Raw genomic sequence first — 65,334 nt, 5'->3', positions numbered from 1 at the left:
GTTTTTACAAACTTAAAATTGGAGGGGGCTATTTGTAAAAATAAAAACTTGTTTAAACAACAGCATAAAAAAAACGGGGATTGATTAGGGTTTTGGATTTTAGAAACTAATAAATATGTTACCTCACCTCACTTGCGCCCCTGTTTCCACCGGAGACCACCAGCCATTACCATCCGCTGCGTTGCTCAACCCTATCAACAAGGTAACAATTCATCTTTGGAAGGTAACTAAAGGTAGTCTGGTTATTGCTCATGGAAACATGTGTGGTTCATTATACATGGTAGAGGTGCCTACTAAGGGAAATATGACCGTCCCTCAAAACAAAGTCGGGTGCTGAGTCGAAGGGGCAAAATAAGGGTCAATTTGCAAGAGTGGAGCCTTATGCCAAGGTGATTCAAGCTGAGTGGCGTCGGAGGTCTAAAACAGGTCAGGGGTTTGGTGACAGTGGGAGTGCGGGTTGTGTTCCGGGAATAGTTACAAAACAACGTTGGGTTTTGAAGACCGTTATTCCGATTAAAAAAAATCTCTCATACAGAACTCTTGCTAAAAGAAGAGGGTGGTAGTGGTTCTCGGGTTATCTCTGGAACTGGCGGATTGTGCGTATCAGTTGAGAAAGAGGACGGATCAGTTTTGGATGATGAGTTGGAGCTTGGTGGAGCTTCAACTGGCCCTTTTGGTACTTGATGTTGAAGGGGGTTGCTGCAACTAGGGGATAAGTCTTAGCTTGTTTATGGGAACTGGAAGTTTGGAAGACTTGGCAATAAGATTATTGATATTACTGACGACCGGGTTGCTTTATATGTGAATGGCAGGTTGGAGTTTATCGCAAGGCTTTCAAGTGGGAGATTGTTAGGATTAGTGAAGGCCTTTGGGCCGGGCTCGTTGGTTGACGATTAGAAGACAAAAGGGAGCGGCCAGTTTAATTATGGAGGATGCCTGTTCTTGGTCCCTACTCTATTAAACCTAATTGTTCTCTATATATATCATGGTCATGTATTGTAATCTTTATACCGTGCTTAATAAAAATACCCTAGTTGCAGCCCGTGGATGTAGGTCGCCTTGACCGAACCACGTAAAATCTCGTGTCTTTTATTTATTGCTTTCGTTTGTGCGTGTGTGTGTTTGTGTTTTCGCTACGTACCGGACTCTGTTTAATACCTTACACAAGGGATCATTAAAGAGAGTTCGAGGGTATCAGGAGTATATGGAGAATTATGTAGAGAAATGTCTATACGTGAATATCTCCTAAAAACTTAAATGTCATTAGTTGAGTGTCGTCCCCCCCTCCCTAAAAAAAACAGATACCCCAACCTGATTATAGGGGTGTTTTGGAGGTGTTACTCGATTGAAACCGAAGGCTACCCAAAGGGTGCCCAGGACAGCCTAATCTAGCATGTCGATAATTCACATGTGTATATGCAAATCTCACAGTGATCATGTATAGTTTCACATGGGAAACGTAGATAATGAGTAAACGAAAATAAATCTTAATATATGTACTTATATATATTACAATTGCAAATTTAGTTTTAAAAACAAACTACGAATTAAATAGAAAAGTCAAACATATATTTTACGACATGAACCACTAGAGTGAAATTTGATATCAATGACATATAGCCAATTAGCCATATAGGAGTTCCAATTAAATAAACATAAAAACATAAAAACATAGACATGTTGTATTTCAGTATAACAATATAACAATCTAATATTCAAACCTTAAATATTTCGTAGAGATATAAGACCGACTACCGTATAAACTAAGGATTTAGGAATTCAGAAATAACTTGATTATGCAAATTCAAAATGATGGTAAATAAAGTCGTTCGCGAACGTTCATGATAATCTAGATATAAGTTATTAAGTTGTATTTCAATTAGAAGTTGACAAAATTTAATTATATAATAATGTTATGATATTTTCTTAATTAGAAGTTAAGTTATACAAGGTTTTCAAATGAAATTGTTGCATTTTCTTAGATATTATGTGAATAGACTGAATATGACTAACGGTTCAAGAGCCTAGTACTGGGTTTGGACCACGCAATAAATTAAAAAAAAAAACAAAAATAAATAAAAGAAAACAAACTTGTGACCCCTTTATGAGGGCGGACTTTTGAGGCCCACAAAATTTGTGGTGCTGCTGGTGCATACGTGCATTTTTTTTTTAATAAACTACCTTATGATATCTATTAGTTTACACTCTTAATCAAAAGCTAATTATGTTACCATTAAATAATTGATCCAGAGCCATTTTACCCTAATGATAAAAGGCTAATTATATTTCCAAAACACCTAGTGACTCAACTCTCTTCGTACACATTACTAAAAATGGTTAACAACCTAAAGAATTCTTAAAAAAAAAATAGAAATTTACATATTGTTACAAGAATGGTAACTACAACACAATAGTCAATAGCTTATGGCTGTTGCAACATCTAATTATGTGCCTAATATATGAATGAATCTTAACTTTGACTTGTATCCCGCTACTGCTACTAATTAAAAGTGATTATTCTAAACGTGCGTATCAGCAAAATCAGTAACTTTATCGAATTTGAGGAGTGCTGTGATTATGAAGAACAGCAACTGGTAACCAATCTATAACAATAATTAGAAGATGATAGAATTATTATATTATGATTAGAATAGGGCAGAGATATAGATAGATAATTAATATTAATAATTACAGTGACGATTGCCGTGAGCGCCAAGAAATGAGAGTCGATGACGGTACCCATGATATGATAATAGCTAACAACGAGTTTAAGTTTGATAAATTTGAACTATAACTAACACAGTCGCTTGTGTTTACTTGTGAGCCTTTTAATTATTGGATATGTGGATGAGAACTTGACGCGACTGAATACCCAATGCCGCATATATATATATATGTACGTACTTGACCCAATCAACTAACCAAATACCGGTGGCGCCGGTTTCAACAGAATGTATTATAAAAGTAAAAGGTTCCACCCCCCCCCCCCCCCCGCCAACGACTCATTTGCTGTAATTTTTTATACCAAGTAAAAGAAAAGTAAATATTAATTTAGATCAAATGTTTTACAAGAAAACCAAATATTAATCTAGATAATATTTAATTATATTCTATTAATACATAAATGAACATAAATAAATAGACATAAACAAACGTTCAAGAACATAAATGAACGAACGGAACATGTGTTCATGTTCGTTCGTTTAATTAAACGAACACAAATTTTTTTGTTCATGTTCGTTAATTTATTAAATAAACGAACATAGACGAACTTCCCGCCGAACGGTTCATGAATAGTTCACTGGAGGTTCGGTACATTTACAGGCCTACCGGGTGTAACATTTCGGGTTTCTCCGTACTCATATTTGTATTCGTTTATCGGGTTACGAACCTTATTCAGATCTTTTTCATAAATAAAGTTATGCTATTATTATTGAAATAATTATTTTTATCGTAGTTTATAATTCCTTAACTTTCATTAGTACCAAATAGCCCATAGAAACTCTTAAATCGCTTAAAACGGCTTAAAAATGCGTTTTTGGAGCTACAGGGACTAAAACTGTCAAAAGTTGAAAGTATGGTGAAGCTGCACCTTCACGCGGTGCGAAGATGTCAGCTTTGCACCTTAGCGCGGCGCGAAGATGTCACCAGATCAGTCAAATAGTTCGTGATCTTCGTTTAATGCTAAATCTTTCCTAAATCAACCCTAAATCACGAAAATTGAGCCACAAGTTATTATATTTAGCGTGTAATGATGTCTTGGTTCATAATCAGTGATTTGGTTAATATATCAATGATTATATGACCCGATTTCGTTCTTAATTGCTTGATTTAGTTACCAAAATTGACCTGTTTCTTGTCCAACAAGCTGATTAACCCCTATATAAACACATCATAATTCCAAACCCTAAAGTTTACTACAACTAAGCATTCTCAGCCGTCACCTATCATCAACCGACGTTCGTTTGCTCGTTTTTGCTCATTTACATGAAGTATTGAAGTTGCAGTTTGACTTTACCGGTTCTATCATCTTTGACCTTGATTTTCTGTTAATCTAAGCATAATACGGGTAAGTTGTTAACTGATCAAACGTTCATTAATACTCACTTGTCGATAACCCTCAACCAATTTCCGAGATTGAGGAGTATTGACGGGTCAATTAGAGTCAAACCCGTTTAAGGGCAAAATAGTCAATAACTTTGACTATCCGTTTTCTCATACTTCTGGTCGGATTCAACGTTCAGTCCAGAAGACTTTTATTCTTGTAATGAAGTTTTAAGGCTAATGATCAAAACCCGACTTCCGACTCGCTGTTTGGATTCTGGTCAGTACCAGCTCGCTTAAATCTTAAATATAACATAACTTGAGTCCTAAAGGTCCGTTTGGGTTGATTCCAGCGGCAAAGAGTTTGTTTTTATCTATATTATCATATCTAAAAGATTTAGATTCTGATTGTTTATATCGTTTGACGTGTAGTGAACAACTCGCTTATTCGTTATCTCGTTTAATCGCACATATTAATCGCTTGTCATTAATCTAAAGTGAGTTTTATCATTCCCTATTTTACTCAGTTTTATAAAATGTTTTGGGGACATATACGTATATCATATTACACACACACACACACACACACACACATATATATATATATATATCTCAAACAATAGCAAACGTGTAATTGTGTGTGATTAATCAAATATACTTGTTATGTGCTTACTTGTTTATGTGCGCATTCGTACTCGAAGATGTCCCGCATATACCCATGTATTGGGTTCTCATTATTATTGACCACCGCCTGATTCGCTTGGCAACGGTCTTATTATTATTTGCTTATGGTTGATTTACCGGCGCTCGATTAGCTTGGAAATGGTTTAATTGACAACTTATTTGCTCATGGTTTGATTTCATTACCGCATTTATTACGTTTTGCTTATTTCTGTTATTTATTATATTAAACATTATTTTATTGCAATACCGGTGGTAAACTCACTCAACATGTATTGTTGACAAACTCTGTTATCTACTCATATGTATGTTGCTATTGAATTGAAGTTGAAGTATGGACATTTAGAAAGACCTTAGGGTTTTAATAAAGACAAACATAAGTTTAAATTTGTTATATTTAATTATTTGAATTGTTTCGTTGTATTGGGATATTGTGTGTGCAGTTGAAATAAAATAATTAAATACATATTAACTTTTATATTATGATAGTATCTTTGAGCTGTGAGCAATCGGATCACGCCCCGACATTTTCGCCTTAGGTTGGGGTGTGACACCGGGCAACACTTCTACTTATCGTCAGATAATCAAAAGAATAAACTGACAGAGGTTGTACTACTTGCACGTATTTTGACATAACGGGCGCGTCGGATGACAGTATGTTTTACGAGGCTATATGTGTATGTAAGTTGTGTCGGAGTAATGGGGTTTCACCCCATGACCATCTATTTATAGGCAGAAAACGTACTCCTTCGCGTAGCGCAAAGAAATTCCTTTTGGTTTGTTCGCGTAGCGTGAACCACTAGTTAACCGCCTTAGGTTTCTCTTGTCATTCACGTAGCGCCAAGCAACCCTTCGCTTCGCGTGAAGTAGGCTCCTAGGTCAGGTGAGTTGACAACTAGGCTTGCCACATGTCACCACGTGGTGACACACATCCTATGACGTGTTGCCACATGTCGTTCAACGGTTTGATTACTTTATGGCTACTTCGCGTAGCGCGAAGCTTTTTACTTATTTCCCTTCGCATCGTGCGAAGGAACTTAAATTTCATAATTTTCATTTTTAGTCCTTGGACTTTGGTGGCTCGTCACGTCTTGATCTAACTTCCATCGTCCAAAAATACTAACGCGGATCTCAAGCGGCTTGCGACGATGCGAGCGTGTGAAGTGAAAAGTGCGCAATCAACGCGCCATAATGCGAGTGTACGAAGTGCAAAGTGCGCCATCAAAGCGCCACAATGTGAGCGTGCGAAGTGCAAAGTGCACCATCAAAGCGCCACATTGTGTCCATCGTCCGAGCCCGTGCGCTGTGCGCAGTCTGGTGCTTCGCACCTTCCGCTAGGACCACTGGGGTTGCATCTTGGCATATAAGAATATTACTTTGGAAATTCTTTATCTTGTAAAGAGCTTCCAAGTTTTATAATTTTCCAATGTGGGAGGAAATATCTTTTTCCTATTTATACCCATGTGGAATGCTTCCACTTTCTTTCTTCCTTCTATGTGGTGTGAACTTCCCTATCTCCTTAACATAAGATTTCTCATTACTTATCTTATGTATATTTTTGGTCCTTCATCTTCATAAATTTGTCAAATTTGGACTGAAATTTGGGGATGTTACATCCTCCCCACCTTGAAATGAATCTCATCCTCGAGATTCGCTAAAACAGATGTGGGTATTTCTTTCTCATCATTGATTCTAATTACCAAGTAAATTATGGTCCTCTTCGGGAGTTCCATTTTATCTTGACTAACTTTAGTTTTCGCCGTTTAGTTTTCTTAATCTTAAAATATTCAACTTGTAAAGGTTGTTCTATAAACTTTAAATTTTCGTTAATTTCAACGTCTTTTAAAGGCATAGCTAAAGCTTCGCCAGCCAAACGTTTGCGTAAGTTAGAGACATGATGTACCATTTGGTAAGTTTCAAACCCGAAAACCCGACCCGTTTTAAATTTTCGGTTTTGTTTTTATCTATTTATATATTTTTTATAATGTTAATTAATCTCAATTTTTGTTTCATGTATTTTATGTGATCATTTCTATGCAATTATATTTTTCACCATCCTTATAGTATTGTATGCTCATTTAAAACTTAGTGTTTTTGAAAACTAGTTCCTTCGTGCTACGCGAAGGAGTGAAGTCAAGTCTATTTGGCTACGTGAAACATTATGAGTTATCCATAAATCTTTTATCCTTCGTGCTATGCGAAGAACCCTTCGCGCTACGCGACGTGATAGTCACGCAAAAATAACACGTTGTCTACCACATGGCATAGCTAGGCTGACTCGACGACGCTATGATCACTTCACGCTACGTGAACAAACCCAGTTTCAATTATAAATAAGGGTTGAAATCCAGACTTCATTATTCGTTCATTCACATGATTCTCTCGCGTTTTCTCTTATATAAGGTGTTAGTGTAATACCCTCGAGTATCCGTAATGATACCCTTTTTAATCGAATGAAACTTTTATACGCGAATCCAAAGACTCAGCCCGAACAAGGTAAGGCATTGTGCCATCTTGTAAAATTTCTAGTCTCGTGATTATTGTTATGATTATGAGGTTTATACTAACTTAGATATACTACATTGTGCTTAATATCAGGAAGCTCGTTAACTGTAAACATTTAAGGTGAGACATTCGAGTTTTTGTGAAACTCACATGTGCGTGAGAAAACTAGTTTTCCAATACTGTCATGATAATTTTTAAACTTATAAAGCTCATGCCAGATAGTCCAAATGTTTTCAAATGATTTTAATTACACTACAGTAATTAAGTCTCTGTAGACTTACGGGATGGTTACTACTGGTATTGTGAAGTTTTGTATATAAGGCTTGCCTACTGAGTTATTACACGTTACTTATTGGACAAGTGTTAGCCAATAAGTAATATGACCACAGCTACAGATACGGTCGAGTGACAAGTACCTTTCGGTAATTTGTAAACAGACAGATGTAAAAACATCTTAATGTTGTAACTGTAAAATGTGTCATTTATAAATGAATGTACTCACCAGTATAAGCTACTGATCAAATATTTTTAAACATTTTTCAAGTCACTTGTTAGACAAAAGAATGATGCTTGTAAGCTTCCAGCTTAAATAAGTGGTTTGTTACCAGAATCAAGAAATGTGTTTTGTAAATTAGGGTTTATCCCTATAAAATTTATGTTTGTATAAAAAGGGGTTTTATTCCCACTTTATGAAATAAGAATCATGGTTTTTTATTAACTCTGATAATTTTTCCTAACTACAGTCCTGATGAAATATTCCACTGCAAATTATTTTAATAAATACTGATATCACCACTCGATGTTCGTGGCTCCCCTCCCAGGGTATAGGGTCAGGTGCTATGACAATAATTAACATGAGTATCGATTTGTTCACCAGCACACACAGCCCACCACCACCCCCAACTCGTCTTGCCGGTTTGCTTAATCTCATATCCGGCTACCACCACCATAACTATGTTTTCAAATATGAAGAAACCCCCCTAAACAGCTAACCTCAAGATTCAAGCAGCTGTTTGTAGGGGTGGCAATCTTACCCAAACCTTTTCAAATGGGTTAATTTGGGTTGTTTTAAAAATCATATGGGTTGGTTTGGGTCATGAATTTTAATAAGATGGGTCAAAAAGGGTCACTTGAAATTTCACCTTTTTATTTTCGGGTCAAAATGGGTCGACAAATTTAAAGAAATGGGTCGATATGGGTTAGTGTCTTAAGGAAAAGTGGCAAGCTCGGGTTGAAACGGGTTTTGGATTGGAACGAGTTCGGTTTAGGTTTCGAGCCAACACGAGTTTTTGCACTGGACGGGTTGGGTTTCGGTTTCCTTTGTTTCTTTTTGGTCGGTTTCGGAGCACTGGACGGGTTGGGTTTCGATTTCTTTTGTTTGTTTTTGGTCGGTTTCGGATTCGTTTTCGGCCTTTTGTTTCGTTGTAGTCGGTTTTTTCAGTTTCATTTCTGTTCGGTTTCAGTTTTTTAGTTTCGTTTTGATTGATTTTTTCGGTTTTGATCAATTCTGTTCAATTTTGGTTTATGTTTCATTTTCATCGACTTTCGGTTTCAGTTCATTTCTCATTTTTTTTGAAGAATGAGAGCAACGGAGGAAACGTTTTAGCTTTTTTACATTTTTCATTTTTTATTTATATTTTGAGTTATGGTTTTTTATTATATTTTTTGGAGGGGTTTTTATTAACAATTAAACCCCTCCAAAAAAAATTCAAAAAAATTAATAAAAAACCATAACTCAAATATAAATTAAAAACGAAAAATGTAAAAAAAAAAACGTTTCTGCCTTTGCCCCTCGTTCTTAAAAAAAAAAACCGATTTGAAACCTGTTTTGACCCGTTCCGACCTTGACCCATTCCGACTCGGACCCGTATTGACCCAAACATTTTGACCATAACCCGTTCCGACCCAAACCAAAACAACCCTTTTTTTAGTTGATCCGTTTCGACCCTAACCCGTTCTGACCCATGACCCGTTTCAACCCGACCCAACCCATTTGCCACTCCTAGCTGTTTGGATCTACAAATTGTTTTTTATGGTTGGAGGTGAAGCTAAGGAAATTAGGGTTTGGGAGTTGCAGGGTAGGGGAATCAGCGCCAATGGGGTAACGTGGAAGGAGATGGTGGAATTTAGAGGAGAGGCCGTAGAGGAGGCAGGAGATGGAATTAGGGTTTGCTGGCGGTGATGAAGTGGCCAGAAATTCGCCAAAGAATTGATATTGTCAAAGTAGACTGGACTACCGGAGAAGATGATCTGATGAAGTTATTTTGTTTTTTAATTAAATAAAGGTAAGTTGATAATTGGATATAAAAAAGGGATATGTGTAATTAAATCATGTGTTTTTTAAAACCATCACTACTAGCACGCGAGCACTATATATTTGTATGCTATGCTTTTTGATGCAAGTCTTGATTAGTGTCGGGGGTTTTATTGGAAGCAACATCTTTATCCCTTTTGGATAGTGGTATGTTTGCCTACATCCCACCCTCTCTAGACCCTACTAATAGCTCCACTATTGGTAGGATTATTACTGGGTATTGTTGTTGTTTTTGTTGGATTATGGAAATATGTAATTTATGGTGTTTAGTAATAGAAAATATGTTAAAATCCCTAACAATGAAATATATAATATGAGTCAAACCGAGACTAGCTAAAGAGCGACCCAAACCAAGCCGGCTCAGTTTTAAACTGATCAATATTTACGAGTTTTCCCTGAACCTGAAAGAGGTTCGAGCGAGCTGTAAGCCGAGACTCGCGAGCACCCATCCGAACTCGTGTTGGAACAATAGCGACTCATTTGAAATTCTCCTGTCCCGCACAATCAAACTTGACAAGCCGGACCCACCATAAACACTGTTCATATTTCAAAAGCACCAGAAAACCAGGTACCTATCAAAATTCAAATCTATAGAGAGAGAGAGAGAGAGAGAGCAGAACAAAGGCTTACGGTTAATGACGATGGACCGAGAAAAGGATAGAGATGCAGAGCTAGAGAATGCTATGTACACAAACTGCTTGATTTTAGGGATCGATCCGTTAATCATCGGCGTCGGAGCAAATAACGGTACACCTCGGGTCGGGTTATTCAAGCACTCCAACCCTAAGTTAGGCGAACAGCTTCTGTACTTCATATTATCATCTCTCAGAGGTCCAAAAGTACGCTTCTCATTTTAACTACATTTTACGTAGCTGTTACAATCTGACTAATCGATTGATTGATCTTATAGGAATTTGATAAAGTCTGGCCGATATTTGATTCTACTCAATCTCGCGAGTTCCGGAAGGTATTCAGTTCAGGATTATGATTTATTCAATTTCAGTTTCAATTTTGAAGAGTAGGTTTGATGTTAGGGCTTTTGTTTGTTATCAGGTTGTGCATAGCATCATAAGCGAGCTTGAATCGCAAGGAGCGCTTCCGAGAAGTAACTCGAGAGTTTCGTTGCTCGCTACATGTTGTGGACCTAGGTTTTCGCTTTTGTCTCTTAATGAATGCCTATATGCATGCAGTAATAATCTGCTTAGATGTGATTATATGCACAATGCTGCTGTGTTATCTGTAATAATTAGAAAATGCACAAAATATAGGATACAATTTGTAGTATAGGAGATTTTATCTATATCTAAAGTATAAGATTGCAATGAAAAGAACATATGTAATTGCTATAGCCTATACATCACTACAAGCAGATTTTACCTTAAGCATCTGACCTGTATATTGTATGAATTAATAAAAAGTTACGTATCCTAGGTAGCTATGCAATTAATGCGGTAAAAAATCGAATATCGGTCAAAATTTTAATATTATGCAGAATTTATATGCATACATGTATAAAACTGTAAACATATATAATTTAATAGTAATTTCAAAAGTCAAAACTCAAAAGCGTTAATATTTTAAACATGATCTAATCGTAAGCCATGAAATCTTCCTCCGAGTCCACATCAACCAAGGCATCCAAAATATCAGTCAATATCGCCGATATATCGATACCGATATTTGAACTGATATTTTGCTTGGGGACCAATAACCGGTATATCGGCGATATTAACTGCATAGCGAGGTAGATTGAAGCCGGTAATAATAATTTGATATGGTATATGGTAACAGATTTGTGGAACTATTGTGGCAACTTTCTTTGCATGCTTTAAGAGAAGTTCATAGGCGAACATATGCAGCAGATGTAGCCTCAAATCCACTTCCTGCGTCATTGACCGATGTAGCTTTCTCACACGCAGCTGCACTTCTTCCTGTAACAAAGGTACATTGTTATTTTTATGGAATAAGAACAAACTTAACACTGTTAGTCTGTTAGAACAGGCTAGAATAGCACTAGAGAGAAGAAAGTTTCTAAAAAATGCCGAGACAGCAGTGCAGAGACAGGCTATGTGGTCGAGCTCGGCTCATGAAATGACAGCAGAGTATCGTGGTCTTTGTGCTGAAGTGGTATGACTGTTTCTATACGTCACCAATTAAAGATTATTTGCAGCGCATAATCTTTCTTTGTAATATTTGAAGCTCAGGCATATTTGCAACAAGAGTTGGAAAAGTTGCATGACTTGAGGAACAAAGTAAAGACGGAAGGTGAACCATGGGATGAACTAGTATATAGCTCAAGTCAAAATTCTCATCTTGTTCAGAGAGCTACTCATTTATGGGATTCTTTATTGTCCCGTAAAAGTAAGAAATATATATTTTTTTATAATTTGATAAATTATCATTTGGATTTATCACCTTGTTATTGTGGTCAGAGGTTTTGTATCTTATATATCATTAAAGCAGTACCTTTTTAATGTGTATAGTTGAAATAAAGTTTAATGTGAACATTTTAATTACCACATTTATTGCATGATGACATAATTACCTGTGGTTGTGAGCATTTTAGTTAGGTTTATGCACCACATTTATTGCACGATCACATAATTATCTGTAGCTGTGAAGTAATTGGATTTCTATAACTATTTTGACCTGTAGGTCAACACGAAGTTCTTGCCTCAGGGCCAATTGAGGACCTGATAGCACACCGGGAGCATCGGTAATCATCTATTGAAAACCAAATCTTAACTTTTTATGACTTATAAGTTACTCGTTCCGGGCTCTGTTAGTGGGGTGTATTTATATATTTAGTATGTTTGTTTGTCAGATACCGTATTTCGGGTTCAACTCTTCTTGCAGCTATGGATGAAGGCAGCTCATCTGGTAATGTAGATAAAGAACAAAGTAATAGATCACAAATGAAAATAAATACAGAATATGATATGATAAATTCTTCAGATGAAAAAACTGATAGAAGCGGAAGAGGTCCGCCCACAGTTGATATTGCAGAAGTTATAAGGCGATGGACACATGCCCAGCAGCGTATACTTAAACAGACACTTCATCTGGTATTCTTATTTTATGGACCTATTTGGAGATTCATCTATTTGATTAAAAACAATAATGCATTCGATGTTGTAATGTTTGATATTATTATAGGCAAAGGCAAATGATGGTGAAGGTCCAGATCTTCTCAGAGGTGCAAATGATGGTGGTACAAGTGGCCACGCTGAATCATTAGGTGCATCACTTGCTGAGCATAGACAACTTTTAGCTAGTATACAGGCATGTAAACCTCTTTACTATATTTACTTTCAAATAAAACTAAAGATTTCAGGAACACATGTTTTTTATCCTTACCATGATTACCAAAATTTTAAAGTTAAGATCTGTATTCACAATTTTACCCCGTTGTCATCTTGCTGTTACACCTAAAATTGTAATTATACACGGATTCGTTATGTTTCTGTTGGTGTAGCAGCTCCTGGTAAAATTATAAAGGCTAACTTACAGTTTTAGTTCTTTATGAAAAGGATAACTGGCATATTGTGTCCTTTAACTTCATAACTCATAAGTACAAATAACATCCTTGAAGTTCATATGTTCTCACACTTTTCGTCATTTAGTGGTTAACATATTTTGTTAGTTAAAAAAAGACCATTTTTCCCTTACAACCAAAGGACAATAGGTGTAATTTTTACAATTCTTTTCTGTATTAATTAGTTAAATCAATTTATTTATTTTATAAAAGATATATATATTTTTTTATAATTTATATATTTTTGTTTAATCAAGTTATTTGCTTTTCTCATTTTTTATCTTTGTATTTCAAACAAATTATTTAATCATTTTGGCAGGTTTTACATAATCAATTAAAAAGTGTTCCACCAGTAATCATCATCATCATCGTACTCAGTATATCCCACCAATAGCAAAGCTATGGTAGGGTCTGAGGAGGGTAAGATGTAGACAGCCTTACCTCTACCCCATGGGGATAGAGAGGCTGCTTCCGGTGAGACCCCCGGCTCTATACTAGTTTTGCATCAAGCCTTGGACATAAGGCACATAGCACTCAATCATCGGGACGCTGGCTGATTGGTGCATGTACCCTTGTCTTTCGACTATCAACGCCACCACATGATGCCTGATTAACCTTCCATCACTTTTAACGTTATTTTCACGAGATTAGTAAAATAACGTCAAAATTAGTGCAATTTTACTTTTGCCCACCCGAGGGTTCACACATATATACATTATATGCGCGCACCGCAAGCAGGGCACAAAGTTCAATATCAGAGCTGACTGAAGTTCAATATCAGAGCTGACTGAAGAAGTCAACAGTCTCTCAACTAACTTATATAATCCACCATATCAGAGCTGACTGAAGAAGTCAACAGTCTCTCAACTAACCTTCCTCAAGTGACAAATCATGATGGTAGATCCTCCTCGCCTGTTCAAGCACAAAGCACTGGGAGGTCGATGGTGGTTATATCATTCATTTTTATTATTATTTTTATTATTATTATTATTATTATTATTATTATTATCAATGTAATTTTGTGATCACCAAACACTCAAAATGATCTTTCAAGTACTAAAAAACACATTCAATGTCCAGGAAAGCAGCAGCAGTGAGGTCACAGATGTTGCTTTAAGATTATCATCCGTTTATATTGATAAAGTTTCATCTAGCACTGCTGCTTTAAAACTACCACCACTATTTAGTTTGACACCAAATACAACTGCCGAAAGTGGGAATTTTAACAAGAGACAGGCTCAAGTTCATACTAACCAATTAGAATATGTATATGAAAAGTTACCTCACGAACAAACTGTATCAAGTAACCAAGTAAATACACCAGACACAGGTTAATATGGTCTCTCCCTCTTGTATACTTTTTTTGTTTTGAAGCTTTACTTTTAATTACAGTTCTCATCTTTTGCAGACATTGAGAATAATAATTATATTCGCAACTTAAAGAAATCTGCGAGAGAAGCAGCTTTGGCAACACGGGCCAGCATTAGGGGCCAATTACAACAAGATAATCACTCTGATGATGGATCTGAACATTTCTTTGTTCCCCTATCAGGAACCGGGTTTTCTCGTATGGGCCCAGAAAAGAAACCTACTTCATTGAGAAGTACACAGTTGTTTGTAACTAAAACAAACAGTATGTTGGTGGAGAATCATGTTCCAGTGGAAATGGCGAACGAGTATGATGGGGTAAATGGTTATAAGCCTGCTGCTGCTTCAAGTTATGAAGATTCTGAAGGACGATTGTCATTTTATGATATGGAGGAAACTCATGCTCAAGTCTTTTCACCTCCTTTTCTGATGGATGTTCTCTGTTTGCTGATGAGGCATTTGAGGATTTACTTGGTATGTTGCTCTGAAAAATACATACACATGCACACATAGATATATAATTATATATGTACATAAATATATATATATATATATATGTGTGTGTGTGTGTAAAACCATCAAACTAATTTGCTCATATATGTTTTAATTATGTATCCTTTACCTACTAGTGTGTAGGTCATGCACATAAACAAACAATCATAACTAATTTGTTCATATTGTTTTAAAAGGTGAGAGGAGTGTGAAACAATAACCATTCCATTTTCTTATATTTTTAAGTTTTTAAGATTGGAAAAAATGAATAGCTCATTTTTTGTTTTCATAATATCAGGAGTAAATTACAAACTTTGTCGCTAAACTTCATTTATTACACTGTCCATCCATAATTGAACTACTAATTTCTAAATAATTAAGTAGATGTAATTCTTATATGAAAATTTTCTACCATTTTCATTTGCAGCACCTCTATCAGAAACTGAAACGGCATTGATGGTTTGAAAGCAGTTGCTGGTATTGCACTATTGACAAGATGATATAGTTTTCTATATTTTGTCTAGTTTTTGGTTGTGATATTATCATTTAGTTATACATGGTGTTTATATGTTTGACGCGCTAGTCAATTTGGCCCATGTTAGCAATGTGAATTGTGAAGGTGATAATAACTATTTCATGCTAGTCAATTTGTCCAGGTGTCACACAACCGTCTTGGTTGGACCTGAGCACCTGGCTATGACACATAACTGATATGATACACACACTAGCTACCAGTTCTTATGTTGTTTGTGAGATTAAGAATGAAAAGCAGTGGCGAGTCAACATATGTTGTTGACCAACTAATACATATGTCGGAAGCAATTCATCTGGTAATGTGGTGCTGCCGGTTAAGGTTGGAGTTGCAAAGTCTGATTGATTCTTTTGTTGGCTAATCTTTCATAGAATTGTAGAAGAAAAGAAATGGTATTCATTCCCATTCTTTGTTTCTATTGTCTATTGAGTGAGCTTTGTATCCATTTATGCCACTTGCTTGGTCTTTTGTATGCATTAATGGTTGAGTGGTTGATATTTGGTAAGGTTTGAAAATAGGCAGGTTGAGTGGCGGGTTCAAAAATCTGATTAATATTTACTTAACACAAATCTATAAATTTAAGTGTACGTACTTGGAAATTTATGAAATTTGTATACATTCTTCAAAATGAATTAGGATATGTGAGTTTAAAAAAATAATGGTTTAAATGTAACATTGTACTTGCACGTTTTTACGAGTTTGGTTTCCACAAAAATGGTCAAGGATGACGGTTGGTGGGTTTCACATGAATGAGTGCATAAGTCAATACATTGAATAACTGCAACTTTATGTAAAATATTCAATATATTTGAATGTAAATTGTAATGTGAATGGTATAAATAAATATAGTTTTGTGTAGGTAAAATCCAGACGTTGGTTAAACAAGAGCCTTATGGCGGTGAGTTTACGCAAATTCGGTCGGTTTCGTCACATTAGTTACGATATCAAAACTAAAACAAAAGAATAAAATTGCCGTTCGGTCGGTTACTGTTACGTTCGTTATGTTGCTGAAACTAAAATCTATATATAATATATATAAATGAAACCCCTAAAATCCTATGTGTCGCGATGTGGTCGCTCCCCCCTTTTATGGAAGTCACCAGATTGTTTGATTTTTAAATGAAGGTCTCTCATTGATTTAACCCAAATTCATGGGTATGAGTCTTACCAAAACCAGATAGCTATTAAATGAGTTATAACATCTCATTAAATTAAAAATCAATCTTACCAATTATTTGATATGAAAATCCTATAAAATAGGGATATACTAAAATTTAATATCCAATTTAAAAAGAAAAAGATATTATTTATAATTAATAAACAATTTTATAGTAAAAAACATAAGCGGGTCATGGGTCACCAAATCCAGATAGCTTTTAAACGGGTTATAACATATCATTTATTTATGAAACCCTTTCATCATCAGACCTTAAGTATATTATTAACTTTCTTACAATAAAGAAAATTAAAATCCAAAAAATAAATATTAAAAAACGAAAAATATAAAACAACCATTTTCTCAAGCCATCAGATTGCTTTATTTGTTAATGAAGGCTTCTCACGCATTTGACCCGAATCCACGGGTAAAGGTCTCACCAAACTCAGATAGCTCTTAAACGAGTTATAACATCTCATTATATTAAAAATTAATCTCATCAAATATTTGATATGAAATTCTATAAAATAGGGATATACTAAAAATTAATATCCTATTTTATATAAAAAAAAGATATTATTTATAATTAAGAAACAATTTTATAATAAAGAAAATAAACGGGTAATGGGTATCACCAAACCCAGATAGTTTTTAAACCGGATTATAACATATCATTTATTTGTGAAACCATTTTATTATCAAAGCTCAAGTATATTAATTATTAACTTTCTTACAATAAATAAAATTTATATATATATATATATATATATGTATTAAAAACAAATAATGTAAAACAACATCCGTAATACGAGAGATAAAATCTAGTATATATATATAAAAAACAGACCAGCGAATGAGGTGCCGCCACATAGCCCAATAAGAGCCTTGCGGCACCAGCATTCTATCTTAATATAGATGGATAATTGTGGCATTAAGATTTAAGGTGTTGTGTATGATGACACAAAATTCTTCGGTTTTTCCATATACGTCTATAAGAAATATTTTTTTAACTAAAGTTAGTAAATCACGACCAAAAGTCAAAATCATGCTTATCAGAAAGTAAGAACATCATAAGTTAGAATACATGTTAGAATGACAATATAAAACATGGCAAAGACTAGTAAAAGATATTAGGTCGATATGAAGAAAGCAATAATATAATATTATAAAGTGTAACAAACGTAATCACCCAATAAATGACACAACCACAATGTCACAAAAAACAAATTATATTTCATATACAAAGCCAAACTATGAATCATCATTTGTATTATTGGTGCATTATTCTATCTTACAATGATGTTGTGCAAACATATAGACTAATCATTCCCGAGAAACACACAAATAAATGGAGATGTCCTGTTTTCATGCCACTGCCACGACTAGTGTCATATCAGTGATACTGATGACATATGACATGCATGTAGACCCACTTTACATGTAGGTGTCTATTGGATAACAAAGTACGCAAACATAACGACGACCTAACGTATATTAAGACTATATAACAAAGCCAAATCTTATCATTTACCGAAACAAGTTATAAAGGTTATTGAATTCTAAATAATTAAGAAATAAGACAAAAGAAAAAAGCTCCTAACCATAATAATATATGAAAAACCATATAAGAAAGTTCAAAAGCTTACAAAATACCCGGAAGCAAAGGGGTTAATTTAGAAAGACTTAAGATATTCCTAGCTTAGTTGATAAACATAACAAACCACCATGTACATCTAAGTGGTTCTTTAACTATTTATAAAAAAGTTATTCTAACAAAGAAATAAAAAGTTCTTCCATTCTATATAGAATAAAAATTAAAAAGCAACTTTTAGTGAATAAAATAAAAAACCACATTAACACATTCAATAGTCAATACCTAAATACCCGACATATAGGAGGTATTTGGGGTTTCTTATTTTACCTCTTTATAAATTTTCATTAAGTTAATAAGTTTTAACATTGTAATTTATGAAACTTTTCCCCTTACAATATAAGCAATCCTAAACCCAAACACCTTATTACTTTTCAAAAAGTTAATAAGTTATAAATTGATGAAAATAAACAATTCCAAACATCCCCATAGTTTCACACAACTATATAGTGATTCTTAGGGTGTGTTTGGGATTGCTTATTTAAGTCAAGAAGGAGTTTTTGTTAAACGTACTTACTAACTTATGAATTTTCTAATAGGAGTTTTTTCAAAAAAAAAGTGTTTGAATTAGTTATATGACGAGGAAAACCAAAATGACAAAAAAAAAAAAAAAACTATTTTTTAAAATGAGTGTAATGAGTTTTGAGGGTTTGAAAGGTATAATGTAAATCAAACACAATAAGTTATCCCCAACTTATTAAAACCTCTTTATTTTGCATTGTTGATAAATTAAAATTCATAAGTTCTTTTAGTTTGGTAAAGAATATATATAACTTATTAACTTTTTGCAAAGTTAATAAGTTATAAGAAGGCTCAAAGCCTCAAATAAGCAGTCACAAACACGAGCTTAGCCTAATAATATGTTCCTTGAAAAATAACATTTGATGACTAGAATTGAGAAAAAAAAAGAATATTTGAATATTCACACCAAACCAAAAGAGAGACTGCTTTCTTTTCTTCAAACTCATATTCTCTCTCTCTCTCTCTCTCTCTCTTTGGTTTCAGAATCTAGCTACTGATCCTTTCAGTTATCTTCTTCTTCTTCTTCTTCTTCTTCTTCTTCTTGTTTGACTTTATATTAATTCCAATTCTAATGATATTATCATTCATCGTTATCTGCATCCACCAAACCTCACGTAAGTACCATATCATACCTTCATCATCCGCACAATTTCAGTTTCGTAACTTTCCTTTTAGGTTTTAGCTATTCCTAATGAATAATGCTATCTGCGTATGTATAGTAGATCATCACCCGATCCTCTTGTATTATGTTGTAAATGAGTCACTTATCGAGTAATTGTCACCATTTGTTGTATCAGTTAGGGTTTTTAAGCTTTTTATTTGCTATTCACTGGAATTGGATATGTAGCTTTGAAATTAGGGTTTCTGCATTATTGGATCTGGTTCGGTTATTAGCCTCAACCGCATTAATCAATAGGATTTCGGTTAAATAACCAAAATCAAATTTGGACTAAAACTTTTACTTAGAAACTAGGCAGTTAATGCCAAAAAATATATCGACTAATATCTGTCAGCGGGATATCAGCAATTTTAATATCATGCAGAATTTATATATATAGCACTTTAACACTAACATTTCGTTATAATCTCCTACTGTTAACAAGTTATCCTTTTGCAACTGCCAAAACACTAACAATTGTAGTAGGAACTGATTAAGACTCAAAACACTAACATTAAACACTAAAACTTGAAAATTAAGACTTAAAACACTGATATCGGGAATATCGGTCAATATCACCGATATTATCGGTACCGATATTTTGACCGATATTTCACACGAGGACAGATAACCGAGATACCATTGATATTGACTGCATAGCTTAGAAATACATGAAATGGATGCATAAATACATGGAATGAATGTATAAATACATGAAATGGAGATATAAGTACATGAAATGGAGGTATAAAAGCTAGAAATATATGAAAGGTTCGGTTTGGTTAATTTCGGTTAACTGAGGATACAAAAATAACCGATGACCACATTTCGGTTAGGTTATTGCTCACCCTTAGTGTGTATGCTCAGTTGCTCACCTAATATCTGAATTTTTGTAATTTGTTTGCTTGCAGGAAAATTATATTTTCAAGGTTCGCTAGATCATATATAGAATGCATCTCTGATGTTGCTATGAAGCTGAGTTGTAATTATTATGCAACTACAGGAGTAGTTTAGTTTGGGGGGTTTTGGTGTTGAATATTGGAATTTCTGGTTTAAGTGATGATCAAGCAGATACTTAATAAGATTCCATCACGGAAGACGCTTAAGTCGGCCAATAAGCGAGATGGTGGAAACCGTAATCCATCTAAAAATGCTCCAACCAGTTCAAAAGGCGATAGTGGTGTAGGACTCACTCGGTCTAAAAGTTCAAATCCTGCACCGGGTCATGGTCAAAGTTTGAAAGTCAGCAGTGATGCAGGACTTACTCGGTCTAATAGTTCAAATCCTACATCTGATCATGGTCAGACTCAGGATCCTGCTTTAAATACTGGGACTAATAAGCTTGATAATGCTTTGAACACACAAGTGAATGGCAATGAGACTTTACCTAAGCTCAAAGACGTTCCGAATTCTGAAAAACAGAACTTGTTAATCAAAAAGTTGAACATGTGTTGTTTTGTGTTTGACTTCACTGACTCGACAAAGAATTTGAAGGTAAAGGAGATCAAAAGACAGATTTTGGTTGAACTTGTGGACTACATTCCTACTGCAAACTGCAAATTTTCAGAAACTGTTATGGAAGAAGTAGTTAAGATGGTGTCAGCAAACATATTTAGAAGACTCACACCGCAGCCTCGTGATAACAAAATGTTGGAAACTTTTGATGGTGAAGAAGAAGAGCACTCCATGGATCCCGCATGGCCTCATTTGGGAGTTGTGTATGAATTTCTTCTAAGATTTGTACATACACCAGATACAGATGCTAAAGTGGCAAAAAAGTATATTGACCATGGTTTTATTTTAAGATTGTTAGAATTGTTTGACTCGGAAGATCCTAGAGAACGTGAGTACTTGAAGTTTGTACTTCATCGTACATATGGAAAGTTTATGGTGCACAGACCGTTTATCAGGAAAGCAATCAACAACATATTATTTCGGTTCGTTTTTGAAACAGAAAAACATAATGGAATTGCAGAGCTGTTAGAAATTCTAGGCAGTATTATTAATGGTTTTGCTTTGCCATTGAAGGAAGAACACAAGCTTTTTCTTGTTAGGGCGTTAATACCACTTCATAAGCCGAAAAGCATGCCGGTGTACCATCAGCAGATATCTTATTGCATCACTCAGTTTGTTGAAAAAGATTGTAAACTTGCTGATACTGTTATTAGAGGGTTATTGAAGTATTGGCCAATCACAAATAGTTCAAAGGAGGTTATGTTCTTGACTGAGCTTGAGGAAATTCTAGAAGCAACTCAGCCTCCCGAGTTTCAAAGATGTGCGGTGCCTTTGTTTCGCCGGATTTCTCATTGCTTGAGCAGTTCACACTTTCAGGTAACTAGTTTAGCTTATTTAATCTTTATTATTCTGAGGCTCATGACCTCATGTTATTGCTATTTAAACCTGTGATGAGGTTTGATTTGAAAATTACATGTTTTGTGCCCCAAATGTTTATTTCTGCAAATTTACATAGAGACATATTCATATCTACTTGCATCCCATAAATATGAGCAACAAATGAAAATGATAAAAATGTTCCAAACAATATTAACTTAAACTACTCAACCATTAGATGGTTAACACTTTGAATTGGGGTAGCTTAGTTATGTATAAACCATCAATCGTTCATAAAGAGTGCTTCCGTGGTATACCTTCGTGTGTCCTCCATTGAAGTTTTACTTAGCAATTATGATTTGGTATGAATGAAACCATATACATATTCAGATGGCCTTTACAATAGTTGAGTGGCTTTCATGAAATAAAAGGTTGAATAGTTGGAAATATAAAATGTTACCAGGCTTGAAAACTTTTAATGTTAAAATAACATTGTTCGAAAAGAAGCTGACTGTTTGTTCTGTATAATGATATATATGCAGGTGGCTGAAAGAGCATTGTTCCTGTGGAACAATGATCATATCGAGAACCTAATAAAACAAAACAGCAAAGTAATCCTGCCAATTATATTCCCTGCTTTGGAAAGAAACACCGTAGCCCAATGGAATCAAGTGGTCAGAAATTTGACTTCAAATGTAAGGAAAATCTTCTCGGATGCTGACCCGGAACTCTTTGAAGATTGCTTAGCAAAGTTCAAAGAAGCTGAGTCTAAAAAAGAAGAAACCAAATCTAAACGCGAAGATGTCTGGAAACTTCTAGAAGAAGTTGCTGAGAGGAGATCTGGTTCTGGTGCCACCAATAAACCGCCCATGCTACTGCCTAACAAGGTAACCAGTGGCTAAATACACCATTTTGTTGGTGTATGATTTGAATGCCGAGAATGTGTATATGCATACCTCTGATATATATCTATATATATTTGGAATGCGGTGTCTAGATTGAATTGCCCATTTTGTTGCAAGTGTCAAAAGGGTGACAAGAAAAGGCTTTAATTATATTCAGGCATTTGTTTTATAATATCTCTGGATTTAGACTATGATTGTACCCTATATAATATTTTTGGTATGTATCATATTACTTTGCTGTCTGTGAACTCCGACTCAATTGAAATAAGTTACTCGAGTGAACTTTTGGGTCAAGTTTATACTCGACCCGCAAAGCTTTTGAGCGTTAGTGAGCTTGTGCTATTTTATTATGTTATCCTTTATGTAAATTACAGATTCGAGCTTGATTCTATTGCTGATAATCGAGCATGCATGTGAAATAAATAATGATGATGAAGTCAAGTGAACTTGAACTGAAAGTATCGATGAACTTAGCTTTGGCTTGATAAATGAAGGTTCTTTTAAGGTTGAATAAAGCTTTGAGCTTAGCTGTGCTTCTACTTGATTGGCTATCAGAGGGTAGTCTGTCGGTAACCGGGTGTGTACATAATGATGGTTCTCATGAAGTGATTGAAAGTAGAGCTGCACAAAATACCCGGTTCCGAACCCGACCCGGAACCGGTTCCTATCCGTACCCCGACCTGCGGGTAGGACCTGGTATAGAATTTCTCCCCAAAGCCGTACCCGAAACCGACCAGGACCCTGCGGAACCGAAAATACCCGGTCAAAACCCAACCCTACCCGAACCCGAAAAAACCCCGGAAAGCTCGGTCAAAGACCCGACTATACCCGGAACCGGTGGAGTAGGATTAAGTGTATGAGTTGGACATTATAGAAAAAACTTGATTTGGCTTGGTAACGTCCCTAGTAGCAACACACTATTATATTCTCTCTTAGAAAGTGCGTTCTGGTTTCGTGTTTGTGCTATGCGTCATTGAGGGAGTGCCTTGGGAGTGTAAACGAGATCGAATTGCTAATCCTCGGAACGAGCTAACCTTAAAACAAGTCTGATCTCAAGCACAAATTGAGCCTAGTTTATTAGAATGGCTCATACAGAGTTTCATAAAGCGAGCTAACTATGATTGCTAGCCCTATATAAATACAATAATAGTGATAATCTAACTAATATATTAAAGCAAAATCAATTTGTCCACTTGTCCTCCTCCTAGGGTGTCCACCTAATGTTTATGTCATCCACTTTTCATGCTTATAAATTCCACATAATTAATCAATATATAACACAAGCATTGGTCAAACTTAATATTTAAAGTTTTGAGTTCGTAACTTAACATTTAATTTGATTTTATTACATCTAATCTAATCTAACTAATATATTAAAGCAAAACAAATCTGTCCACTTATCCTTCTTTTAGGGTGTCCACCTAATGTTTCATGTCATCCACTTTCTATGCTTATAATTTCCACATAATTAATTAATTTTAATCCTAATGCTAATCTTCTTACTATACTATTAAAACAGAACAAGATATTCACATGGCCTTCAAATAAGATGTCCACATAAGCTTACAAGGTTTTCATATCTAGAATTGTCACATAATTCACTAATTAATATTTTCTAGAATCATAACCTCACTAATTAATGTTTTCTAGAATCATAACCAACTATTTCATTTCAACTGATTTAAAACCGATTTTGACTATAATTAATTATTTATAACTAATTTTTGCTACTTTTTTTAGTATGACTATTACTTTAGCAATTCAATTATTTGTATATTTATACAGTTTCTCATTCACGCCATTTATACATATTTTTCCTACATCTTGAGGTTTTGCAGAAAACAATGTAAAGAATTCATATGATACCTATATATATGACGTTTGAAATTTTTTTCACCCGTGTGTAACACGGGCCACTATCCTAGTATTTAATATAACACAATATTTTAAAAACCAGTTTTTATACCCTATTGGGTCACGCTTAGAAACAGTACAATTCGTAATACATATAGGTTTAACCGGTTTTAAAAATACAACCTTCAACTAAAATAATAATCCATAGCCACAAAATTTCATAATCAAAAATCAATTTCTAACAAAGTTTATTTTAAATTGAAGTCTATAATAAGTTTATTGCATTTAAGTGTTAAATGTATCAAGTTCACGATCGCTTAATATATGAAATTCACTATAATCACCATACTCATCAACAAAAACATAATGATTTTCGTTTCCTACAATATAAAATAAGAAGTTTTAATTACCAATAATCGTAATATACTGAAACTGAACGATAGAAATTGTAAAGGAGCTAGGTTATAATGGGGAGTTTAAAAATAAAAACATTGTATAAATCAGTTCATCGGTATGCACCGGCAATACTGGATTTTCCAATAGTTTGAAAACTATACCGGCACCCTATTTAGGCCGGGTCTCTATTGTACCAGTGATGTCTTTGATAGCCAGTACAATCGGTGGTACCGGCCAGTTTGAACCGGCATGTAGAATATTGGTATAATATACGGTTGCAGAATAAATACTTTTATGTATATAATTATGAATTATGATAACAATATAAATAATAACTAATCATGCTGAATACTTATCTCCCTTAATTGTCTCTGTCATGCCAATAAAGCTTCACATATGTCTCGTGAGATTGAGTTTCTGATTGCAGCTTCACATAAACTTAATTATTTGGATTTGCTAACCATAGCCTTAGACCCTTAGTCAATGGTTAAATGTGTAATTTTCAACCATTGAACTATTTTGATTTTGGCTTTAAGGATGATATAACTATCATGATAGGATGAAACCCTTTTCCTGCAACCAGTCACACACAAACAACACATATCTTTTAAGTGTATCTTTTAATATTCAATCAAATAAAAAAAATAGGTTTGAAACAACTCACAAGAAATAAGGAAATAGATATCACTCATTGCATACTTGATATCTTTTGAATAGTTTTTAAAAACTTTTATGTTAAAGGCATTATTATATAGTGTCTGAATACTAACCCTTTATATGTTATTATGTTATGTATTATCTGAGACTCGTTGTTCATATGTTATATAGCGCATTTGATACTCAAGTTCATTGGCTCTCCAAACATTTTTGAAGAGTGACGACACCGACACCGACACCGACGCAAACACCAACCCCACTAATACTATATTTATTCGTTCAACTCACAACCTTCCTCTTTCAGTCGTTCACATGCCATGGTAAATACTTATAATCATAGGTTACTTATTATGTACAAGCATGTTTATTGATCTATTCAATTGCAATCAAATCAAAACACACAACAATTATTTGTTTTATCACGAAAGCTTATGACATTCAATTGCATTTCATTCATGCAGTAAATTGATAGGACAGCATTTTCCCACTTTTATAGGAATTTGTCAATTTTTAAGTTTGGAAAAGGTAAAAAGGTCAATTATTATCTAAATGGTAGGTTATCCCAAAATAATATAAAAAACATACTACCAGTTGCAAAAAGATGCTCCATATTATGAACCCTTTATCTGATAAGGACTTACATCAACTCTATTATACACCCAAACCTTAAATTTCCTCCAAAGATGCCCCTCCACATGCTTTTGTAAACTATGCATATGTCCAAACTTTTTTTTGTGGTTACTAACCTTTTCTTAATCACATATTTTGATTAAAAATTGTTTATTTAACATGAAAAAGATTCATGATAATATCTATTTAGCTTTTTGTTAATTTATATTGATTTACTTATTCAATGCGTATGCTTGTTTCAAAACAAATGAATAAAAACTAAAGATAAAGATAGAAATGATGAAAATGTCCATACTCTTTATGGTCTTTTTGTGTTTAAGTTTAACCTTTTTAAAGGTACTTAGTAAAATTACGTGTTAAATGATCCTATTGGTTGGTAAGATATTAGTATGATCCAGTGAGTTTTCTGACAACATATTTTAACGATTAAAAAAGCATGTTAATTGATGAAATAAAGTTTTTTAAAAAAATATTGGTTGAAAATTGTTTTTTGTTTTTTTTACTTTGGCTTGGACTAAATATATACATTATTTATAGCTTTTATACTCTGCCTAAAACATCATATGAATGTCTTTCTTTTTTGTTTTTCCTTCTATTCTGTTTTTCAGATTTTCTATTTTGTCTTTTATTATTATTATTATTATTATTATTATTATTATTATTATTATTATTATTATCATCCACGCAACTCATTGCAATATTAAGTAACATTTTTGTTGGATTAACTTAATTTTCTAAATTATAGGAGTATCATACAAACCGATTTTCAAAATAGAGTAATAAACTATTATGATCATATGATGTTTGAGAATGTATACACTAAGAAAACTCATCAAAATAATATATATACAAAAATGTTTTGTATGACTATAAGAAAGTGTACATAAAGTCATAAGTCAATAAGTGACGGGGTTTTTATATGAGAAAAAGTTGAAACTAGACATTTTCTAGTTGGGTACAATCCTTAATTAACTTTTCTTTACGTAAAGATCCTCAAATTAATTAAGTATTAACATTAAAACTTCACAAAACTTATTATTCTTACTGCCATGGTAGAGTGCCTTTAAACGGATCACTAAACGTTTTCACAACCCAATCCCTTAAACCTGTATCATTTATCTCACAAAACCGGCTAGACCAGTCATCCGGTTCAACTGCTCTGGTTCCCAAACCCGGGGCCCGATCCTTAGATCCAGCATTTTCCTCTTGTTGCCAATCCGCGACATAAGTCGCCACTCTCCTATAAAACTTTTCCTTAAACACCTCCCAAACTTGAAACTTATAGTGGTTAATCACCATCAAATTCCTATCTACATTCACGTACTTGAACCCGTTTTTCAAATGAAAATGGTGCACAATGTTAATCAACGTCGGGTTCAACTTCTCGGGTTGGACTATACTCTTGTGCCGCTCTGGTAGCCCCAACCGACAAGTGTAGCCCACCGTGACCCCTTCTAGTGGAACTTGTTTCAAACCCGATGGCCCAAAGTTATGACAAGATATTCGTAACTCCGCAACATCAGCCCTACCAGTCTGGTTTTTAATAACACTTCCCAAATTTTCCCCTGATGGAAAATATAAAAACTCGTCCACATCAATAAAAGCGACCCATTTACAATAATCCCGAGCCCGTAACGCACAATGGGCGAACCCGGCTTCTTGGGTCTTGATCCAAGGCCACACGTGTCGCGTAATCACAAACCCTCGACCCATCAATAACTCTACGGTCTCTTCAATATTATCATCACTATTATTATCATACACGAACCAACGCTCAACCCCGATCCGCCCATGGTACATGATCCATTCGGGCAAGAACCGAGCTTGGTTTCTAACCATAGTGCATACACAGACCATATGCTTATTCAAAACGGGTGGGTCGGGTTTAGCCCATAACTCTGGTCGGGCTATGGACCCCAATATTCTCGGCCCACTAGTACGTTTGACAGACACTTTGATAGAATCTTTGGGCCATATGTGTGGGCCTTCTAAAATGCTTAAAGGCGTTCTACACCGTACGATTTCCTGAGCGATTGATATAACTTCTGATCTTAATATCAACTGCTGATTAGTAAAATCTGAGCCGTACACGCATTCAAACTTAGAAGCATTAGAAGTCTTTCTTGACCGTAGATTAAGCCCCTTGACAAACACAACCGTGGTGTTGTCACAGTCGATCAAAGCCTCGTAAGCTAACGACTTCCAGTCGTGTGTGGGCCCAGGCGGGAGGTCTTTTTGACCTTTTAACCGGACGGATGTGATCGTGCCACGTGGCGGAAATTTGCAACGTAGGATCCGACGGTCGAGATATGACGGTGAGGATATAGATATCGTCCGGGGAGTATTCGGAGAAGTGGAAATATAAAGGCAGTGGATTTGGTCTTTGGTTAATAGAGGAGTTGACGGAGGGTATTTTAGTAAAATCAGTACCTGGTTTGGAAACAGTACGGTTGCTCCGATGGATATTCCGGTATCCGTCGGCGAATCGGTGGAGATAACTTCCGTCGGTGACGTCATCCATGATGATACCAAGTTTGGATGATAACTTTCTGTTAAACAAATTATAAAGTGAAAAAATTAAAAATTAAAACGGACAACACACACACGGCGCCGCTGGTATTTTTATTTTTTTTAAATGATATTTGTGTCACATGTAATTATTACCTAATAATTACGAGGTACATAGAAATAATAACATTATTTTTGTGTTTGTTGTTTTTAATAACAGAAGTAAGTCGTTTAAAGGAATAAGAGTGTTACCGGAGAATAATAACCGAAGGGTGGATAAAGTGAGGGCGAAAATGAAAACGAGAGCGAAGGCGCAGCGAAAGATGAGGGACGGAGGAGGGTGTTTCCGGCGATCTTTCATGGTGTTGAAAGTTTAAGTTGTTGGAAAGTGATTAGTGAAACACATATAGATGGATTAAGGATTGGAGTTTTTGATTAAATTGATTGGGTAAGATTCAATAGAGGCACTTGAGAATTATGTGGAAAAGTAGAAGGTTCGGAAGAAAATTGAGACCGGTGTTGAGAGTTAAAGGACTTTATACCATTGCCCACTACTCTTGAGTTGCCTCTAAATAATATTATTTTTTATGGATTTTATTGTGTTGATAATTGAACTCATTAAATGGTTTAAACTTTAAAGCACTCACAATATATTTGACTACTGTTGTTCAAAGAAGAAAAATATTTGATTTCTCATTTTTATAAACTAAAATTTATTATTTCTTTATAAGCTTTTAAAAACCTCTACGTTTTATTTAATTTCTCATCTTTATATGTAATTTTGGAGTAAATTGTGAGTGTGTGAGTTGTCATGCATTATTTTTTTTCCTAATGTATGTGGCCTCTACTTATTTTTTATGTATGTTTTTGCACAACTATTTAAACATTCTGATTGTGTTAAAAATTAGTTAATTGTTTTGTTAAGGATACTATCATACCAGAGTTATTTTTGTGTCAGTTATATTGTTCTTGCAACCTATGAAAAAGTCAAGAATGCCATTAGGTACAATGAATTATTATTGGCTAACGTGTCTTAGTTTGAATATCAAAATCCTATTTGTGTAAAGCAAAATGCTCTTGTTTCAATATTATGATTTCTTGAATGTAAATATTCACAAATTTATTTCATAATTATTCAATTACTATATTATGTAGTTTTTTCTGTTTTAGAAAATATGCACATGAACGTAAGAAATATAAATGTGAACGTAGAAAATTATGTAATCTAAACTATGCACATGAACGTAAGAAATATAAATGTGAACGTAGAAAATTATGTAATCTAAACTATGCATATGAACGTAAGAAATATAAATGTGAACCAAAAATTAAATTTAAAAAAAATATATATTACTTTTTGTTGTTAATTACTAAAAATAATTAATCTATTCCTACATAACACGATAAACATATGCGCATTCATCGGTGAATTGCGTCACTACACACTCTAAAGCGGCTTGATGGTAGAACCGTAGAACCATGTAAGGGTGAAGTCAATTGTCAAAATAAGCGATGAATCTTGAATACGGGACCACTATTATAGTTAGGCCCAAAAGCAAGGCCCATTTTCTAAATGCCATGTAGAGTAGCTATCGAATGATTATACACCACTATGTTTTAATATAATCCAAAATTTCAGATATATAAATCGTGCTCGATAAGGTAACCTCTCAAATTCGCTAATATATCAATTTTACAACATTTGGTTCTAGTTATTCAAATAAAATAATTAACTATAAAATAAAAATTAACATATACTTTATGTTAGAAGAATTGACGTGATATTCACTTATATTCTTTTCATTAGTCGATCATCATTCTGATTTTTCAACAAATTATCTTTTAAAAAAATTCAAATTCATATCTTAATAACTGAACTACAATCTGGAATATATATATTCATCTACGTGCAAATATACATAACGCATGCACAAATACGTTTTTATTTCTTTACTTCTCACGTGATAAATTTTAAGACAAATTATCATGAATCGAATAGAGTACTTGTATTTTAACTTTTAAGAGTACGCTGTTATGCATATTAAACATTATTAAGTATCATTTGGTAATCAGACAATATACCACATCTTCTTTTAACCAAATGGCCATAACATGGAGCACTAGTGGACTGTCTAGTCATAAAAGGTCTTAACCACCATCTTAAAGCATTATTGGAGTGAGGCTTCCCCCCCCCCCCCCCCCCCCCCCTTTTTTGTGGTTCCTTTAATCCCACATAAGTAAGAAGTAAGAACTGAAGGTGGTTGTGTAAACTTTGGTAGCACTCATTTTTTAATCACTACAAAAATCCGGCCTTTCTCTTAAAAAGCTTAGTATCCCATTGTTATGTTACAAATAGGGAAATCACATGAAATAAGCAGCTTTAGCAGAACTAGTTATTTGATTGGTTAAAAGGGGAAAGCATATGTGATATATATATATGATGATAAAATTGTCTACTTTTAAGCTCCAACGTTTTCGATATTAATCCTTCAATCAAAGTAATTAAAATGAACGAAATTGTAATGATAAACTATACACGTCCCTATTAACTTTCACTTGTAATCTTCTATGTAAACACGTAATAAAAGAATCTAATAACTATAGCCCTAAAATTCTAAAACTCAATAATCAAATGATCATAAACAACCTATTCTTGTAGTTCAATCTAATACTCGTTGCGAATGGCGAACACTAAACGACATATCCTAACACTCACATCATCATCATCATCATCATCATCATCATCATCATCATCATCATCATCATCATCATCATCATATCAACAATCACACCAGCCACCATCCAATATCTGAAACTTTGATGAAACCATCCATACCTGGATTTAACTTGTTGATAATAATATTAATTGTCATCTTTATAACTTTCAAAAACAGCAAAATCTTTTCTTCTGACAAAATCCACAAAAGAATTAGCAAGCAATTATTATTAAGGATAGATATATTTATATAATATATGTATTGTCATACACTTGGCTCCACTTTTGGTGGTGGCGGCTTAGGAGGCGGGCCTTTGGTGGCACCGGTGGTTCCACCAGCTTTATTTTCATCGCGTGCCTTTGCGAATATTACCGTGAATCCATCTGCAGATGAAGGATTCTTCACATCCCATTCGCCGAATTTCGGCAATGGCTGAGGAGGTTGCTACATATGAAAATTAACACGATATATAAAACCCTATATTAAATTTACAAAATCCGCAAAAGTGTGCGTCGCATATCATATATGTGAATGAACTTACAGACGTCATAAGATGGTGTAGAAATGGATTGATGAGGGATGAAGGTGAAGATACGGAAATGAGAGAGAAGCATGCATGGGACAGCCGTTGGAACAAACGTACGTTGATCGATCTGCCCGTTTGGTTTTGTTTCAAACAACTAATCAGACATTGATTCGTGTTTGTTTTATAAGATTCATTGGTCGGAATCCAATAAATCCACGAGGTCTATGGAATAAACGATGAATTCTTTTTCTTTTCCGGTTTCATTTTTTAAAAGAGAGATTGGCAGATTGGTTTAATAATATTCTGAGCAATATTAGACAAGGAAGTTAAACCTGTATTTAAAATTAGACTTCTCTTCACCATAAGATATTTTGCATTAATTATTTAAATTAGAGAAACAAATTCTTTTATATATCAAATTTATAAATATTAAAAATATATTGTTAAATACTAATCTAAATTTTACACGATTATATGGATGTATTTGTGGTATAGAGCCCAAACCAAGTTGCACTCATTTAAAATTTATAAAAACAAAATATGTGGCATGTGTTTTATAAGTAATATTGTTAACCATGTGACATCGTCATACTTCAAATTTCATATTTGCGCTTTAATAGGGTGTGAACAAGAACTCTACATATCCATAAGGACATATATTGTGGGCTTGAAGACTTGGCGCCCCATCAGCCAGCCTTAACACCATTACACAAGGGCTCTAGCCCTTTTGGCGTGGGGCGGACTAGGGGCGTGGGGCACACTTTGTTTTTTTAACGTGCAACCAATTATATCTAGCTATCTCAACCCAATATCATACCTAACATAAAGCCCCAATAAAGCCCTTTAGAATCTCTTATACGGCGACACGTGGAAGCACTTCTCCATCTTAGAGCATTCACAACGCTTGAACTTTATAAACCACCACATCAGATTATATTGTTTTCTCAAAAACCTTCATTTTTTCCACGGCACAAAACAATCACAAACCCGTTAAAAAATATTGCAAGTGTATATTTATAATGTATATATGTGTATGTGAGAGAGGTGACCCATCACCCCGTTAGCGAGCCGGTCCTTCCCCACATTCCTCCGTCTGCGAACTTGTTCCCACAACGCATGCCCAAGCTCCTCCTATGTCCGCCGTGGGCCAAACCTCTTCCACATCCAAGCGTTGTGGATGCTCTTAGAGCCCTTACGAAAAATTTTTTAAAATAGGAAAGTGTAATAGCATAAAATGGTTTATAGGAGAGAGAAAGAAAGTTGAGTGAATATAGGACATCCGCCATTTGAAATGGCGGATGTCAGATTGCACATAGGGGGTGTCACCGTCATTTGAAATGGCGGATCATGAATATTTTATTAGTGTTCCGCCATTTCAAATGGCGGATTTCAGTTGAGAAGCTGACCACCGGTCACCATTACTTTTTGATTGACATTCGCCATTTTAAATGGCGGATGTGAACATTAACATGAACAGTAACTCGTACTACCCCTATGACCCACCTATGTATTTTTTATTGTATTTCAGTGACATCTGCCATTTGAAACTGTGAACAGTAAACCGTACCTCCTATGTCCCACAGATTCTAAGTATTTTATTATATTTCAGTGACATCCGTCATTTGAAATGGCAGATGTGAACAGTACCCGTACTTGACATGACAACCCTTTATCTTTTAACAAAAGATAAAGTAAACCGTACGTATTTTATTACATTTCAGTGACATCCGCCATTTGAAATGACAGATTGTACTTGACATCACAACCCTTTATCTTTAACAAAAAGGACGTTTTTTTTTAAACTGCCAACATGGTTGGGTGGTTGAGAAGCCAGATTTAAGCCATTTTTTTTATATGGACACTATTTTACAACAGTGCTCTTCATTGAGAATCTTGAAGAGTGTAGATTTAAGACATAATGATGGTCCTTCAATAATTACTATAAAATTAACTGTTATAAAATTATGTTTCAAGTAATTACTGCTATAAAATTATGTTTCAAGTAATTACTAGTTACTACAAAGTTGTGGTCCTTCAATAATTCAAGTGTTGATTTAAGATGCGTACAGTTTGGTCCGTGGGTATTATCAAAGTTGATGACCCCGAACATTTGATGGAAACTTTTTTAAAAAAAACTTTAGAAAAAACTTTTGTTAAATAAAATTCAACGAACAAAATATTTAAAAAAAACTTTTGTGGCACCAAACTTTTAAATATAATTATATTAATAAAACACTAATGTTAAACACATTGACTTCTCCAAATTACATGATAATTACACTTGAATATACAAATATAATACACAACAGTGGTTTTCTAATACAACCTCTAGCAAATTACATGATAATTATAGCCGAACTCTAGCGAAAACCCTACCCCACCGGTAGTGATTATCGGGGACAACCTCAGCGGCTAAAAAAAGCGGGCAACCCAACGGTAATGATTCTTAAGAATATGACCCGTAGGGTCAGTTGTCGCTTTCCGTCTCCACCCAGAGGGCACACATACTATTTTCGAGGCCACCTATTCAAACAATGAAATGAGTTGAAATCATAATCAGGTGGTTTTTGGGGCGGACATGGTATAGTATTGAAATCGCTACATGAAATTGAGCAAGTACGAGGAAGCATTGTGGGTTATAGTTGTTGTATATCTTATTGATTTTGACTCTATTTATAATTTGAAGAAATGAGAATTGGTAGTACAGTTACTGTTCACACTTGCCATTTGAAATGGCGGATGTCTAGACAACACTTACCATTGCAAATGACAGAACTCAATATTATAAAAAAACATATCCAATTGTTGAACTAAATTTTTATATTTATTAATAAAAGTAATATTAATATAGTAATTAATATTTACTAATAATACTAATTATTAGAATTTTTAATAATAAAAGTAAAAACATATTGATATTAGTATATTACTAGTCATATTTTTTAATTATAAAAGAATCATAAATAAAATTAAGAAACATTCATATATTAAAAGAATAAGTGGTCAAACCTGGGTAGTACGTGTACTGTTCATATCCGCGATATGAACAGTACACGTACTACCCAGGTTTGACCACTTATTCTTTTAATATATGAATGTTTCTTAATTTAGCGGATATGAACAGTACACGTACTACCCAGGTTTGACCACTTATTCTTTTAATATATGAATGTTTCTTAATTTTATTTATGATTCTTTTATATTTAAAAAATATGACTAGTAATATCAATTCAATGAAATATAGCAATCAAGAATTTACAAACTTTATCTAATACTAAATTCTAATAATCTAATAGATATAGGTGTAGGTAACTTAATTATTAATTTGTTGTCATGATATATAAATTGGTTAACAAAGAAAGTGGTTATGAGAAATAAATTTAGAAGTTGATATGGAAAAGTAGAAAACGTGTAAGTTTGTTTGTGAGATGGTACGTTCGTGAGTGTTGGACTGATATGGTGATGTTTGAGATGACCATGTTCGTGGAGGCTGGAGGTTGTGGACTTCCCTCTCATAGACCGATTAATATTATAAATAAAGAAACATTAATATATTAAAAGAATAAGTGGTCAAATCTGGGTAGCACGGGTACTGTTCACATCCGCCATTTCAAATGGCAGATGTCACTGAAATATAATAAAATACTTAGAATCTGTGGGACATAGGAGGTACGGTTTACTGTTCACATCCGCCATTTCAAATGGCGGATGTCACTGAAATACAATAAAAAATACATAGGTGGGTAATAGGGGTAGTACGAGTTACTGTTCACATCCGCCATTTGAAATGGCGAATGTCAATTAAAAAGTAATGGTGACCGGCGGTCAGCTTCTCAATTGAAATCCGCCATTTGAAATGGCGGAACACTAATAAAATATTCATGATCCGCCATTTCAAATGGCGGATCACATGGTTCTCGCAACATCACCAGACAATAACTGACACCCTCTATGTGTAATCTGACATCCGCCGTTTCAAATGACGGATGTTCTATATTCACTCATCTTTCTTTCTCTCTCCTATAAACCATTTTATGCTGTTTCACTTTCCTATTTTAAAAAAGTTTTCGAGCCCTTACTGAACCCACATCACATGGTAGAATAATTAGTGTAAGTAATATTTTTGTTAATTGAAACAATTAAATGTTGTTTTATCATATTTGATATTTTCCTTATGGCACGTCATATAAGAACAATTTATGATCCACTCATCCACCCATTAGTATTGGCATATTGCTAAGAACATTATATCATGTTAAAATTTAAAACTGAAATTCATAGATCTAATCTAGCCGTCAACACGGACAAAAATAAAAGAACGTGCATAATTTGTACCACTAACTTATAAGTCAATCTTTGTGGAACACGCAGGCATAGTTGACCAATGATCCCCACTTCTTCCCCATGCAAACATAACATTCCAATGTCATCAGCTCCTATAAAATCACATAACACAATTCTGCACTCAATATCATCAGCTACCCAATCCGCCCCACTCCCTTATCTCAACAACGACGACACGTAAAAACGGGGGATTCAGCTTCCCTGAGTGGTTTGTTCACCAAAGTTTCACTGGAAAATGTGGTTCGGCACGATGCCTCGGGTCTAGTATCCATTCAGTTTATAAGTCCAAAGAAAAGGCCAAGGGAACCAATTATCAGTTGAGATCAGTTGGATCTCATGATCGTGAAATGTTTGGTTGTCCGACTGGCACTTCGGCTATCGACGCTTTAGCGTACTTAGCTAGAGATGAAGGTTGTGAAGATGAAGATGAATGTGTGAGTTATTATTGTGTTGGAGAAGCTGGATATGAAGATGATGAATGGTATTAATTTCCTTGCTGGGACAGTAACATCATTAATTCAAGGATTGGCGTGGCGCCTAACCTGGTCGGCAATTCCCCTTTCGAGTTGGAGTTCTGGGTTCGTGAACTCGATGCAAGTAGATGACTAATGCATTTTTTTTCCAGATTAAATACTCTTAGCCAAGAATCCAAGCAACATGGAAAACAACAACGTTAACCATCATGTACGGTTTACAAATGATACTTGTTGGTTAACTATTAGGACAATTTGTTAATCATCTGGTAATTCTATTGTTATGGCTTTACAATAAAATGATTAAATTATAGCTGTTATTTTTATTTTAACTAGCTGGTTCACCCGCCGCGTTGCGACGGGGTTGGGTATAAATTTTTTATTTTCATTTATTTGTGAAGGTTAGTGAAAAATTATTTGTTGGTTGCATATGAAGCAATTTCTATTTTTAATAAAAAGAAAAAGTAAATTGATTAAGTTTATGGACAACAACGTGAATTTGATTAATACTAAATAGAATTATGTGAACATTTATATTTATTAAAATATAGCATGCATCCGGCCAATATAATTGTTGAAAAGGCCTATGGCTTCACACCCAACAACTATTATGTAACATACACCAGTTTAATTCTTTGTTTAAAAATTTACTTACGAGTGTATATATGTAAAAAGTAAAACAAAGTTATTTGAACATTTATAATAATCATACAAAAAACCCATCTAAGAGTTGAAATAATCAAGCACAAAAATTAACCTATCTAAGAGTTGAACCTAAGACCCATAGATTCATACCAAACAACTTTTCCACCACACTAATTGATTAATTTGCCTTAAAATATGTAAAAACAAAAGAGAGAATAGATAGTGGTGTATAAAAGATGAAGCAAGTGTTACAACCCATGATGTACAAAGGCTCCCAAAATTATTATTATATTAATTTGTTTTGTATTGCTTGTTTAATATATCTGAAAATTAATTTGATTGTTTAATATTCATTATTTAATTTTAAGTTTAAAAAGGGTAAGAGCATTCTCATTCCACCCCCTATCTCTAAACCAAAAATTACTATATTTTCTTTCACTATTTCAATTAAATAATACTTTTTATACCTTTTACCATTACATTTTCTCTTTCCATCACTCACAACTACTTTCAAAATATATTAAAAAATTATAGGGGATGAACAGTAGCTTTTCAAATACAGAAAAATCATTACTTTTTTCTATAATATAAAAACTATTCACTCACAACACCCTGAATCACTATCTAAATTATAAAAACACCCCTCACATAAAATAAGGGGTTGGATGAGAATGCTCTAAGGGGTGGGTCGAATTCACCTCTCCCAAGCTTGCTCGGATTGAGCTAGCTCACCACCCTGGTTCGGGCAGTGCTTCCAAGTGAAGGTTGCAAGTTGTGGAACTCGTTCTACTTGAATGATTTAAGAGCAAATTGCTGTGACATATGCTAATTGGTTAGTGTGTGTAGGTGGGGCGGCAATGTAGGGCAACAAGTGGTGACGGGGCGACGAACACCGCCCCCCAGGTGATAAGAGGGGTGACTGGGGGGGGCAATTATTTGTCACTGGTTTGTGTGTGATATATATATATATATATATATATATATATATATATATATATATATATAGGATTTGGTTCATTTCAGAAGTGTTTTTAGTACGAGAAATCATTATAACCAATAATATTTTTTCTTTTAATTTTATCTTTAATTTATGTTGAAGGGTATAGTTGTCATTTCCACAAATGTGTGAATACCCTCATGGGTTATAGGAAGTTTAACATCTTTACACGCGATGAACTCTCCATTTAGTTCTATCCAAGCATCTTCAACTCTTCTAATGAACAACTCATACGTTTCTTGCTCACTAACACCATACTGTTTCATGTAGCATTCAATACCAGAGGCAACATGGTTTCTATCTTTCTCCGCTTGCCATTTTTATGATAATTTTAATATTCACATGGATAACCAAGTTATGTTGCGGTAAAAATTAAAAGTTTCCTTTGTAGTATTGCAAATATCACAGTTTGATGTACCTCGTGAGTGACAATATCATCCATGGTTCTACAAAGTCGACAGCAAGCATAGACGAGAGGAGTATCGCTTAAAGCCCATTCGAACGAGTCATGTGTGATTACGTTACCCATGGCAGCAAAACCTGCTATTAGAGCGCATTTATAGCCAATACTAATATACGAAACTTTCAAGTGCTCCTCCATCGTTGGTATATACCCTTCATTTTTCCACTTCGCTTCTGTCATGTAGCTTTGGATATATTCTATCATCTATAATAGAACCATAATTATAATTGTGATAACAATAAATAAAATAATACTATTGTAGCAAAATGATCTATTATGTTTCATAAGTTTAGGAACAATAAATAAAAGAATACTATACGAAAGAGGTGGTAGTGAAACTGACTATAATTTATACAAGCTCTTTAAGAAAATGTTTAAAAACACTTTACGAATTCAAAAACTTCAGCTAGAATGAGCTAAAAGCTTACCGCCTCTTTGATATAGTTAAGATGAAATGATTTTCCCTCCTTCGACATGGTTTCCTCCATCTCTCCAAAAAGATTCATGAGGATTCGATATATAAGTTTCATGTTTTCAGGAAGCTCATCTGATGGTCTAGATGACCACCTATAAATTACTTGTTACTTAGTTGATAAATTAAAATTATTTGGTTCCAGTTCACAAACTTCACGTTCGTTTATAGCATACCTTTCAATTGCTTCAGTAAATTTCACGAGTTCTTCATATGTCCCGTAGGCATCATAAGTGTCATCAAAAAGTGTTTGAAGCAAAAAAAATCTTGCCAAGAAGACTCTAGATACAGAATAGTGTGGCTTAAAGTACACTGCTAATGCCCAAAAGTAGCACTCGACCGGTCTGTTTCTGGCGTAAGGTAGATTGTTAGAAAGATCGTAATCTTTCCACCGCCTACAATAAATTCACACACATGTAAAGTGATTCTTGCTAATATTTCTGGAAATATGCTATTTAGAAATGAGAGACCGGGGCTTCCAAAATTTTCTATAAACTTCGTACTTCTATGCCGTTCGCTACCTATAAGCTAACTATGCAAGTTCGCTTGGTTGGTGACGGGTAAGTGAACCCAATTGAGTTTATCACCAAACTTTATGGAGTTTTCTTGTCAATTGTCACATGCGAACTTACTTTACCATTTGCTTATAGGGGTAGCGAACAACCTAGAAGTAATACAAGAAGCTCCAAAAAATAAAAATAAAAAAATAAATTCAGATTCTTGGTTAACGTTAATGTATTGAAAGTTGTATTAAGGTAAATCTTATTTTACATGCAAACTTGGCTTAGCTCTTTCTTGTGCAGTGATTGAAGCAGGTTGAACCCTAACTTAGCAAGTTTGAGCAAAGACTCGTTACGAGAAGCTTGTTGTTCGTAGAATGGTATGTAGCGTAATGCCTCTAGTCTCGTTAACCTTTTATGCAAAGGTTGCTTTAGCGCTTCTTGTATCTCAGTAAAAACATAAGAGTTTCTCATAACAGGATCACTTGCCACATCACCAAGACAAGTTCTTGTAAAAGCAAGAGCCTCATCCAAGATGACTTCCCCAGGCACCCTCATAAAAGTTGCCTCATATAACTCAAGTAACAAGGGAAAATCATTTTTTAAACTCTCTTTAAAAGCTCCATCTTTGTCCTTGTATTGATTGAAAACATCTGTTCAATTTGTATAAGAAAACATTAGGTTTTTACCGCATCATTATATTCAAAATGAACTTACAATTATGCACTAACCACATGAAACGGAAAATCCTTGTTGTCGCAGGAGACGAAACCAAAGGGAAGCATGAGCGAATGTCCAGTTATCACCATATGCATCAAATATATGTCGTAATGCTTGGTCAATCTCATATTCAAAATAATATGCAACGCCAAGGCGTTGGATTGAGTCGATTAGTTTTAACATATTTGCATGTTGAATCGGATTATCCATCATTGTCAGTATTTCTCTGCTCACTTCTTCTTTGAAATCTTTGATCATCTGCTCAACTCCATCTTGTTCTTGTTGCTTTATATACATCACATATCAAGATCAATATTACTCCAATGGGTATACACAAATACAAAAACTGTTTGAATCTTCCAAAAAGGACGTTAAATAATTCGTTAAGTAAGTTTGTAAAGAAGTTGACACACAAAAATGTTCATATAATTATATCTTTTTCTATAATTTGCATACCTGGTTGAAGATGAGAAATTGATCTCCCCAAATGTCGGGAGGAAAATTCGCAACGGGTCGGATAACAGCATCTCTTTTTATAGACATAATCAATATCGAGATATATGGATTAATATATGCCGATCAAGTCGCTTGAAGTTCAAATAGAGGTGAAGGGTATAAATAGAGAGGTGAAGATATTCTCATCATGTCAAAAGGTCACATCGTCAACACTCACCTTTATATTTCTTAAAACTAATAAAGCTGATTCTCAGTGGCAATAACAAAGAACTAGTGCAATTTTCCATACAATACGACAAAAATTCGTTATACGTATAATATATAAAATACTAGTTTTATTCCCGCATGTTGCGCGAGTTTTTAGTTTTTTTTTTAACATTTCTTGCTATAAATATCAAATGACCATGAGTTCATGGATTTAAATAAAAATAATACCATACATTAATCAATACTTAACACACAACACACAAAAATCATGAATTGATAATAACGAACAATGAAATCATGAATTGATTAAATCTATCGAATGGAGAGAATCGCTGAGAAACAGATTCACGATTGATGATACAGTGAGGACACCTATCCCATATGTGTCTAACCGTAGAAATCAAATCGACGATGCAATTAGTACTCAATCGCCAGATAAATCTTCACCAATAAAACCTAATTAACAAATATGTAGCATCCTACTTTTTCAAATAGTTAATAAAAGAATTTTATTTATTTCGTTAAGTGGTATTGTGCAATTATGTTAAATAATAATAAGATGAGCTATGGGCTTGGAAAATAAAAGATGGATTAGGGGATGGTTATGGGCCTTAAGGTAGTGGCGAGCCAGAAAAATTTTCTTATGGGTTTGGGATTTTTTGGTTCTTATTTTTTTTTCCGTCGTCAAAGTTTTCGGGCTCGAATGGGTCGGGTCAATTATTGGGTCAGATAAATAAAATGTAATATCACTATCATAACAAAAATATATCGTTAACATTCAACAAAATGAATGTTATGTTAAATAAAAAGATTTGCATATCATAATTGTTCCCTATATGTTTTCATGTTTTGAAAATGATATCTTCAATCGCGACTTTGAGAATGAATTCATTTTTAATATAACAAATACATGAATCATTCATATAATCAGCACACAAATAATTACGCAAATCCGACTTTACATGCTTCATTAAAAAAAACATTTCACAAACGATAGACCAACGAATATTGGTTGTTGGCTATTGTTGAAATCTTGAGGCGAACTGGCGAAGGCAACATGAGGCAATAGTTGCCTGGTCGACAGAAAGAAGCTAATTGGTTGCTGAGACAATAGCCGATATCTTTGTTTATTTATTATTTTTTAATTAGGTATTATGTTAAGAAATGTTAATTGGGCTAGCCTTATTGACCTATTCTATTAGTAATTTTGTGCTTTTTAATAGTCTATATATATTATTATTGATCCATATATGATGTTTGTTAATAATTTTAATAGTTTTTTTAAAAGCTTTCTATATTTTATAAAAAGAATATTCATATTAAAAAAGTATAACTAAACTTTTCACAACCAATGGGCTTGAATATATTTTTTTAAAACAATACCGGGTTCGCTCGCCGAAAAAGAATGAGTTCACTTGTTAATTCGACACTATAGGTTATGCATATAACCAGAAAAATACCAGGTTCGACCGAACCCGGTGGAGATAACATGGCTCCGCCACTGCCTTAAGATTAATGGGCTTATACTATAAAAACCCCTTAAACCTCCCTAAAGCTCTAAAACCTTCATTTCCATCATCCTTGCCTCTATGCACTCTTAAAAACACAAACAAGCACTCCTCCTTCCATTCCGGATTCAAATCCAAGTTAAAAGAGAGTAGGTTTCGAGTCATGCATCATCAAGTAACAAGAATCGTAGACAGATTCAAGTGCTGAATCAGATCCGAAACAAGAAACACGTCTAGATCTGCATCTAGACTCGAACCTGAACCAAAAGAGGTAAGTTTTACTTTAAAGGTCATGCATTTCATGTCAGCTCGCCATACGCTTTAATAGAAAGATGAATCAAACTAAAACAGTACGAAAAACATAAACTTTGTAACAAATGGGTTATCGGACATGAGACGAAACCAACCGGGTACCATTTGGTCCGTGTAAAGGCAAAAGGATGAAATTGTTATGACCAGAACTCGTATGGTGAAACGGGCTCTAATCGCGTTTGTAAGAAGTCGATTCGATTCGTTTTGAAATTCGATTCGATTCGTTTGGTATTCAACTCGATTCGTTTTGGAATTCGATCCGATTCGTTTTGGAATTCGATTTGATTCATTTGGGATTCGATTTGAGTCGTTTGGGATTCGATTCGATTCGTTTGGAATTCGATTTGATTCGTTTAAAAAGTCAAATTTTCTAATGAATTTTTAATAAAAAAATTTGATTCGTTTGGGCTTTGCTCCTTGGACCCTGCTAGGGGCTGCTGCCCCTAGGACCCTGCAACCAGGGGCGCTGCCCCCGGATTCCCGTCCGTTAGGGCTTCGCTAACCAATAAATATGATCTGGTAGGGAGAGGTTAAGTGATGCTTGTAATTATTACGCAGTTAGTCATGCCCAGCTGAAGAAAGGTGTTGTTGTTAACTCCTAGAGAAACAAGATCCATGTGAGTTTCTAGCCCTTTTTCTCCGTTATGTTTTTTGGGACTGTGTGCATGCTCTATGTGATAGGTTATTACAATTACTAAATATAGTAAGCGTATGATATGTGAATGTGTATGTAAGTTGAAAGATATGGTTATGTATGTATGAATATATGGAATGTATATATGGTTGTATGGAAAGAATGGACCAGACTCTAATAATATTTGAGATAGAAGGACCAGACCCTAATAATATTTGAGATGATAGGGACACCCCAGACTCTAATAATATTTGAGATGATAGGGACCAGACCCTAATAATTGTCACACCCCGACTAGCAATCGTAGAAGCGTTAAGCGGGATTGTAACGAATATCTCTGGCACCAACCACATTGTTTATAAAGAAATATTACAAACTGATTTACAATATATTACATCATTCTAACTTCGTTTACAAACTAAGTGATACAAATCAAAAACCAGTTCATTAAACTACTTTACTTCTTACTAGTAAAGTCAAACGCGTAGCACATCAGCATTCTATTCCAATTTTGGTACACCTGAAAAGCATGTTAAAACGGGTCAACTACGAATAGGTGGTGAGTTTCATAAGTTTCAACGAAATCAATTATGCGTAACCACAACAATCATAGTATGTATGCATGCATGCATGCATGCATATTTGTATTTATGTTTGTATGTTTGTGATGTAATTATGCTAAGCTACAGTGAGCCTTGACTGTTTGTTCGTGCTTCGTGGCTCCATTTCCCATGTAATATCTACCACTGTGGCCCCCCTTTCGCCCACAACACGCCCTGAGTAGCTATGTCTAACACTCTGATATTTAGAACTATGCTTATGAGTAAATTCAACGCCAATGTAGGGCACCCGTGATTGGGGCCTTACAGAATATAGGGCAGTTCTATCAATAATTGAGACAACACGAAACCAGTCAGGCTTCCACGTTTGAAGAATTACCTGATTGTAGGAGATGTGACTAGACCAGAGTTGTAACTATCGTTGACGGAGATCCGCATACCTAGCGACGAAGCGCGTTGCGGCGCGAAAAGGAAACTTCAAAAGAATTTTAGTATAATTAGGACACTTATATAAAAGCTTTATACGTATTAAAAATATACAAATTATGCAAATATATTAATAGCAATAGCAAAACTAAAATATTATAAAGGTTTTGTTTGTTTTTGCTTAAAACATCTGCAAGAAGCTTATGTCTGTCGGCGCGCAAACATAAGCTTCTGAAGACTGTTTTTTTTTTTAAAATAAGATCTGCAAACTGCTTTTATGGTCTTAAAAAATAACTATTGTTTAACTTCTTCACACTTCTTAACATCTTATCAACACCCAATGTCCAACACCACCACCGCCCATCGTGTGCCACCACCACCGTCCACCACCACCATCCACCGTCCGCCACCACCACCGTCCATCACCACCACCACCCACCGTCCGCCACCACCACCATCCATCACCATTACCACCCACCGTCCGCCACAACCACCGTCCACTACCACCACCCACCACCACCGTCCACCACCACCACCCACCGTCCGTCACCACCCACCGTCCATCACCACCACCACCCACCATCCACTACCACCACCGTCTACCACCCATCACCACCATCCATCACCACCACCACCCACCCGTCGGCCACAACCATCGTCCACTACCACCACCCACCGTCCGCCGCCACCACCTACCATCCGCCACTATCACCGTCCACCACCAACCACCATCACCGTCCATCACCACCACCAACCACCATCTGCCACCACCACCGTCCATCACCCACCAACAACTATTTTACCAGTCTACAGACGTTAAATAACTTCTATCTACTATAATATGTATGATATGTAACTAATTTTCAGCTTATGCAGACGATACCCGGTTTATAAAACAAACAGTATTATATTTTCAGATTGCAGACCTTCAGACCACATCTTTAGTTGCAGACATAAAATCAGATGAAATCAGATTGCAGATAGTTTTGTCTTCAAAAACAAACAGCACCTAAGTGTTAATGTACCTCACCTTCTTCATCATTATCATTTGAAAGTAAGACCCATGAACATTAAAAGTGGAATCAGATTGACCATTAACCCCGCACAAAGCATGCATACATAAGTGCTTAGTAAAGTAGCATAATATTATAACATTTTAATTTGCTAAAATTAGTGACTGTCTTAGAATACTTTTGAAATATGAAACAGTAATTAACAGACGCATTATTGGAATAAGAATGCTCATCGATTTATAAAATTGGTTAATGTTCTCTGTTGTGAATTCTTAAATCTTCCTTCCTCCACTTATTTCACAACTGATGTCATTTTAGCATCATGACTATGTCCAAATAAACTAAAAGATCAAATTATTACAATACTAACTTGGACATTTTGGCAAACATGTTGTATACTTTCGGAGCTTCTTTTGTCAATCAAATATGAAAAACAATCCTTACTTAGGTTAGCAGAGGCATTGATAGAGCAGCATCCGACGATGTTGTATGTATGGCACAGTCAACTTTGTCCCCTCTACAAAACACAACTTTATTAATCTATAATTTATAAAAATCTTAACAAATGGACCAATTAAATCATTGTAAATATTCAATTGAAGCAAAGGATTACTTGAAAAATACACAATACATGTGGATTGATTGAAGCTCAATAGCAATTCAAATCCATGTAAACCATTAACCCATACTGAAACAAAGAAATTGCTATAAATCCTCATTTTGAAGGTTAATATTGACATAAAAATGCACACTGTTTTAGCCCTAATTATGTAGAAAAAAAAACCAAATCACATGAAACTGAACTTGAAAATAAATGATATTCAGCATCGAAAATAAGAAATCGACCCGACAAAAGAAGAAATCAAACAACTTTTATAAAATTTACTTTTGTAGAGCCCTTTTCAGCGCGGGTGAAAAAATTGACTCTTTTGACAACTTTAAAATTTTATTTAGCTTTTGATGTTCAGACAGTCAATTCAAAGAGCTTTCCAAGCATATAAAATATGTATCAAATGGATTTTTATATGATTTTATACGATTTTTTTGAAGAACGGGACATAAGCATAAATAAATTCAATCAACATGCCGTGTATACTGATTTTCCATTTTAATCTACTGTTTTAACTCACTTTAAGTCAGAATTAGCTTTCCATACTCATTGATGAAACATAGTATATTAAAATGGATTTTCAAGCGTGTATAATACACCTACATCAGATTTTTATATGATTTTAAACAACAGCAGCAACATGATTTCATTTCCTGACAATTTATACATTTTTCTTTTCATTGATGCATTTTCACAAACACCTTATTATGTGAATATATTTGGGTTCACAAAATATACTATGTATTTGGTCATTTCAAACCAAAATTTCATTGAATTGAATAATAAAGAAAAACAACTAACTCATATCATAGGGTTTTATTTACTTAAAAGATCATCATTCAAAAAAATCCCTAAATTTAACTCATGAAACCTGAATGCAGTTGCTATTGGAAACTTGAAGTCAACATCAAATTCTGACACTAAGAATGGCTATTAAATAACAAAATCAAAACATATAGAATAATAAACGACTTAAAAGTAGCATGTGAAGCGGTAATCCTAGGATGAGATTGGCACAGAGAGATGAACGAGAAGATAGTGATTCAGTCAGATTTCGAAGCCACCGTATCAATGAGTTACGTGGTGACATATAAGGGTTAGATAACTAGGCCCGAGATTAAATCGATTGAAATAGCAATAGAGGAGCAGTCGATTCCTTTCTTAGGGTTTAGAAAAGGGTATGATTGATTTGGTTAAGGGAATACTAATTTGGTTAGGTTTTTAGGATTGAAGGAAGAAGATGAAAAGGTTATGACAAGTTGATGCAAATTCCGTTAACTTTTAGTGTTAATGAAAGTAAAAGTTAATATCTTACATTGTTACAAAATTAAAACCTTAATACCTATATATGTGGCTCTGAAACCTTAAGACCCAATCTTATTACTTTAAAAAACTTCAAGGATTAACTGCATAATTGGTCTTCCATCCTTTATAAACTCGTCGTCTAAGATCATTTTTGAAATTCAAAAACGCGTATTTGGCAGCTAGTTTTGCCTCAAACTCTTCTTTCACGTCCAGTTTGGCTACAAACTCGTCTTTAAGGACCTATATGGGCTTTTGCTTGTTTTTTATATATTATGTAATCATAATTAAATTTTCTCATATTTGGGTTTTCTTTTATAACTTTTAGTGTATAAAATTCCGAATTACCGTTGACACGTGGTTATTTTTATCTACTTGTTGACATAAAATCTACTTAAAACCGAGCCGGGTCAAATTTTATTAAACATTTCAATATAAATTTGACATGTCTCGGTTTTAAACAAAATTTATGTCGTCCCGTAGATAAAATTAAGCACGTCTAAATGGTATATTCGGAATTTCGTAAAACTCTACATTTTAAAAGTTATAAAGGTAAAAATTATTATACGTAATACGTAAATTCAATTATTTCATATAATAATATTTTATTTATTACTTTTTTAATAGCTTTTGATATATTTAATTATTTATGCACTATTAATTTTAAGTTGCAAACCAAATATTGATGTTTGATTTATTTTAAAAATAAAGCATTCATACCGATATTATTATATTGTGTTTTGTGTGTATAAAAATAAGAGTTACAAAAAAAATGTTGTCACGGATTTAAATTTAAATTTAAAAGCACTATGGTTTGTTTGTGAAAGAAAATATATAAAAAATATTATCTTCTAAAATAAAAAGAGAATGTTCAACACGGGTTAGTGAATTAAAGAACCGTTTACAATACAGGCTAAAATTATAGAAAAATACATATATTAAAAACTTTTAATTTTGTAAAAAATATTATATTTTTTGAATGAAATTTGATTATGATTATTTCATAATAACTTTCAAATAACGAATAAACACCTTGACGGTCCTTTCTCATGTAGCAATTGACTAAATAACATTGTGTAAACTCATAATTGGTTTAATAACTTAATTGATATAATTAGAAACCGTTAATAATATAATTCTAAAAAAAGTCATAATTGGTTTAATTGAAGTAATTAATAAATAATAAATCATAATATACGCATTAACTGTTATATCGTTTAACATAAAAAGTTATGAATTTGAAATTAAAAAAATTAATTAATTAGATGGCAATTGTAAACATGAAAATTAGAGTAGTTGGCATTATGTGAAGGGTTAAGTTAAATGCAAGGTGAAAAATATTATTTGCTTTAATATAGTAGTTAGATAGTTGCATTAGGTTAAATAATTAAATAATTTAATAATCATTCATCTTATAATATCATATACCAAAACAAAAGGTATAAATTTAAACAGTTGATCGATATTATCGATTCTTTGTATTTTTGGGTATATTTAGAATATTGGCAATCTTATGAAGAATAGAAGAACAAAATAGATAATGACACCAGTACCTTGATGTTCTAAATGTGGTTTATTAAAACCTAACCTAATCTAGACACTCTAGTTTTAAATTTATAAACATAGACTCTTCTAATGCTAGACCACTAGACAGACAAGTGTACCTATCAACTGTAGTAAAGCCTAATGAAGTCCGTATATCGAACCCACGAGACACTAGCGACACCTAAACTAGACTCTGACTAATAACTTAAGGAAATCGATTTAATTGATTTTTGTTTATTTAATTATTAAATATTTAAACTAAAGTATACTTAAACCAATACTGACACGAAAACTAGACACGAACAAATTGAGTTGGAACTCAAATAGGAAAAACAACTTCCTAGGCAAGGAATCCTACTAGTCAACTTATAAAATCTTGGAATTGGATTTATAATTGATAACCGGATCCTTAAGTGTGAAGCTTAGATATCTCACCAACAATACCTAAGAACCCTAAATATCATGTAACGGTTTAATGGTTTGGATCACCTCCCGGTCTTACTTTACCTAACCATGCTAAGGCACCCAAAGATTAAATTACCTCCTGGTCTCTCTAATCACAAAACACCTTAAGATCTAAAGAGGTATTCTTATTGAATTCGGTTATGACTCGGATTTGTAAGAATCTAGGGTAACTCACTTCCGTGCAATCGCTACCTAAACCCATAAAAAACCAAAACAAACGACACTTAATTACCTCTCAGTCTTAAAGTAGCAGAATACTAGGCATCTCAAAACTCTCAATTACCGTTCCTATGAAATATGTTAACAATAAGCCATAAACTAGTTACAAAAACACATTAAGCAACCTAATATGCATCCAAACATGAAAAATATTCACAAGGACGCATAAGGAATGGCAAACTGATCATAAATTAATACAAAATACGTATAAGCAACATAACCAATGAACAATAAAAACTTTACCAAAACAAAACCAATCAATAAACAATCCAAAACCGAAAAAACGAGTCTACAAGGTATTCATCCAAACCCAAGTAGTCCAACAAGTATAGCTACTCATAATTATTAAAGAAACAAAGATAAAATAATAATAAATATTATAATTCATAAAAATAATTGAGTAACTTGCCAAGTATTTTGATTTCTTCTTTAATCGAATATGATGATAATGGTGATTCTTTTGGAGTCCAGCATTCGTCGGGCGGCCCCCCTTTGACTTCCCCCTTTTCTTATGCTCTAACCCCCTAAATAATAATAATAATGATGTTGCTCCCTTTTAATAGTACTCGCCGTCCTCTAATAATAAACTGCCGACTCCAATAATGTATCTTTGAAGTTGGCTCCACCAAAGCCCTCGTTTACTTTTCTGTGTGTTTTTGTTTTATGGGGGGGCATGATCCAATTGCAAACATGTGTGCTATGCTGCTTTAATTACATTACTGCGAGAAAATGAAATTCGTCAAACTGTTAGTTTAATTATTTATGAAATTCGTCAAACTGTTGTTTAATTATTTATACACGGAAACTTGATTTTTTTTGTTACTTTCTTTTTTATGGATTTCAAAGTTTAATAAAAGTACTTCATTTTAACTCATTGTCTCTTGAAACTTTTAAACTTTAAATATGAACCGAGACGGAATATAATTTAATAAAAACTAACCCAAAGCTACCCAAAAGTTTAGGGAAACGTTATAATATTTATATATAATTTAGCTCATATCAAATATCACCAAACTTAAACCTTTCTCGTCCTTGAAAAAGTACTTTTGCAATGGAATCGTAATAACATATAGGTTAATTTTAAGCACAGATCAACGTAACAACCGCGATTATCGATATTGTTGTCCACTTAAACCCAACCATCAGCTTATTAAGCCCCCAATCATATTTAATAATTAAGTTCGGGTTATATCAATAAACCTATGGGTCTCATATCTAAAGAGTTACAGATCCACTTGCCCATCTCAAACATAACCAAGATAAATTAAACAGTGTTGAAGCAAACTGGTTCAATTTATCACCGTAAACTAATAACCCTTTAATGGTAAGATGAATTTACACTTAATTGGAGTTTAAATGGATGAAAGGTCAAGTGACGTCATACAAGCAATGCCTAACCTAAAACCATATTATCGGATTTCGGCCTAGCATTGTGTAACACCCCGGCTAAAGCAAAAACATCTGAGTGTGACGTACATATTGTTCAAAACACATGTGACACTATTACGTGACAATATTATCATTAATTCATTAAGACTTCAAATACACAAGTTTAAACAAGAAATACAAGGAAACTATATACAACAAAGCAATTTGTCCGTTTGTTTGAATAACTTAAGTCTAGTGTCTTTTCCAAGTATCATAATCTAATGTTTGTACCTGTAGCATGTATATAAAATAAAAGGTCAACTAACAAGTAGTTAGTGAGAATCACACAGTTTGATATGTAAACATAAAAACCGTACAATTCTATGAACAAGTGTAACAACGCAAGTAAGGTCATTTTCAATTGGTAACAACCAATGTACTCGGGTAATCACACAAGGCACGCAAGGTCCTTTCCAGTTGAGGCCGATCAACGTACTCGGATAGCACAACGCACATAAAGTCAATTCCAGTTGAGGACAACCAACGTACTCAGATAATAGCACAACGCAAGTAAGCAAATAAACACACAAGTCCATAATGCGAATAGTAGTTTGAATAAAGCATACTAAGTAAAACATTTGAATACGATATACATGCTACCCCCAAAATGTAAAAACATTAAAAAAAGGGGGAGTGTGAGAAACTCACCTCGAAATTGAAGATCAACTTGAAATAAAAAGCGAAAGCGCGTTAACGAAATCAAAGCAACCGAACTTCACGAACTATAATTGAAAACAAAACAAAAATCTAACTAACGGGATTGTATAGTTAATTTAATAACTTAGTTAAAAGGGATATAGATATATTTCATGGATTTTATGATATTATAATATTATATTTAAACTTTAACAGATTTTAACGGTTTATATTAATATTATGACTAATATGGTAGTTACGGATTTTAAATAGGAACTTTATCTCGAACAATTCCAACTATGACAGTGAATTAAAGTTAACGAGATATAAATGAATTATATTTAACGGACTAAATCTAACGGATTAATGTTTACGAATTAAAGCTTATTGAATTAACGGAATTATCTTATTTTAAATGGTTTAACGAATTACAAGCTAACGAAACTAATAATTAAAGTTAATGAACATTTAAATATTATTTTTATTAATAATTTATTATTAATAAAATAATTTTTTTTATTATGTTTACGAAGCACCGGTTTCAATGATATAAGATTTTATCCCGAAAATAATTATTTTAGCGTGTTATAAAGTTATCGAAAAGGGTAATAATAAAATATTATAACATTAACGACTGTCGGGAAACGAGAATGAAAGTTGGTTTTAATACGAATTACAAGTTAACGAAACTAATAATTAAAGTTAATAAACTGTATCATTTAAATATTATTTCGATTAATAATTTATTATTAATAAAAGAATTTTTTTGTTATATTTACGAAGCACCGGTTTCAATGATATAATATTTTATCCTGAAAATAATTATTTTAGCGTGTTATAAAGTTATCGAAAAGGGTAATAATAAAATATTATAACACTAACGATTGTCGGGAAACGAGAATTAAAGTTGGTTTTAATGAGTAATGATAATTTTATATCTTTAAAAAAATTTATTTGATTTTCAATAAATTAATCTGATTAAAATTTAATAAAAGAAAATGATAATATGTATATATATATATAATCTATCCTAATCCGGGTTCGAACTCGGGTCTCCCAGATTATACAATAACATACTAACCAATTGAACCAGCTTGTAAATTGATTTAATAATAGAAACAGTTTAATATATATTAACACCAAGTTCATCATCTTCACTACATAAACCCTAGGTTTCAATTCCCTTAATCCGTTCTATGTTCATCCATTTCAAGTTAGGGATTTTGCTAATTGAAGAAAAACGTATTAAAACCATATAATAATTACCTGAAAAAGCTACGGATTGAAGATGGGCGACAGTGGCCGGTGTAATGAACTTGGTCGGATTAATTACACAATATAGAGCATATATTAGTGAGTTTTGATGTTAGAGACGGGTTTAGAAGAAAGTGAAGGTCATATTTAAACTAACAATTGAAACGAACATTCGTTAATTCGCGTTAATTAGTTAGGCCAATTTTCCGCTGAGTATTACGGGATTATTTCGTTGATTATAGGTTGTTATAATGTAATGTTATTGAATATTTATGTTCGTCGTTGAATTCTACAGCTGCTACAAGAATTAATTTGATCAGTTAGCAAGTTTTACGGGTTTATTTGGGGTCGCCGGAAGTTTCACGGGTTTTCCGGCGGTACATGGATTAAAACGCGAAATTTAGGCTATTAACACGCGTTATATACGAGGAATACGGATTTTTGGTTAATGTCTAATGCCGCTACATAAATTAATTGAGTTGAAAAGAACGTTTATGGTGTTAATTACAGTCGCCAGACTTCGGATTCCAGCTGTCGGAACACGCGCCGGAAAAGCGGGGTTGACGGGGGGCTGGGCTAGGAAGAAAGTTATTAATTTAATTAATTTGAATATAAGTTACATAAATGGTCCCTCTACGTTTCAAGTTATATTAAAACATATATTAAACTGTATTTACATAAAGAACCCTGAACTTTGAAAGGTTGTAATGAACGAAAAGAAAGTTAATATATTCGGATATTATATTATACTCGTAAAGTTTGCGAATTCGATTAATTTAATAAAACTTTGAACAAAAGTATTAATCCCGAAATTACGTTTATCGAATAAAATGAAAAGAAAACGAACGAACGATGAATGTAAACCATTATATTAACGATGCACGTTAAACACGAATGAAATGACAAAATGGCTTGTTTTTAACGAATACAAATACGAATTCAAATAACATTTAACAAAGGTCAAACAAATACACGAAACGAACTTGAGGAATATATATATATATAAACAAAGTCAAAAATTTCAAAATTGGTCGGGTTTTCGGGTTTGAAAAGTAACAAATGTTACACATTGTTTCACCTGAGCTGTTACCCAGCATATGACGGTCCCAGACCTCTACCCCTAGTATTTCCTAAAATTATTTATTAAATAAAAACCTCGAACCCCAGATAGCGTATCCTAAACCTCAGGTTTGCATGTATCCCAAACCCGAACACAAACATGCTAATACCAGATATACACGATCACTTCTTGGCCTACCCGTCCAAGGCGTCCAAGTTTCACCTTAAAAAAAGAACCAAAAAAAAAAATACTTCACGGAATTTGTAAACTTTGGTGCATGTAAAGAGCTAGGAATGATTCAATCCAAGGAGATCTACCCAAGTAGTTTGGTGACATCTAATCATTGTCCTTCCTATGGTCAAAGAACACGGCTAAACAAAGTGGCTTCAACCGGCTAAATTGATTTAATTTTATTATGAGCAATAATATTATATGATGTAATTGAACGAAGATATACTTAGCATGACTAGATCGCATCTTGCTAATGCTAATACTTCCTGTTCTTTAATAGCAAGTCACCGATCTGAAAAAAAGATATTGGTTAGTAACTTAGTTATGAACATTGAAGTCTCATCAATCTCAACCATATTGACACAAAAATAATATTAAAATTAAAAAAATAATAATAATAATAAAGGAGTGTACATCGTACGGAGCACAAACTACTAGTCAATCCTTGTTGAACACGCACAGTTGACCAACGAAATAACCTTCTTCCCCAAGCAAACAAATTACTTACAATCCAACCATCTTCTCCTTCATCAATAAAATCTTAACACAGTTCTACACTCCAAGATCATCAGCTCACAAACACCATCTCAATGAAGAGAGAGGGTCGTCAACACGGTGTCGTTCGGAGCTACCCAATCCTCCCCACTCCCTTGTCTCGTCAACGCCGATACGTAAAAACTGTGGACTCATCCTCAGTCGCTGGTTTATTCACCAAAGTTTCAACCAAGCCCACAAACCACTCCAAATTCACTGGAAAATGCGGTACGGCACGATGCCTCGGGTGTCATGTCCATCCGGTTTGTAAGTCCAAAGACAAGGCCAAGGGAACCATGAAGCTGAGATCGGTTGAATCTCATGATCGTGAAATGATTGGTTGTTGTCCAACTGGTACTTCGGCTATTAAAGCGTTAGCTTATTTAGCTAGCGATGGAGGTTATGATGATGATTATGATTATGATTATGGTGATGATAACGTTGAAATTGGAATTGCAAGAGAAGAACAGATCGGGATTGAAGATGATGGATGGTATTTGGTTTGACATTTTATTTCAGTGATTTGATCAGATTGGATCGTCAATTGTATAATTATTGTTATTATTCCTTTACTGGTTTCTAACCCTCTACAGTAATGGAGTCATGTAACGGTTAAAAAAATAACTATGCTTTTTTTCTTTTATGTATTTGTATTTTACTATTTTATTTTATGAAATAAATAGTTGGTCTCTCGGGTGTTTTTATCGAGAGTTTGACTTTGATTTACATTTTATGTATGTTGGTTACATTATTTTCGTTTAAGGTTAATCACTTTATCAATACATATAAAACAACGATTTACATTAGAGTAATTGAAACGCTGAAGAACTTATTTACAAATGCCCGAGAGGGTGCCAGATATAAGCGAGCCAAGCTAACTATATCAAGAACCACGAGTTTGAAGTTTTATGTTTAGATCTTAAATTTGACTCATATATAATTTTACAAGCTCGAGCTTAGAACTTTAAGTCTTGGCATTCTCTGTTAAACTAAACAAATTCTCAAAGTCAACATATAAGGAAGAACAAAATGCAAAATTGAATTTATAATAAAGTCCTTAAAACTAGTCCGTAGAGGTAGAGGTGCATATCAAAACTGGATATCGATCCAGAAACCAAACCGGCCCTATTCGATATGATCTTCCGGTTCAAAATCGTTAAAACCAGCTAAAAATGAATCAAACTGGATTATTTTCTTTTAAACGCAGTTTCTACTCTAAACCGGTTTGGCTTATCTAGTTTAGACCGATCCAAACCAGTTAGCTCTAAAATCCGGCTTCGTGGAACCTTATGTAGAGTAGAGACTACAGACTAGAGGTGTACAAAAAAACCGGTTTGGGACCGGTTTTAGGCAAACCGAACCGAGCCGGTTTGGGTTTAAAACCGGTTTCACCCAAACCAGTTCCTAACCCGACCCAAACCGTCAGTTTCAGGACCGGTTCCCCTTATGATCTACCAAACCGGTTTTAAAACCGAAACGGTTTGAGAAAAACCTGTTTAAACCGGCTAAAACCAGTTTATAAACCGAACCGAACCGACGTGACCAGGTCGGCCTATCTTGTGTCTAAACCGGTTTATAAACCGAACGGTTTGAGTCAAACCGGTTTTGACCAGCCATTGACCAAACCGGTTTGGTTTATAAACCGGTTTGGTTTGGGTTTAAAACCGGTTTTGTACACCTCTACTACAGACTACTACTCTACTATATTTGGTGGCTAAAATCAGGTAAAGTGAAAGCCCAAATTTAAGTGGAGGCCTTCTAATGAATTGGACTCTTACCCGTGAGAAACAAATTGTGACCCAAAGGATTAATTCTGAAACGGATGTCTTTTGATGTATTTTATTGTATTAATCAGACATTAAAACATATGTATAAGTGTCGGCAATTTTTGAGGATACAAATTTGGGAGGAAGGCTTAGCTTTCAAAGTTGATTAAAAACTTAAATAACTAAATAGTTAACAAGTGAAGTTTTTTAGTAAAACCTATCAAATTTAAAAATTGCAAAAATTCCAACGTTAAGCTTGACAATAGTGTTCGTGGACCAACCATCAAACTTCTATTGCTCTCAACTTTTTACTAGTAATGATTTATCAAAAAGTGAAATAAAAAAGATAAATAAAAAGGATGGTGATAGCCTGGTAACGTTTTGTCACTTTTGTGTATGGTTGTTACTAAACATACCCCCACCCTCTCATACGAATTTTCCCTTAACATTATCTATATGCATATACTAGATCCTCCAACACTCTTTTCGCTAAATAGTCTCCAATAAATATATTAAATTAGTAACTATTCTGTTACTATTAATTTATTGTATTATTATAATTGTAAATTAATAATTTTTGTATTTTTAATAGTATCAATATATGTATGAGTCTCTCTCTCTCATATATATATATATATATATATATATATGATTTTATAAATATAATTATGCATTGATATTGATAATAATAAATATTATTATTATGATTAAGGATAATAAACAAAAAAAAAGAGAAAAAGAACTTTATAGTTTTTTGATTTTATATTTTTTTTAGTAGAGTATAAAATGAAGAAAAAAATTTATTAGAGGGAAACAATATGTCAAATAAAATTATTATAGAAACTGAAAGTTTAGAGAAAGAATATAACAGGTAATAGATTAGGGTGCGTTTAATCTTAACATTAAATTAATATACATCTTTTTAGATGTTTTGAGTTTCCTTGTGATGAATATTCTTTTATCTATTACATATTGAGTGATCAATGACGAGACAATAAAAAACGAAACTAAGAGCATTCTCAATGGATTCTTTAAATTATGTGAGAGGATTCTTCATTTATTAGAGATGGTTAAAAGTGATTGTGAGATGAGTAGATAGAAAATGTTACTGTTTATGGTTAAAATTAGAGAAACAATTGTTCATCTCTATAATTTTTTAATGTTCTTGAAGTGATCGTGAGTAAATGAGAGAGAAAATGTAATGATAAAAGTATAAAAATATTATTTAATTGAAAATGAGGGAGAAAAAATTGTGTTTTTAGTGTAATTATTGTGACATTCGTCAGTTTTTCGATTCGTTTTCGTATTTGTAAACCCGACCCGTTGGGTCGTTTCAATGTACTAAATATTTTAATAAAGTGATTCGTGACATTTAATATTCATTATTCGATGTTCGTTGTCATTCAAGTATTTATAAATTCCCGAGCCTTAAAGTAATCAAGCCGTACGGGTTAAACACATAAAACCGAAAACTCATCATCATCGTACTCAGTATATCCCACCAATAGCAAAGCTATGGTAGGGTCTGAGGAGGGTAAGATGTAGACAGCCTTACCTCTACCCCGTAGGAATAGAGAGGCTGCTTCCGGTGAGACCCCCAGCTCGATGGTAGTTTTGCATCAAGCCTTGGACATAAGGCACATAACACTCAACCATTGGGATACCGGCCGATTGGTGCATGTACCCTTGTCTTTCGGCTATCAACGCTACCACATGATGCCTGATTAACCTTCCGCCACTTTTAACATTATTTTCACGAGATTAGTAAAATAACGTCAAAATTAGTGCAATTTCACTTTAGCCCACCTGAGGGTTCACACATATACACATTATATGCGCGCACCCAAGTAGGGCATAGTAAAACCGAAAACTATTTAATTTAATTATAAAGTTTAGGGTTAAAAAATGTAAACTTGAAAATTTTATTTAACTTAAAAGATATTTATATTATCATTTAAAGGTTCTTTAAACTTCAGTAGCTAATAGTGTAACATTTTTAATTCAATTTATATTAAAATAAAACCCTACCCGCCTACCCCCCACCCCCGTTTTTCCGGCCACCCTTCGGCCGCTGGAAGCGGCGCCGGAGGTGACCCAAACACCACCAAACTTCGTCGTTTTAACCAAATAAATATGTAAACGCGTTTCTCCGTCAATATAAAACATTAACCAACTAATTTAATTGCGTTTAACATCCGTAAATCACCCCGTAATCGTCGTCGGAAAATCAGGGTAAATCACATTAATGCATTGACGCGTATACGCTCCGATTAGTTGTATAAATAGGGACCTAAGCCTTGTTACAACTCGCTCATAACCTTCTTTCCCTCTAATTCTCTCTACAATAGTCGTAATAATCCGGCAAAGCTTCGGCTCCGGCGAGTTCTTGTTCTTCACCAAATCAACACATTTTGAGGTAATTGTAACATGTTTTTGATTAGTTTTGATCCAATAAACAAAAACCCTATACTAATTTAAACACACATGAAACATAAACTGAGATTGAATTATTAGGGTTTATGTTCTTCATGTGAAGAAGATGAACCTGAAGTATTATATATATATAATGATTCTTAACTCTTAAACGAATATCCTTCTAGTTCAACTGTTTAAACTTAATTCCTCGCAACCATGAGACCTGGGTTCGAAACCCGGGTCACGCTCATTTTTTTTGGTTTAATAAACTGGCCCTGTTAATATTATTATTAATAAAATTCCTTTAAAACAGTCATTATATTTATATATTAAAAACTAAACCATAAACGAATATGCAGTCTAGAGCAGCTGGTTGAAAACAAAGATTATAACTCCAAGACCCGGGTTTGAAACCCGGGTCAGTCATGTTTTTTTTTGTATTAATTAAATTCAGTTTATTAATATTAATTAATTCTTAATCAATTAAAAATCATAAATAAATCATAAAAGTCTTTTTAAATTAAATAAAAATTACGTAAATTAACTATAAAATATAACTCACCATCTCACCCTTAAAAACCAAGTTTCTCGTTTTCATAAGCCGCTATTAAAAATCATTTAATAATCGCAAAGTAAACTTTAATTCTCTAAAAATCGTTTTGTTAAAGCAACAATTATATTTTCGACTTGTAAACAATAGTTCAAGCTTTTCGAACATATAAACTTTGTTTTCTCGCCATTAAAGTGCTTAAATTGTATTAATAACCAAGTCGTCATTAAAACATAAATAATAATATAATAATCTAAGAGCCATAAGATTCATAATAAAATTATAAAATAATAACTAAATTCTAAAAATTATTCATGCAATTAATCAACTTTAGAATCCCGTTAGAATAGCCGTTAAAATTCGTGTTTATTCTTATTTATAGTTCGTACGGATTGACCGCTTCGGTTTCCTTTGACGCCTTCAAGTTATTCTTATTCCTTTTTCACTACAACTACTAAGGTGAGTTTTTCACCACCCCTTTTTAATGTTTTGGGATAGCATATGTATCCTTATAAAGATTCAAGTATTATTTCTTCTATTACAAAACTACAATTCGTACATGGACTTGTGTGTTACTTGTATTACTTGCACGAATATTACTTGCACGATTGGGAAGCCTCATTAAGTATGATCATACGCCCCCCTTTGCACTCTGGTCCATTTGTATCGAGTGGAAAAGGGTCTCATTATCCAAGTACGTTGGTTGTTACCAATTGGAAAGGACCTTACTTGCGCGATTATCCAAGTACGTTGGTTGTACCAACTGGAAAGGACTTACTTGCTCGTTTATCACATGTCTATGAATTGTATGGTTTTTATGTACGTATTTAAACTGTGGAAACTCACCGGCTATATTTATAGCTGACCATATTTTATACATATGTTACAGGTACCGTGATTAGAGGTTGAAGTATTGAAGACACTTAGATTACTTAGGGTATTTCAATAAAAGAACTATTGTTATGGTTATGTTTTGGTTTGAACTTGTATTGTTACTTTCGAACTTGTGTTACTTGGCTTATTAAATGAATTAATGTTATTATGGTCACTTAATAGTGCCACGTGTGTTTGAGCAATCTGTACGTCACACTCGGGCGTTTCCGCTTAAGCCGGGGTGTTACAATTATAGATACAAAGAATGGATAATAGATTGAGAATGCTCTAAATAAAGATTATATTATTAACCTGACGAGACAATAAAAAAAGGGTCATGCTAATAAGACACCCACCTTTAAAATTCAGACACCCACCTTTAAAATTCAGACACCCTTCATACGACTCGTATAGCTTATGCAAGTCGTATAGACTTCCGTACTCTGACACCCACCAGCTTTTTGTAAAAGGTGTTTGACCAAATTCTTAAACGAGTCGTATGACTTATACGAGACGATGTTGATATTTATACGAGTAGTATAGCCTATACTACTCGTATACTGTCCGTACACCCACTAGACGACTAGTATAGCCTATACGAGTTATTTTTAATCTTTATGCACTCTTTTCAGATCATACATACCAGCTTCTCAAACGGTGTTTGACCTGACTAAATACTTATACGAGTAGTATAATCTAGAAGAGCATGTGTGTGACTAGTTTTATACGAGTAGTGTAAGTTATACGACTTTGTACATATAGGGTAATAATTTCATACGTACCGAGATTCTCACGGGTTCGCATGATGAAAATTATTTGACACGATATAATATTCTGAAAATTATTTAACACGAAACAAGATTCCACCGTTAATTATATGACATGACATAATGGTGTAAATTAAAAAAAGAGAGAGAAACAGACTGAAAATCTAAGAGTTTATTCTTTTTTAATAACTAGTATTGTATTTTTCATAAAAAAATTAATTAAAAAATAAATAATTAATATTCAGTTGTGTAAAAGTAAGCTATTAACGAGCTTAGAATGTTGTAGGGTATTCCATATGTTCAATGAGAGGAGAAATAATTTATTTCTCAGTTAATCATAAGAAAAATCCGATAAAATATTTATTTTAGAAAAGTTGTAGCATAAGTGTTTTTTATAGTGAGAATTTCTAGTGTTTAATAATTTAAGTCATGTAGCCAATAGTACTCGTATTTGCGTTTGAAAAAAAATCAATTTTATCTATTACAAATAAATGCTACTAATGTCAGTAGAAAAGAATTTAAAATTCATCTCGTATAGCCCATACAACTCGTATGGCTTCCACTCGTATATGAAAATTCAAATTGTCTCGTATAGCTCATACAACTTGTATAGGCCTCTCGTATTAATTGGTCAATGGATACTGACAAAAAGCTGCCACCTATATGAGTAGTATGAGCTATACGACTCGTATAGATGGGCCAAGGTGTCCAAGTAGCAAAATGGGTGTTTGAATAGAGAAGACCTAAAAAAAAATAAAGATTATATTATTTTAAGAAAGTAATATAATATGCGTCATCCTGCTAGTCATCTAGAGTACAACTAATTTTTAGAAGATTCAACATCCGTCCAGATAAATCCCGCTGCGAAATATCAAACCACATCCAGAATGTTATAGAACGTCCTCTTCCTTTCTCATGTTGAAGAAACACTAAGTGACCCCGGGCAGATTACGGATAATCTGGGGGTTAAGTGGATGTTTCCCACGAGGGGTTAGGTCCGGCAAAGATGGTTCTTCTGATGACCTGCAAAACAGACACCGTGAGCTCGTCACTGAGAAGGGGGGGGTACCTCCTTGTGACCACCCTCCGGCGTGAGAATCAGACTAGATTGCTCTTGAATATAAGTGTATATTAAGATAGTGCTAGAGAAGATAAGATAATGAGATGATAAGATGATCCTACCATTCCAAGGTCAAGCAGAAAAGTCAGGACATTCCCGCTATGCGGGGAGGTTACAGACCTACCCGCATCATACCCAAAGATCAAGCAGAAAAGTCAGGAATTTCTGCACGTGACATTAGGACTTCCGCGGGAAGAATCCCCATGGAAAACCTTAAAACTAAACCCTTTTCAAAACCCTTTGCTTAAGTCCAAAAGTTCACCTCACTTATTAACAATTCATGAGAAGAACATTTGACTGGGGGGACTTGAAGAGGTAGGTCCCAGCAGAGCCCAGTTGGACCCGCAAGACTCACCTCAAAGAGGGACGTCTGCGCAGTTGAACCCGCAAGACTCACCTTCAACAGGGACGTCTGCGCAAAGGCTAAACTCGCAAGACTCACCTTGAAGAGAGACGTCTGCGCAGAAACCAACTGGATCCGCAGGACCCACCATGCTCAGAGACGTGACGTCCTTACGCGCAGTACGCAAGCTGTTCCCGCAGGAAAAGCCTCCCAATGGTCGACGTACTCCGCCTGTTCCCGCAGCAACGGATACTAGCTATCAGGGAAGGCTACCCGCGCAGCAAGGCTACACGCACAAGACACTTAACTCATAAATAATTCAGTAATGTCACCTGAAGAAGGAGTGACCAAGCCGAGAATATTCCCGACCAAAGCCGGGAAAACTCCCGCCCAAATGAGCCAGTCCGTACGCTACTGGAGGATCTTTTGTACTGTACCTGACGAGGTATGGACAAAAGATCTGACCAAAGCTGCGACAGCTCACTGACAACAGTATAACGAGCAGCATGCTCTATTACTTAATGTCACTATCAGCCGCTGCCTACTCACCAACCTGTCGTAGCACGTGCATAGCCTGCAGTTGGTGGAAAATGAATAGTACACAGCCGGCCTGGTCACTATTAGCCGCTGCCTACCCACCAACCACCAGCATGGCATGTGCATAGCCCGCAGTTGGCAGAATAGGAATACTATTCAGCCGGCTGTACCTTCTTGGAATCCTACATTCGGCTATAAATACTCCAACACCTTGGAATGGTAGGATCATCTTATCATCTCATTATCTTATCTTCTCTAGCAATCTCTTAATATACACTTATATTCAAGAGCAATCTAGTCTGATTCTCACGCCGGAGGGTGGTCACAAGGAGGTACCCCCCCTTCTCAGTGACGAGCTCACGGTGTCTGTTTTGCAGGTCATCAGAAGAACCATCTTTGCCGGACCTAACCCCTCGTGGGAAACATCTACTTAACCCCCAGATTATCCGTAATCTGCCCGGGGTCACTTAGTGTTTCTTCATTGGCGCCATCCGTGCATAAAAGCTAGAACTAATTTTCAGTTTTTTCAAACTTCTGGAAAGATGGTTAAGGTTACTCCATTGCCAAAGCCAGCGAGTGACCAAGAAATCCCGGTAATCACAACCCCAGCTACTGGGAGGAACACCGGCGATCACACAAATTTTACGAACACTACCCCGGTTACTCAAGCCGGAGCAAGTGCAGTAAATTTTACGAACACTACCCCGGTTAACCGAGCCGGGGCAAGTGCAGTAAACAATCATCCCTTGGGATTCATTGATACCCAGGCGGAAAGACGACAGACGAGGTTCCCCCACCAAACACTTGATCAAGTTAAAGCGTGGGCGGAAGCACGTCAGAAAGAATTCCAAGCTGAGTTGGACGAACGCTTACGTTCACTCCAACAGGCTGACGAATTCGGAAGCACTTGACAACAGCTCAACATAAGCAATGAGTGCGAGTACTTGGATGATGATTCGGAGGAATCCGACACCGACGTAAACCCTCGCCATAGGGCGAAAGGGAAGCGTAAGGAAACGGACTTCCAACCAAGAAGGAATTTTGGAGAAACCTTCAAACCAAAAAACGCGGGTGGAAACCCACGTGACTTCTCTAAAACCTTCAGACCAACCGCTGCAAATGCGGGAACCTCCAAGTTTGCAAGGGACATTGCGGAAGCAATCGCCCCAAGAAGTGCCAAACAGATGTCCAACGTCGGCACTTATGATGGTATATCCGACCCAGACGATCATTTGAACAGATTCATAGCGGGGGCAACCGTCTGCAACTGGACGGAACCCACGTGGTGTTATATGTTCGAGATGACGCTGGTTGGAGCAGCCAGAGCGTGGTTTGACCGTCTACCGGTCCACCACATCTACGATTGGGCAGACTTCCAACAGAAGTTCAGCCAACACTTCAGTCAACAAAGAAAGTACACTGAAGAACAATGGACGATCCTCAACTGCATCCGAGAGGAAGATGAGTCTTTACTAGACTTCATCACTCGCTTCAATTCATAGAAGCTAAGTCTGGGCAGTATTAGCGAAGATCTTGTTCGCGCTGCTTTCATCCAGGGCGCGAAAGACCCAGAGCTCATCCGCACCTTAACGGGTAAAGATGGCATGCCATCCACATGGGATGCCATCATGACAGCAGCTAAACGCTTCGCGGAAACGGAAAAGCAACTGGGTAGAGATCTTCCCCAGAGCACAAACCTCTACACCCAGAAAACAAGAGAAAACAACGTCCTTACCGCCCGACTAAACAAAAAAAGGAAGCTAGGTATTTGGCAGTCAAGGGTAAACTTTGACACCTCATCCGGCTCACACCCTCGGTTAGGCGGAAAGGACAACATGCGGTCGTCGAACCGGAACTCCAGATGGACGCCATTCACCAAAAGCGCCACCGAAATATTTGACACCGAGAGGCTCCCATGGCCAAAGGCTCCAATAATCCGAGAGCGTCACAACGCTGATCAGAGCAAA

At 34.6% G+C, this 65,334-nt stretch overlaps 3 protein-coding genes and 1 pseudogene across 4 annotated transcripts; 2 read left to right on the top strand and 2 right to left on the bottom strand.

Annotated features, from left to right (window-relative positions):
* The first annotated feature begins 10,175 nt into the window (after positions 1-10,175).
* LOC143570658 (AUGMIN subunit 6-like) lies at positions 10,176-15,404 on the top strand (annotated as a pseudogene).
* Positions 15,405-19,382: 3,978 nt separating this feature from the next.
* Positions 19,383-22,930, top strand: LOC143570651 (serine/threonine protein phosphatase 2A 57 kDa regulatory subunit B' theta isoform-like). Of its 2 annotated transcripts, XM_077056252.1 has the most exons (3): positions 19,383-19,414; positions 20,370-21,789; positions 22,332-22,930. In XM_077056252.1, exons 2-3 carry the CDS (start codon positions 20,518-20,520, stop codon positions 22,689-22,691), a joined length of 1,632 nt encoding a protein of 543 aa, XP_076912367.1. In that variant the 5' UTR covers positions 19,383-19,414; positions 20,370-20,517; the 3' UTR covers positions 22,692-22,930. The 2 variants fall into 2 exon arrangements, with proteins under 2 accessions (XP_076912367.1, XP_076912366.1); XM_077056251.1 differs by lacking the exon at positions 19,383-19,414 and having other exon boundaries at positions 20,196-21,789.
* Positions 22,931-27,230: 4,300 nt separating this feature from the next.
* On the bottom strand, positions 27,231-29,163 carry LOC143570650 (glycosyltransferase family 92 protein RCOM_0530710-like). The gene is made up of 2 exons (XM_077056250.1): positions 28,992-29,163; positions 27,231-28,780 (listed from the first exon to the last, which is right to left on the bottom strand). The coding sequence occupies exons 1-2, from the start codon at positions 29,098-29,100 to the stop codon at positions 27,273-27,275; spliced, it is 1,617 nt and encodes a 538-aa protein (XP_076912365.1). The 5' UTR covers positions 29,101-29,163; the 3' UTR covers positions 27,231-27,272.
* Positions 29,164-38,527: 9,364 nt separating this feature from the next.
* LOC143570641 (epi-cedrol synthase-like) lies at positions 38,528-41,251 on the bottom strand. The gene is made up of 7 exons (XM_077056242.1): positions 41,053-41,251; positions 40,608-40,881; positions 40,148-40,529; positions 39,553-39,771; positions 39,333-39,471; positions 38,860-39,108; positions 38,528-38,698 (listed from the first exon to the last, which is right to left on the bottom strand). The coding sequence occupies exons 1-7, from the start codon at positions 41,137-41,139 to the stop codon at positions 38,528-38,530; spliced, it is 1,521 nt and encodes a 506-aa protein (XP_076912357.1). The 5' UTR covers positions 41,140-41,251.
* Between the last annotated feature and the right edge of the window lie 24,083 nt (positions 41,252-65,334).

Source organism: Bidens hawaiensis, unplaced genomic scaffold (assembly GCF_021521415.1).
Source record: "Bidens hawaiensis isolate Kalapana, Puna unplaced genomic scaffold, B.hawaiensis_p1.1 tig00025014_1, whole genome shotgun sequence".
Lineage (NCBI taxonomy): Eukaryota > Viridiplantae > Streptophyta > Magnoliopsida > Asterales > Asteraceae > Bidens > Bidens hawaiensis.
The sequence above is the reverse complement of the archived record's forward strand: the minus strand, read 5'-3'. Positions and strand labels throughout refer to the sequence as shown.

Bases quoted from the DNA above. Each gene is read 5' to 3' on its own strand.
- LOC143570641 (XM_077056242.1), bottom strand. From the start codon at position 41,139: ATGTCTATAAAAAGAGATGCTGTTATCCGACCCGTTGCGAATTTTCCT. The intron at 40,530-40,607 runs GTTAGTGCATAA...CAAATTGAACAG, and splicing joins AGGATTTTCCGTTTCATGTG to ATGTTTTCAATCAATACAAG. The intron at 38,699-38,859 runs GTACATCAAACT...TACATGAAACAG, and splicing joins ATGATATTGTCACTCACGAG to TATGGTGTTAGTGAGCAAGA.
- LOC143570651 (XM_077056252.1), top strand. From the start codon at position 20,518: ATGATCAAGCAGATACTTAATAAGATTCCATCACGGAAGACGCTTAAG. The intron at 21,790-22,331 runs GTAACTAGTTTA...ATATATATGCAG, and splicing joins TGAGCAGTTCACACTTTCAG to GTGGCTGAAAGAGCATTGTT.
- LOC143570650 (XM_077056250.1), bottom strand. From the start codon at position 29,100: ATGAAAGATCGCCGGAAACACCCTCCTCCGTCCCTCATCTTTCGCTGC. The intron at 28,781-28,991 runs GTAACACTCTTA...TTTGTTTAACAG, and splicing joins CCTTCGGTTATTATTCTCCG to AAAGTTATCATCCAAACTTG.